The sequence below is a fragment of the Phyllobates terribilis genome, unplaced genomic scaffold (genome assembly GCF_046119375.1).
Source record: "Phyllobates terribilis strain yellow unplaced genomic scaffold, ASM4611937v1 Scaffold_140__1_contigs__length_4765195, whole genome shotgun sequence".
NCBI classification, from domain to species: domain Eukaryota; kingdom Metazoa; phylum Chordata; class Amphibia; order Anura; family Dendrobatidae; genus Phyllobates; species Phyllobates terribilis.
This window is the reverse complement of record NW_027362900.1, coordinates 3,577,551-3,647,500: the sequence shown is the minus strand read 5'-3', so window position 1 is coordinate 3,647,500 and position 69,950 is coordinate 3,577,551. Positions and strand designations below refer to the sequence as shown.

Here is a 69,950-nt window from a genome sequence, read left to right as displayed (position 1 = left end):
CAATGCAATTTTTTCCAGCACTAATGAAATAACTGTGGTATGCTCTGTGAGCAAGTATAGTCGTATTTACTGGCAAATGTGATGCTCACCTCTTACAACACACAGCACACTGAGACAAGCGCAGCTGTCTTAAATCAGGCCTTCCAAGACCTGAACTGGAGGTAAGTAGGCAGCTGTGGGCGCCATCAAGACTGGTTGTTTACAGAGGGCCAGTTTCAATTCCTGGAAGGCTGCTTCAGCATCCGGGGACCACTCGGCCATAGCCGACTTCTTCCCTTTCAGAAGATCCGTCAGCGGGGCTGCTATCAGGGCAAAGTTAGGGACAAATGTTTGACAGTAGCCCACGATGCCTAGAAATGCCCTGACCTGCTTCTTCGAGAGGGGCTATGGCCAGTTCAGGATCACCTCGACCTTATTTATTTGTGGTTTTATTTCCTCTCTACCAACCACGTAGCCCAGATACTTGGCTTCCTCAATCCCCATGGCACATTTCTTTGGGTTGATGGTAAAGCCCGCCTTCCTTAGGGCGTCAAGTATGGCTTGAACTTTTCCAAGAATACTTTCCCAGTCCTGGCTGAATATGACAATGTCATCTAGGTAGGCCGCTGCATACTTTTTGTGGGGCGGTAAGATCCGGTCCATGGCTCTCCGGAAGGTGGCCTGAGCTTCCTGCAACCCAAACGGCATCCTGCCATATTGATAACATCCATCTGGCGTCGAGAAGGCCATCTTCTCCTTGGCCTCTTTGGACAGGGGAATTTGCCAATATCCTTTGGTGAGGTCCAGGGTGGTGATATACCGAGCGGGTCCTAGCCTTTCGCTAAGCTCATCTTCCCTAGGCATTGGGTAGGCGTCAAACTTCGAGACCTCGTTCAGCTTCCTATAGTCATTGCAAAACCGCCATTCTCCATCTGGTTTCAGCACTAAGAATATAGGACTGGACCAGCCACTTTTGGACTCCTCAATGACTCCCAGGTTCAGCATCCGCATCACCTCTTTCGAGATCACCTCTCTGCGGGCCTCTGGGCTTCGATATGATTTTAGGTTGACACGAACATGAGGCTCTGTGAGTACTTCATGCTCTATGACCCGAGTGAATCCTGGCAACTCGGAAAACATGTCTTTATTTCTCTGTAGCAACTCTTTGCACTGTTGATTTTGGGCACGTGACAGCGACTCTGCCACCTTGACCTCTTTCACATCAGCGTCAGGCTCAGCCACTAAACACAAAGTTTTCTCTGGCTCCCTATCTCGCTATGGCTTAATCAAGTTGATGTGGTACACCTGGTAGGACTTCCTTCTCCCTGGCTGGTGAACTTTATAGTTGACCTCATCAACCTTTTCAACTATTTCGTAGGGGCCCTGCCACTTCACCAGGAATTTGCTCTCCACTGTAGGTACCAGCACTAGTACCCGATCCCCAGGGTTGAAGTGACTCATTCTTGCCGATCTATTGTACACCCTAGATTGCGCATCTTGTGTTTGGAGAAGGTGCTCTTTCACGATGGGCATCACCCTGGCAATTCTTTCTTGCATTTAGGCCATGTGTTAGAATACACTCCGGTAGGGTGTAGACTCTGCCTCCCAGGTCTCCTTTTCCACATCCAGGAGTCCTTGGGGGTGTCAGCCATACAACAGTTCAGAAGGGGAGAATCCAGTAGAGGACTGTGGAACCTCTCTGATGGAGAAGAGATGGTACGGAAATAGGCAGTCCCAGTCTCGGCCATCCTTCTCTACGACCTTCTTTAACCCCTTAACCCCCGAGGGTGGTTTGCACGTTAATGACCAGGCCAATTTTTACAATTCTGACCACTGTCACTTTATGAGGTAATTACTCTGGAACGCTTCAACGGATCCCCCTAATTCTGAGATTGTTTTTTCATCACATATTGTACTTCATGATTGTGGTAAAATTTCTTCGATATCACTTGCGTTTATTTGTGAAAAAAACGGAAATTTGGTGAAAATTTTGCATTTTTCAAAATTTGAATTTTTATGCCCTTAAATCAGAGAGATATGTCACACAAAAGAGTTAATAAATAACATTTCCCACATGTCTACTTTACATCAGCACAATTTTGGAACCAAAATTTTTTTTTGTTAGGGAACTATAAGGGTTAAAAGTTGACCAGCGATTTCTCATTTTTCCAACAAAATTTACAAAACCATTTTTTTTTAGGGACCACATCACATTTGAAGTCACTTTGAGAGGTCTTTATGACAGAAAATACCCAAAAGTGACACCATTCTAAAAACTGCACCCCTCAAGGTACTCAAAACCACATTCAAGAACTTTATTAACCCTTCAGGTGCTTCACAGGAATTTTTGGAATGTGGAAGAAAAAAATTAATATTTAACTTTTTTCACAAAAATGTTACTTTAGACCCAATTTTTTTTATTTTCACAGGGGTAACAAGAAAAAAATGGACCCCAAAATTTGTTGTGCAATTTCCCCTGGGCACGCAGATACCCCATATGTGGGGAAAAAACACTGTTTGGGCGCACGGCAGGGCTCGGAAGGAAAGGAGCGCCATTTGACTTTTTGATTGTAAAATTTGCGTGAATAATTAGCGGACGCCATGTTGCGTTTGGAGAGCCCCTGTGTGCCCAAACATTGGAGCTCCCCCACAAGTGACCCCATTTTGGAAACTAGACCCCCCCAAGGCACCTATCTAGATGCATAGTGAGCACTTGGAACCCCCAGGTGCTTCACAAATTGATTCGTAAAAATGAAAAAGTGAAAAAAAAAAAAAAAAACTTTCATTTTTATGAATCAATTTGTGAAGCACCTGGGGGTTCTAAGTGCTCTCTATGCATCTAGATAGGTGCCTTGGGGGGTCTAGTTTCCAAAATGGGGTCACTTGTGGGGGAGCTCCAAAGTTTGGGCACACAGGGGCTCTCCAAACGCAACATGGTGTCCGCTAACAATTTGAGCCGACAATTTGTTAGCGGACACCATGTTGCGTTTGGAGAGTCCCTGTGTGCCCAAACATTGGAGCTCCCCCACAAGTGACCCCATTTTGGAAACTAGACCCCCCCCCCCCCCCCAAGGCACATATCTAGATGAATAGTGAACAGTTGGAACCCCCAGGTGCTTCACAAATTGATTCGTAATAATGAAAAAGTGGAAAAAAAATACTTTTCCATTTTTACGAATCAATTTGTGAAGCACCTAAGGGTTCCAAGTGCTCACTATGCATCTAGATAGGTGCCTTGGGGGGGGGGGGGGGGTCTAGTTTCCAAAATGGGGTCACTTGTGGGGGAGCTCACAGGGACTCTTCAAACGCAACATGGCGTCCGCCAACAATTTGAGCCGATTTTCCATTCAATTTATTAGCGGACACCATGTCGCGTTTGGAGAGCCCGTGATGTGCCTAAACAGTGGAGCTCCCCCAAAAGTGACCCCATTTTGGAAACTATACCCCTCGAGGATTTTATTAAGGTGTATAGTGAACATTTTGAACCCAGAGGTACGACACAGAATTTGATAACATTAGGTCATCATATTGAATAAGTTGTCATTAGTCTTGAGCACAAGTGCTCGCTACTTGAGTTTGCATCGGGTACTCAGGTATGCACCATGTACTGCGTGTGCTCGAGTGACATGCTCGAGTCCCCGCCCGGATGTTTCACGGTTATTAGACACCCCAAAAAAAACATGCGGGGATCGCTCGTACATGGCAGGCAATCCCCGCAAAGTTTTTTGGGGCGTGAAGCATATGGGGCGGAGACTCGAGCATGTCACTCAAATACCCACGATACTCAATGCATACCAGAACACCCAATGCAAACTCAAGTAGCAAGCACTTGCGCTCAACACTAGTCGCCATATCGTCATCTTTTTTTCTTACTTTTGAAAAAAAACCCAACCCCAACCCCAGCCCTAACCGTAGCACAACCCTAACCTGAGAGTTTATTTTTTACGCCGTTCCTCATGCGGTATAAGTGATTAGACGACCTAATTCTTCGGGTCGGTGAGACTACAGCGATACCAGAATCATATGGGGTTTTTATGACTGACAGCTGTTACACACTAAAAGACGCATTTTTGTAAAATCTAGTTTTTGCATCGCCATATTTTGAGAGCTATAATTTTTCCAGATTTTGTCAGACAGTCATTTGACGGCTTTTTTTGCGGGGTGAGTTGACGTTGTTATTGGTGCCATTTTCAGGCACGTGACATTTTTTGATCGCTTTCTATTCTGATTTTTGGAGGCAGAATAAACAAAAAACAACAATTCAGGAATTGTTTTTTTTTTTTTTTTTTTATTCTGTTCCGCGTGTGGTAAAATTGATAAGGTAGCTTTATTCTTCGGGTCAGTACGTTTACAGCGGTACCACATTTATATCGTATTTCTATGTTTTGCACTTTTACATAATAAAAGCAATTTTATAGAAAAAAATATTTTTTAGCATAGCTTTATTCTGAGAGCTATAACTTTTTTATTTTTCGGATGATGGAGCTGTATGGCGGCTTGTTTTTTGCGGGATGAGGTGACGTTTTCAGCGGTACCATTTTTATTTATATTTGTCTTTTTGATCGCGTGTTATTCCATTTTTTATTTGGCGGTATGGTGATTGTTTTTTGCTTCGTTTTTTATTTATTTTTTTTACCTTGTTCACTGAAGGGGTTAACTAGTGGGACAGTTTTATAGGTCAGGATGTTCCGGACGCGGCGATACCAAATATGTGTACTTCTATTGTTTGTTTTTTTTATAATAATATTTATTGATGGGTACATTATATTTTTATTATTGGTGGATTATTTTTTTTATTTTTTTAAAAATATTTTTACAATTTTTTTTTTCACTTTCTGATAGTTTTTATACTTTATCACTTTGTCCCACTGTGGGACTTTCACTTTTTTTTCTCTGATCGCCTGCATGGCACTGGAATGCAGCACCATCCCTGTGCCATGCAGGCTGTCAGCGCTGGACAGGGAGAAGATTGTTTGGAGATGCACTGCGCATGTCCAAAAAATCTTCCTGATGTCTGGTGACCCAGATGTTGTCATGACGACATCGGGTCGTCATGGCAACATCCTGGAAGCCACGGCAGACAGCGATGGAAGCCGGAAGAGGAGGTGAGTATCTGCGATCACCTCCCCTTGCCACCGCATTGCTGCAATCGACTTCAATCGCAGCATCGCAGGGGTTAATGTGCTGGAAGCGGTGCAGGACCGCTCCCTGCACATAGTACCGGGTGTCAGCTGTGACAATCAGCTGACACTCGGCGGCGATCGCGCCCGCACAGCCTGTGTGCGCGCACGATCGCGATGACGTACTAATACAGGTCTGGCTCTTAAGTCCTAGGGCACAGACGCGTATTAGTGCGTCAAATGTTGTTAAGGGGTTAACATGGCCTTCCAGTTTTTTTTTAACCATTCCACCAAGCCATCCATCTGTGGATGGTAGACTGAGGTCCATAGTTGTGTGATTTGCAGAGTTTTGCACAACTCTCTCATCACCTTTGACATAAATGGGGTCCCTTGATCCATTAGGATCTCCTTAGGTAATCCCGTTCTAGAAAAAAAATGGACCATCTCCCGGGCTATACACTTGGAGGAGTTATGTAGCGGCACAGCCTTCGGATACCGTGTCGCATAGTCGAGTACCACTAGGATATATTGATGCCCTCTGGCGGACTTGACCAGGGGCCCCACCAGATCCATGGCTATGCGATCAAAGGGCACCTCAATGATACTAAGGGGCTCCAGAGGCGTGTCACCGGGGAGGTCAGCTGGCAGGTGGGACAGGACCTACAATAATTTACAATTTCTTGGTGACAACCGGGCCAATAGAATCTCTGGAGGATTCGTTCCTGTGTTTTTTCTACCCCCAGGTGACCACCTAACACATGTGCATGGTCCATGTCTAATACCTTACGCCTGTATGTTCCCGGCACCAGCTTGACGAGCTCCCCTCTCACCTTTGCGAGTATAGCAAGTCCCCATTGACGGAAAAGTATGGGTATATGGTGTCACCCCCGGCTATTGAGCAACACAGACACATTATCAAATGCCCCTTTAAGAGTTAAATCCCTCACTTGGGCAGTTCCAACTGCGATTCATCTGCCTCTTGGGACTTTGGACGAACGACCAGTGAAGATTTAGTCCCATTCTTTTGGGAGCCCCAGAAAGGTGACATAACCCCTGCTTAACCACCCAGGGAACCCTCTACTGCCCGGTACCTGTCTACTAGACCCACCAGGTCATCTGAATTTTGGGGATCTCCCAGGGCAACCCAGGAGTGAATCGGCTTTGGCAGAGAGTGGATAAACCGATCGATGACCACGCGCTCGACCATCTGGGCTTGGGAACAAGTCTCTGGCTGCAGCCACTTCTGTACCAGGTGCAGAAGATCAAACGTTTGTGACCAAGGAGGTTTGTCCCTGTGGAAGTCCCAGAGGTGGACTCGTTGTGCTCTGACTGCCAGGGTTATGCCCAGCTGCGCCAGGATCTCAGCCTTAAGCTTGCTATACTCCTTAGTGTTTTGCAGGGCCAGATCAAAATACGCCTTTTGTGGTTCCCTGGTCAGATATGGCGCTAGAACCTCCGCCTACTGCTCTGATGGTAGTCTCTCACGGTCTGCCACCCTCTCAAACACGGCCAGGAACGTCTTGACGTCATCCCTCGGAGTCATCTTTTGCAACGCCCCTCTCATCGTTTTCCTTACCTGGGTCTCGTCGCTTCGGCCTGGAGGTGGTGCGGCTTCTCTAGCACGGAGGGCCTCCGCCAGGAGCGTCATGTGTTCCTGCTGCTGTCTCTGCTGCATATATTGCTACTGAAGCTGGAACTGCTGTACTAACAATTTGTTGGTCTCCTGCTGAGCTTGCTGCTGGTGCATATTCGCCTGCACCAGTTGCTTTATCAGCTCCTCCATGCTGCCGGACGAACCTTGCTGGCTGGCGGCCTTCACCCAGGACATATACGTTTTCCTGTAGCAGTCACACTGCCCCTTGGGATTTGTGCCCACATTCTCCACCAATTTGTGACGGATCAGCTCTCAGGTAGGCTCAAGTTCACACAGGAATGCAGTCCTCAGGTTCCAAAGCAAACTGGTGGTTTATTAAATGTCCATAAACCAACCAGGAAAACAAAACATAACAGTCTTTTTCTGGCACAAAAAGGTATAACAGGATAAAACTCAAAATAACTGTTCCATATGCAGCACAGCTTCAGCCGTTTAAATGTAGTGCTTTTCTCTGCCTCCAGCAGACTCTGAGCAGCACATGCAAGGTCTGCTCACCTTGCACAACACACTGAGACAGGCGCAGCTGTCTTAAATCAAGCCTTCCAAGACCTGGACTGGAGGTAAGTGAGCAGCTGATCCCGCCCAGCTCTTTCAGCTGCTCTTAAAACCCGGCCCTTTAACTCCCTCTCAGCACTATGTGTGCTGGAGCTTGCTTCTCCAGGTCCTATATCACCGAAGCTTGGTACTTCAGGGACACATACCCCCCGTCCACGACCTGTCCGGCAGCAACCTTACAGCGCACAGATACATACACCTAAGACACACTTGGCTCCGCTCCATACACCTCGTACGAGCGCGGCTCCGCTCCATACACGCGCGGCTCCGCTCCGTATGCCTCGTACACGCGCGGCTCCGCTCCGTACGCCTCGTACACGTGCGGCTCCGCGCGCCTCGTACACGCTCCGCTCCGCGCGCCTCGTACACGCGCGGCTCCGCTCTGTGCGCCTCGTACACGCGCGACTCCGCTCCGTACGCCTCGTACACGCGCGGCTCCGCTCCGTACGCCTCGTACACGCGCGGCTCCGCTCCGTACGCCTCGTACACGTGCGGCTCCGCTCCGTACGCCTCGTACACGCGCGGCTCCGCTCCGTACGCCTCGTACACGCGCGGCTCCGCTCCGTACGCCTCGTACACGCGCGACTCCGCTCCGTACGCCTCGTACACGCGCGGCTCCGCTCCGTACACCTCGTACACGCGCGGCTCTGCTCCGTACACCTCGTACACACGCGGCTCCGCTCCGTACACCTCGTACACACGCGGCTCCGCTCCGTACACCTCGTACACACGCGGCTCCGCTCCGTACACCTCGTACACACGCGGCTCCGCTCCGTACACCTCGTACACACGCGGCTCCGCTCCGTACACCTCGTACACACGCGGCTCCGCTCCGTACACCTCGTACACACGCGGCTCTGCTCCGTACGCCTCGTACACACACGGCTCTGCTCCGTACACCTCGTACACACGCGGCTCTGCTCCGTACGCCTCGTACACACACGGCTCTGCTCCGTACACCTCGTACACACGCGGCTCTGCTACATCCACACTGTAAACCCCTCCTGACCCCACACATAAACTTCAGCTCATCCAGCACCATGACAACCAGCACAGCAGAGTCCTGCATCCACTGAGGCCCCTGATCATGTGACCCCTGACTCCTCCCCTCCTGTGACCTCATCACAGCTCCTGTGCGCACAGAGCAGCCATATATGTGGTGGCGGCTCTGCAGGTGGAGGTATGTGGAGACCCCCATTACTGGGCGCAGGGGGCATTAACCCCTTCAGCACGGAGACTCTTTTGGGGTCTTGTGTTGCCCCTTTATAAGAATCATAAGGTTTTTGTTCTGTTTCCTGTAATAGATACATACGACCCAACTATGGAGACAGGAAGGGAGGAAACGTATTGTTCTCATAGTACAGGACCCCTTTACTGTCCCCACAGTGCAATGCCCCCATTATGCCCCTTATGCAGAATGTATGATGCCCCAACACAGTGTAATGCCCCCATTATGCACCTTATGCAGGATATATGATGCCCCCACACAGTGTATTGCCCCCATTATGCCCCTTATGCAGGATGTATGATGCCCCCACAGTGTAATGCCCCCATTATGCACCTTATGCAGGATGTATGATGCCCCCACAGTGTAATGCCCCCATTATGCCCCTTATGCAGGATGTATGATGCCCCCACACAGTGTATTGCCCCCATTATGCCCCTTATGCAGGATGTATGATGCCCCCACACAGTGTAATGCCCCCATTATGCCTCTTATGCAGGATGTATGCTGCCCCACACAGTGTAATGCCCCCTATGCAGTATGTATGATGCCCCCACACAGTGTAATGCCCCCATTATGCCCCTTATACAGGATGTATGATGCCCCCACACAGTGTAATGCCCCCATTATGCCTCTTATGCAGGATGTATGCTGCCCCACACAGTGTAATGCCCCCTATGCCGTATGTATGATGCCCCCCCACAGATTAATGTCCCTACAGTACCACCTTCCCCCCACACACAGTATAATGTTCCCACAGTACTGCCTGAGGTCCTGCAGTTGGAATAAGTCCTGAGATTTTACAGTTGGAATAATCCCTCCGGACAGTGGTTTTCCCTTTGCCTGCTCCCCTACATGTATACCCTCGAGCATGTATACATTCATGTAGGGGAGCAGGCCTTACTAGATATCGAGGCTTTATACAGTAATATACCGCATGAGGATGGTATCAGAGGAGTAAGACGTTTATTGAAATCAAGATCAATAGAGTGTAGCAGACATAATGACTTCATGGACGATCTTCTAAAATTCACTCTTACTCGTAACATCTTTCTTTTTGACAGGAAGTACTTACCCGAGCTCAGGGGTACTGCGATGGGGGGCCCCTGTACCTCCTCATCTGGTAACCTATTCCTGGCTGGTGGGAGGAAACCACAATATTCAGGGATGATCATAAGTGGTGGCAACCATATATTGGGCATGGGATAGATATATTGACAACATTTTTATTATCTGGTCAAGGACGAGTGAACAATTTCTTGCATTTGTCAGGGAACTCAATATCCATAGAGTGGGCATTAGATTTACATCAGTTTCATTTTTACCAGTTGCCTTTCCTGGATGTACCAAGCAAGAAAGTACAGGATGGGAGCTAGTGCTGTGGAGTCGGTAAGCCAACCCTTCGACTCCTACTCCTTAATTTCCATGACACCGACTCCCTCATACATGGCTCATAAATTTACAGTAGGACACATTTTTCTCAGCTAAAAGTCTAGACCCTTAGATCATGAATAGGACAGACATTTATAGGACATTTCATAACTTTCTCAAATTCTTATGAAAAAATATTCCTCACAAACTACATTGAACTACTGTACCCAATTTATTTATTTCAGGAGTCGGTCCATTTTATACCAACTCCAACTCCATCAAAATGGGCACCGACTCCACAGTCCTGGATGGGACCCTAGGGACACTCATCTACCATAAACTATTAAAGTTTATGGTAGATGAGTTTGGTTTAAAAAAAAGCAATATCCAAGGGCCAATTTTTACAGTTGAGAAGAAGCTGCTCTAATGTCACAGATATTAATTAAGAGGCAATAGACATAAACACCAGATTCCAAGAAAAAGGTACCCACAGTACATTTTGGATTCCGCACGATTGCTTGCGGAAAAACAGGAGAGACAGACACTCCTCCATACCTAACCAAGACACCAAGAAAATATGGGATAACACAAGTAATAGGAACTTGTGACAATCAGAGTGACCTTATCTTTAATATCTTCCAAAAACACTAGGATGTACTTGTGGCCGACCTGGACCTGAGGGGTGCTGTAGGATCTACTCCCACAATAACTTTCAGAAAGGGTTGGTCAATTAGGGACCGTTTAGTGCATAGTTTCTATAAAAACCTGCACCCAAAGGGGACATGGCTAGATAGAAGAATCTGTGGTTTCTTTAAATGTGTAGAATGTTGTACATGTAATTGGATGAGACCATGTAAATCTTTCTCGAGTTCCTTTACAGGTGAAACCTTTTTCCAGAGAGATTATTCCAACTGTAAAACCTCAGGACTTGTATATGTGGCCACATGCACCTGCCTCCTAGATTATATATGCACGACCAAGAGGCAGTCTAGGAGGAGTGTGGGGTGGCATTTGGGCGAAATACGCCATGGGTGGGACACTCCATTAGTAAGACACATGAACAGTGCACAGTGAGGTGAAACAAGAGACATCTCCTTTTGCATCATTGAGGTGGTTAAACCCAATGTGAGAGGGGGTGATCTCAATAGATGTATCCTCAAAAAGGAAAGCGATTGGATTTCCAGACAGGATTCACGAGCCCCTAAGGGACTGAATGAGCAAATTTCCTATGCCTGTTTTGTATGAATACAGCCCCAATCTGGAATACATTTTTGGATTTTATGCTCTACCCATTGCTACTCAGTTCTCTGTGAATGAGGTTCACATATTGTTTTACTTCATCGAGATATCTGAGCTTCTATATCAGAATTATTTCTTATCAGTTATATCCCACTTATACTATTTAGTAACTAACAAGTGTGGTGTTCCTTGTGTATCTCTAATTATGCAATAGGGGTCAAATATGACCATTTAGGAGTATACTGTGGGCCACCATCCCATATTTTTTGTAGTGGTAAAGTAGATCTACATGCCTATTGCATGATGGGAGGATGTGCAATACTTGTTTTTAGTAGAGATGAGCGGTGTTCGACTAGAACTGTTCGCCAATCTCAAATTCGAGCTGTTTTGGGCGGTGTTCGAGTCGTTCGATGAACGCAAACTATTTGCAAAAAATTCGGCTGTTCGAGGTTATGTTCGATAACTGTTCGTGCACCAAAAGCATGTCCTGCATGTCTGGCGCTATTTAGAGCACCAATCATGCAGGGATTGTCTGCCACTCACTGTAATGCCACAGCCATGGTGGTTGTGGCATTACAGTGGTTGCCCAAATCGATGGGAACAGTGCTCACAGTGAAATATGAAAAGCCGGCAATTCATCAGCGGCATACACCGGTACCCCACAATTTAGAACAGAATAGAGCATCACACATAGATTAGATAGATAGAAACATGTCAGTCATATATATAAGAAGTACAGTGACAGTGTTGGTTACTGTACTTGTCATTTAGTGTTAAAGGATTTATTAAAAAAAAAAAAAAAATAGTGTTTTCATGCACCTGTCTCTTTAAAAAGCCGGCCGGCAATTCAGCATCTGTACCCGACAATTTAGAACAGAAAGAATAGAGCATCACACATAGATTAGATACATAGAAACATGTCAGTCACATATATAAGAAGTACAGTGATAGTGTTGATTATTGTACTTGTCATTTAGTGTTAAAATAAAGGATTTATTTAAAAAAAAATTGGCGTGGGGTTCCCCGTAGTTTTAGTCTCTAGCGGAGGTTAAGCAGACGGCTGGGGCAGATGTTTGAAGCCTGGGAAGGGGGTAATACCCACGGAGCTTCCCAGGCTACTAATATCAGCCCCCAGCAGAATACCTAGCTTTTACTATCTATTAAAATGGGGGACGCCAAAAAAAAAATGATGTGGGGTTCCCCCTATTTGAATAGCTAGCAAAGGCTATTCAGACAGCTGGGGGCTGATATTAATAGCCCAGGAAGGGTGCCATGAATATTGGCCCCCTCCCAGGCTAGAAACACCAGCCGTCAGCCGCCCCAGAAATGGCGCATCCATAGGATGCGCCAATTCTGGCACTTAGCCTCGCTCTTCCCACTGCCCTGTAGCGGTGGTAGTGGGGTAATAGGGTTGGGGTTGATGTCCGCTTACAATGCTTACAATTTCTAGTAAAGTATTTAAAAAACACAACACCCAGAATAAAGTCCTTTAATTGAAATAAACATACAATTTTTTAATGTTCTAAATTAAACCATACTTACCATCACGCCCATTCCAGCTGAAGCCAATGTCTTCTGCAATAAAAGTAAAATAATAAAGCAACCTCATCCTTACCTTTCCATGGTTCCCAGGACGGCTCCAGCTCTGCTACATTGACATGACAGGCTGGATCGCAACCGAAAGCTGCCATCCAGCTTGCCATGCCGCAGACACTGAGAAGCGCAGGCATGCTTGCGCTCTGCAGTGTCTGGCTGTGATGGCATAAAGATGAGCCAAGGTCATGTCCAATGAACACAGCTCACCTCATGCACGTCACTGACAGCGTGGGAGGGAGCAGCACACAGGGTGAGGGAGGCAGAGTACCCCAACAGGCAGGAAGAAGCAGTGTGGCAGACAGAAGGCAGGCAACCGTTCCCCTTAACACCAACACAAGGGACGTTGCCAGTACAACCAGTAGGTCTTCCGGAGTCTGGAATTTTTTTAAAGACTCTGCTTATAACCCCAAAAAGGCCATTTGTACCACCTGCCAGGCCAGCATCAGCAGGGGTGACAAAACTACCAGCCTGACCACCACCAGCATGATCAGGCACATGTCAGCGAAGCACCCGACTTTGTGGAGCGAACCCCAGGGTCCGCGACCAGTGTCAACCGGTGTCACCACGGCTTCTTCCGCTGTTGTGTGTGTAAGAGAACCCCCTTTTGTGCGGCAAGGCAATCCCCTGTCCATACTGCATGAAAAGATGCCCCCTCCTCTCAGTCTTCACTTGTTATGGCAGTTTCTCAAGAAACAGCAGCAACGTCCACATCCCAATGCAGCGTTCAGTTGTCCATATCCCAGACCTTTGAATGAAAGCGCAAATTCGCAGCCAACGCCCCACAGGCCACAGCCCTAAATTCGCACATTTCACGTCTGCTTGCATTGGAAATGCTGACTTTTAGCCTGGTGGAGACGGAATCCTTCCGCAACCTTATGGCGGTGGCCGTCCCTTGGTACTCGGTCCCCAGCCGACACTATTTTGCCCGGTGTGCCATCCCCGCACTACACAAGCACGTGTCCCAAAACACCTGCTGTGCCCTTAACAACGCAGTTGCTGGGAGAGTCCACCTGACAACAGACACGTGGACAAGTGCTTGTGGCCAGGGACGGTACATCTCCCTGACGGCACACTGGGTAAACATAGTGGAAGCCGGGACCCAGTCGGACCTTGGGACAGAGCACATCCTCCCCACACCGAGGATTGTGGGCCCTATGTCAGTCAGAGTTGCCCCCACAGTGTACAGCTCCTGCGCATCATCCTCCTCCTCCTCATGTTCAGCCTCCATCTCTGATCTCACCACATCAGTTACAAGCTGGAAGCACTGCAGTATTGCCTCAGCCAAGCAAGAGGCTGTGCTGAAACTCATAAGCTTAGGTGATAAACCTCACACTGCTTTTGAGTTGTGGACTGCTGTGAAAGAGCAGGCAGATCTGTGGCTGAGACCGCTGAACCTATATCCAGGCATGGTCGTGTGTGACAATGGCTGTAACCTGGTGGCGGCTCTGAGGCGAGGCGAGATCACACACGTACCATGCCTGGCTCATGTGCTTAACCTCGTGGTTCAGCGGTTTCTTAAATCGTACCCCGCGTTTCCTGATCTGCTCGTCAAAGTACGCCACCTGTCAGCTCATTTTCGGAAGTCGGCTACAGCTTCCGCCGCCCTTGCTGTGTTGCAGCAGTGTTTGCAGCTTCCGGCACACGACTGGTGTGTGATGTCCCCACACATTGGAACTCTACCCTCCACATGTTGCAAAGGATTTGTGAGCAGAAGAGAGCAGTTGTGGAGTACCAGCTGCAACAAGGCCGTCGATATTCAGGTCAGACTCCACACATAAGGCCTCAGGAGTGGACCTGGATGTCTAACATATGTACCATCCTGACAAACTTTGAGGAGTCCACCAAGATGGTGAGTGGCGATGATGCCATCATTAGCGTCAGCATCCCACTTGTCTGTCTTTTGCAACGCTCTCTGCAGAGAATTAAAGAGGAGGCATTGCAGCCAGAGTATGATGAGATTGATCAAGAAGCCGTAGCGGGCGATTACACACAGCCCAGCCTCATCTCATCTCAACATGCATTGGGGGACAATGAGGGAGAGGAGGAGGAAGAACAGGAGCTGGTATCATGCTCTGTAGACGGTAGTACCTGTACAACTGTCATACCGTCGGTTCAACGTGGATGGCCTGAGGACAGGGGGGAGGAGGAGGAGAGCATGGTCAGTCGTCATCTTGGTGAAGACACGGAAGTCTTGCCCATTAACAGTCTGGCACGCATGGCTGACTTTATGTTACGTTGCCTTAACCGTGACCCTCGCGTTGTCAAAATGTTTGGTGACAGTCATTACTGGTTGGTGACACTTTTAGACCCCCGCTACAAGGAGAACTTTCACTCTCTTATTCCTGAGGTTGAGAGGTCTACAAAAATGTGGCAGTACCCAAAGGCCCTTGCTGCAGAACTGTTAAAAAAAATTCCCATCTGAACACGCTAGCGGCAGAGGTCACAGTTCGTTGCCCAACCAAGACGTACAGGCGAGAGAGACGCAACTCCAATCCAGCAGAGGCAGGGGAACACTGTCAACATTTTGGGACCGTTTTCTGAGACCCGCCCAGCTTACAGGCCCTGAGGCGTGGGGTACTCTCACAAGGAGTGGAAAGTTTCAAAAGATGATGAGGGAGTACCTTGCCGACTGTACCAGCGTCCTCCGTGATTCCTCTGTGCCTTTTAATTATTGGGTATCCAAGCTGGACACTTGGAATGAACTTGCTCTGTATGCCTTGGAGGTCCTGGCCTGCCCTGCCAATAGCGTGTTATCGGAGCATGTTTTTAGTGCTGCTGGGGGAATTATAACTGATGAGCGCACTCGCCTGTCAACTGACAATGCTGACAAGCTGACCCTTATCAAAATGAACAAGGGCTGGATTGGGCCAGACTTTTCATCACCACCAAATGACAGCAGAGTAACATAAAGTCAAATCCACTGTGTTGTTTCGGGAGGTGTATTCCCATGCACCACTTCACACCCACACATGGGTATACGCTTCCTCGTTTCTGCTGTTTTTTTTGCTCTTCTCTTTATCCTCATCCTCCACCACCACTATACCACCAGGGTGACCGTGGTTCGTGTTGCCAACATTGCAAGTTCCTCCGTCCTAATTTTTGGCAGCTTTTGCTTGGAAGGCATAGGCAAAAACTATGTGAGACCCACTCCCCAATAATGGGAATAATATTTTTAATATGCTGTACTGCATCGCTCTTGTAAGGGGCATTAAAATCGTCTTGCTAAGCTACTGTGACCTCCACGTCTCTTCCAAGGGTCATTGATATTGTCTTTTTATTCCACTGGGACCTCCACGTCTCTTCCAAGGGGCATTGATATTGTCTTTTTATTCCACTGCAACCTCCACCATTCTTCCAAGAGGCATTAAAACCGTCTTGTTAAGCCACTCTGAGCTCCACAGCTCTTCCAAGGGGCATTGAAATGTTATTTTTAATTACCTCTAACCTCCACGACTCTTCCAACGGGCATTGCATTTCCTCCTAATTTTAGTCAGCTTTTGCTTTTCAATGCATAGGCGAACACTAAGGGAGACCCACTCCCCAATAATGAGTAGAAGGTTTTTAGTACGCTGTAATCCACGTGTCAAATATATACTTTATACTTATGGAGATCGATAGCGTGAGTCGGAGAGAAGACAAACACGATATATCGTGGTAACAGGATATATTGAAGCAGGCAAGCATATATTATAGCAGGTGGGTATAGGCAATAAGCGATAAGTAAACAGTCTCTGGAAACGGTTGTGATGTCAGTACAAACCGATAAATGTCCCAGGTCCAGAAAAGCACAGTCCACAGGGTCCTGAGCCCGGACCAGGCTCCTTGCAGAGAGCAGGCTGAACTGCAGGTGGATGCAGAGCGGGTCTTTGCACACAGGTGAGAGTCCGGGTAAATGGCAGGCAGGTAACAGGTGGGGAATCCCAGTGTAGAGAAGCAACAGGCAAGATGCAAGTCCTTCAAGCTTGGCAGCAGGTAAGATACAAGATACACAAGCAAAGTATAGTTGGCCAGAGTCTCTTTATATATATATAGCACACAGGAAACAGGAGATATCAGACAGGAAACAAGATGGCCCCCGAGGCTGTCAACTCCATTTTGGATAAGGGCAGAACCAAACAGAACAGGTATATGCAGCTCCATCTTGGATAAGGGCAGCACAAGTACTTGCAGCTCCATTTTGGATAAGGGCAAACACCGGACAGAACAGATACATGATTCAGATCCTTACATTACTCTCCCCTTAAAGGGTGTCCTCCGGACAACCTAGGAGCCGGTTTGTTGGGGTATCTGCTGTGGAACAGTTCAATCAAACGAGTAGTGTGGATGTTCTCCCGAGGTACCCAAGAATTCTCCTCCGATGGATAGCCTTGCTATTTCACCAGGTACTGGAGCCGTCATCTATGAATCCGAGAATCGATGATCCCCTCCACGATGAATTCCTCTTGCCCGTCAATAACAACTGGATCGGGTGGAACAGGTATGCGTCCGGGAAAAGGATTTGGTACTACCGGTTTGAGCAAAGAGACATGAAAAAACAGGATGTAGTTTCAAGGATTTTGGCAAATTGAGTTGGCAGGCTACAGGGCTTACCAATTTTCCGATTCTGTATGGCCCAAGATACTTCTGCCCCAATTTAGACGTTGGAGTTCTTAATTTTAAGTTCTTTGTTGAAAGCCAAACCATGTCTCCTACCTTGTATATTGGTGCTGGTTTTCGGAACCTATCTGCCGCCTTCTTATATCTTTCTTGAGCTGTGGCTAGCGTTTCTTTTAAGACCTCTAGATTCTGTTGAAGAAGCGTAATCCGATCGGCTACTGTGGGTACGGCTGTATCTATTGGAAACCGTGGAAGAATGCTGGGGTGATACCCCTTGTTAGCAAAGAACGGAGACTGCTTGGTGGACGCACTCTGTGAATTATTATACGTGAATTCGGCCAACGGAAGTAAGTTTACCCAATCATCCTGCAGATAACACACGTAACAACGCCGATACTGCTCCAAAGTTTGGTTTGTCCGTTCCGTTTTGCCGTTAGACTACGGATGAAAAGCAGATGACAGATTTACCTTAATGTCCAGAGCAGCACAAAAGCTTCGCCAAAATCTTGAAGTAAATTGGACCCCTCGATCTGATATTACTTCATCAGGAACCCCATGTAAGCGAAAAACCTCTTGTACAATAAGATCCGCTGTCTGTTTCGCTGTTGGTAAGCCAGTACAGGGAATGAAATGAGCAGCCTTGGTTAAGCGGTCAACTACTACTAGGATAGTGTTCTTTCCTTTTGACATAGGCAACTCAACAATAAAATCCATTGAAATAGACCCCCAGGGACGGGATGGAATAGAAAGGGGTTGCAACAGTCCGGTAGGTGAGGAGCGAGGAACCTTTGATCTTGCACATACCTCACAAGATGAGACCTAATGCTGAACGTCTTTCCGATAAGTTGGCCACCAGAAGAAGCGAGATAAGAATTCCTGAGTCTTCTGAACTCCTCTATGACCAGCGATCTTAGAGTCATGCAATAATTTTAGCACCCTTAATGTAACAGTTTCCGGAATATACAGGCGTTGTCCCTGGAACCAAAGTCTATTTTTCACTGTTAGATTTACCTGGCTGGACGGTTGAATCAGGAACGGGTCTGCAGCATACGCCTCCCTGATAGCCGTTAATAGATCTTGATTGTGTAACAGACCTATAAAGTTGTTTTCTGAGAGTATGGTTCTTGGAGGTGCAGCCGGGTTTATATCAACCGAATGAATTCTGGATAATGCATCTGCTTTCCCATTACGAGAACCTGGCCTATAGGAGATAACAAAATCAAACTGATTAAGAAAAAGATTCAACCGAGCCTGTCTGGGTTTTAGACACCTTGCCGACCTCATGAATTCAAGGTTACGATGGTCCGTAAGTACGACAATTTGTTGGGATGCCCCCTGTAGCAAATGTCTCCATTCTTTGAATGCCGTTATAATGGCCAACAATTCTTTGTTTCCAACGTCGTAGTTCCTTTCTGTAGGTCATAACTTCTGTGAAAGAAAAGCACATGGATGCAAAAGATCTTTCTCACCTGTTCTCTGCGAGAGTATAGCCCCTATAGCACAGTCCAAGGCATCCACTTCCACTATGAAGGCCCGATCCGGGTCCAGATGTATGAGAATGGGAGCTGACGTAAATTTAGACTTTAACCTGTCAAATGCTGTCTGCGCTTGTGGCGACCCGACCAACGGCGTCTTTTTCCTTGTCAGTTGGGTAATGGGTGAGACAATCTCCGAGAAGTTTCTAATGAACTGTCTGTAGAAATTGGCGAATCCAATAAATCGTTGCACCTCCTTTAGTGTATTGGGAATTGGCCACTCCTGAATGGCTTGAGTCTTGCTTCTATCCATGCTGAGACCCTGGGGAGAAATAACATACCCCAAAAATTGAATTTCCGACTTGTGAAACTCGCATTTCTCCAACTTGATGTACAGCTGATTTTGCCGTAGACGATCCAACACCATTCTCACATGCCGCTGATGATCCTCGAAGTTGCTGGAAAAAATTAAAATGTCATCCAAATAAACCACAACAAAAATATCGAGTATGTCTCTAAATATATCATTTGCCAAATGTTGAAAGGTAGCCGGTGCGTTACGAAGTCCGAAAGGCATAACAAGGTACTCAAAATGTCCGTAACGTGACCGGAAAGCTGTTTTCCATTCGTCACCAGGGCGAATCCGTACTAAATTGTATGCTCCACGAAGGTCTAATTTTGTGAAGATTTTGGCATGTCGTATCCTCTCAAGTAATTCAGGAATTAGTGGAAGTGGATAAGAATTTCTGACCGTAATTTTGTTGAGCTCACGATAATGAATACATGGTCGAAGTGAGCCGTCCTTCTTTTTCATGAAGAAGATTGGGGCACCGGCTGGAGAGGAAGATGGTCGTATAAACACCTTAGTTAAATTCTCATCGATATACTCTTTGAGAGCTTTTAGTTCAGGTCCGGCCAGAGGATAAATGCTACCGAAAGGAATCGCGGCGCCAGGTAAGAGTTCTATGGGGCAATCATACTGCCGGTGTGGTGGCAGCTTGTCCGCGTTCTTTTTATCACATACATCTGCAAAATCTCGATATTCCATTGGTAGTTTTGGATCACTTACACATGCTGACCCGATTAAAGCTGATTCCCTGGAAGACATCTGCCGTTCCGGAAACTGCAATTCCTTTTTTGCCCAGTTGATAATAGGGTTTTCTAATTGTAGCCACGGTAAGCCTAAGATTACAGGAAACTGGGGAGAAGAGATCAGCAAAAACGACAGTCTTTCTGTATGGTCCGCCCCCATACGAACCTTCAATGCTGCTGTTTCAAGGTCAACAGGCCCGGATGCTAATGGGGACCCATCCACGGTCTCCATTAATACCGGTGCGATTCTCCTCTGTGGACGTATACCGTGTTTTTTAGCGAATGCGATGTCCATGAAATTACCACTGGCTCCAGAGTCAACCATAGCAGAACTAGTAACCCAGCCGGACTGAATCTTTATCTTGAGAGAAATGTAACAGTGTGAATTTTTCTTAGAGCTCTCAGAGGCCGAAGTAGTGGAGCCTACTGAAAGAACGGCTGCATTCACGGGTGAAGATGTTTCAGAAGCACAGTCCGAGAAATCGTAATCCTGGTCAGTGTCTTTATCCCGAGGAGGAATTTGATGAGAAATTATTGAGGCTTCATCTGAGACGTCGTATTCGATCACTGCAGCCGTAGTTCTGCGAATTTTACTGGGACAATTTGAAATAAAGTGAACAGATTTTCCGCAATAGAAGCATATATTTTCCCTGAAACAATGTTCCTTGCGTGCGTCAGGGCGAGTTCTTTGAATTGCATCCACCGGCATAGGTTCCGACTCCACCTGAAGAGAGGGCTTATTCTGAGTTTCTCTGGAGGGAGGAGAAAAAGATAGCAAGTTGTTACGATTAGCATCTGCCCATCTCTCTTGCCGACTTTCTTTGAGGCGAACATCTATCCGAACACAATGGTTGATAAAGTATCCCAGGGCAACAGGTGACTCCCCTCGCGCCAGTTCATCCTTAATTGCAGCGGATAAACCCCTCCTAAACACTGCATGTCTTGCCGAATCGCACCACGTAGTGTCCAGCACCCACCTCCGAAACTCCATTGCATATTCTACGACAGAGCGCTTTCCCTGTTGGAGTGTCAATAGTGCGGCTTCTGCTGTGGCACTCCGATTGGGGTCACCAAACATTTGACCCATTGCAGCAATAAAGTCTTTCAGCGAATTTAAACACAAATCATCAGTTTCAATCAAAGGGTTTGCCCAGGCAAGAGCTTTGTTAGTTAACAGCATTATCATGGTTAATACTTTCGCTCGTTCAGTTGGGAAGTGTGCTGCCTGTGTAGAAAAATACAGTTGGCACTGATTTAAAAACCCACCGAATTTTTCTCTTTCTCCACCAAACCTGAATGGCGGGAGTTTAGGAAAAGCCGGAGCCGGAGTTGGCATTGATACTGGAACCGGAGCTGCAGCTGCAGTCTCTTCAGTTGACAGGCGATTTGCTAATGCGTGAATGGACGAGTTGGCCACATTAGCATTATGGTTAATTTGAGTCTCTAATGCCGCTAGTTTTGTTTTAGTAGCCTGCAGGTCCCCATGAAGTCCTGTGATATATGTGCATACTTTCTTTAGACGCACCTCCACAGTATCTAACCCAGCGAACTCCATTCTTTTGAGGCTTGTGTATTCTATCAAATATATACTTTATACTTATGGAGATCGATAGCATGGGTCGGAGAGAAGACAAACACGATATATCGTGGTAATAGGATATATTGAAGCAGGCAAGCATATATTATAGCAGGCGGGTATAGGCAATAAGCCATAAGTAAACAGTCTCTGGAAACGGTTGTGATGTCAGTACAAACCGATAGATGTACCAGGTCCAGAAAAGCACAGTCCACAGGGTCCTGAGCCCAGACCAGGCTCCTTGCAGAGAGCAGGCTGAACTGCAGGTGGATGCAGAGCGGGTCTTTGCACACAGGTGAGAGTCCGGGTAAATGGCAGGCAGGTTACAGGTGAGGAATCCCAGTGTAGAGAAGCAACAGGCGAGATGCAAGTCCTTCAAGCTTGGCAGCAGGTAAGATACAAGATACACAAGCAAAGTATAGTTGGCCAGAGTCTCTTTATATATATATAGCACACAGGAAACAGGAGATATCAGACAGGAAACAAGATGGCCCCCGAGGCTGTCAACTCCATTTTGGATAAGGGCAGAACCAAACAGAACAGGTATATGCAGCTCCATCTTGGATAAGGGCAGCACAAGTACATGCGGCTCCATTTTGGATAAGGGCAAACACCGGACAGAACAGATACATGATTCAGATCCTTACACCACGTCTGTTTCAAGGGGCATTGCAGTTCCTCATAATTTTTAGAAAGCCTTCCATTCACTGCTTAGGCCAACAGTGTACAGGAGACGCAATTGCTATAAATGGAAAAAACTGCTTAGTTAAGGCCCTCTGACCTCCATGTCACTTCCACGGGGCATTGGAGTGCCTCAAAATATTTGGTAGGCATTGCACTCACTGTATGCCCTATAACTGTGTAGCCGAACCGCTCCTTTTGGTACAGAAACATATCCTACAAGACGTGAGGTTGACTGGCCTGATATTGATGTGAATGGTCCCTGTTTCTCCTGCTCTTTCTCCTTTGCCACCATCTCATCCATCACCTGAAGCTTTGTTTTAACGGGAGTCATAGAACTGGGATAGTAGCAGGAAAACATCCAGCAATCCTCGAAGGAGGTAGGATATGCGGCAAAACGCTGACCACCTCAGGCCTAGCCGCTACTACATACATGCGCTTGCATTCCAAGGAACAGAAAGCTAAGGAGATGGATGGCCTCATGATCATGAATAATTTACTCGTTGTGTAGGAGGCCGACCACTGCTGCTGTCTATCTTCTGAACTTTGTGTTGAAGCCTGATTGACCCATGACCCGCAATCCTCTATGTCTGGAGGACGTGTTGCATCCCAGTGTCCAACTGTGTCCCGGCTTCCACAATATTAACCCAGTGTGAAGGCGTCGGTGAGATGGACCATCCCTGGCCTCATTCACTTGTCCACTTGTTTGTGGTTAGGCTGTCCTTCCCACTAAATGCACTGGGGAGGGCACAGGTAATGTTTTGGTATGCGCACTTGTGTATAAGGCGCACCGGGACAAATAGGGGCGGCTGGGGACCATGTGTTGGCACCTGGCCGCGGGGCAGCTGGGGACCGAGTATGGACACCCGGCTGCCCCCTGGCGGCTGGGGACCAAGCGTGGACACCTGGCCGCCGGGCGGCTGCGAACTGAGTACGGATACCAGGCCGCCGACGCACCCATGACGTGGTGGCCAGATTCCGCCTACACATGTCTAAAAGGCCCAATTTCAAGTGCAAGCAAGCAGTATGGTATTGCAGCCTGGGGGTGGGTGGGTGGCAGGCTGCATACTTGCGCTTGCATTGCAAGGAATGGGGGAGGTACAATTGAACACTGCCCTGGGACAAGGACTTGCACGGGGATAGTTGCAAGTCTGCATCTTCTGATGCGGCAAGCATCACTTCTGATGGGCACACTTTTAGGCAGTGACCTGGGTGTCAGAGATGCTTCCAGGGGTCTTCCACATGCTGTTCCCATGTCTTTTCAGTACTGTATGCATGTGTCACACAGCACATGGCCAGATAAGGTTGTAAAATGTTAAAATGACATTTCCCGGTGAATGCATTTGTCATGGTTGAAAGCAATACAAAAGTGCAAAAACGCATAAAAAATGCTACTTGTGTACATAGCCCAAGATGTGGATCACTATTTTTGTTTTTGGTTATTTATTTTACCTTATACACAAGTCTTTACCCTGGAAAGGATGTTCCTTAACATATTTCACAGGAAAAACATTTCAGTTTCGTTTTTGAACGTTTTATTGTGAGCCCGTAAAAGTGGCTTAATACCTCTGACCACGTTGTTGACAGCAGTGACTTGGAGGTCAGAAATGCTTCCTGGGACGATCCATGCTGTCCCCATGTCATTTGAGCACTGTCACTATCATTTTGGGCACTTTTTGGGCTTTCTACAGACTGCCGGGGGTGCCGCCGCAAAAATGCTCGGGTCTCCCATAGATTAACATTGGGCTCGTTGCTCAGGTCGAGCACCCGAGTATCACGGTGAGCTCGGCCCAAGCTTCAAGCACCCGAGCAACACTAATCTCCTGGGAAAGGACTGCTCCTAAAACGACATCTGAGGCATCTGTCTGGAGTATAAACTCTTTCTTGAACCAGAACCGGTTGCCTACACAGAGCCAGTTTCATCTCTTGAAAGGCCATCTCCGCTTCTGCAGTCCACTTGGCCATGGCTGATTTTGTCCCTTTAAGGAGGTCAGTCAGGGGTGCGGCCATCATGGTGAAGTTTGGGATGAATTTCCTGTAGTATCCCACGATTCCCAGGAAAGCTCTGAATTGCTTTTTCGACAGCGGTCTATGCCAATTTTGGATTGCTTCTACTTTAGCAATTTGGGGTTTTATCTCGCCTCTAACCACTATATATCCAAGGTACTTGGCTTCTTCTTTCCCCATGCCACATTTCTTCTGGCTTATTGAAAACCCCACCTTCCTCAGAGCATCAAACACAGTCTGGATTTTTTCCAGATGACTCTCCCAGTCTGGACTGAAGATGATAATATCGTCCAGGTGTGTTGCGCCATATTTCTTATGGGATCCAAGGATGCGTTCCATGGCTCTCTGGAAGGTTGCAGGGTCCCCCTGCAGTCCAAGCGGCATCCTGATATACTGGAAGCATCCGTCAAGCGTAGAAAACGCAGTCTTTTCTTTGACTACCTGTGCCTTGGGGATCTGCCACTATTGGTCTGGTAGTGCACCCCTCCTTGGTGCCCCTGTGTTTCCCTTCTAATATTGTTCTTCTACCAGCTGGAGTTACATTATCACCATCTGGATATTGTTTTAAAAAAATTCTAAATAACGGGCATTTGTTTTTACCATTGGAGTCTGTGGAGCTATTTCTATTACCTGTCTACTGAGCGCAAGCAGCAGCGCTGATCACGGATCCCGGAGACACCCAGCTGGTTCATGAAGGTGAGCTGTTTTTTTTCTTTTCCCTTTTCCATCTGCCAATATCCTTTCGTCAGATCCAAGGTGGTTATGTGCCTTGCTGGCCCAAGCCTCTCGATCAGCTGATCGACGCGTGGCATGGGATATGCGTCAAATTTGGAGACCTCATTCAACTTCCGATAGTCGTTTCAGAATCTCCACTCACCATCAGGATTTGGGACCAAGACGATTGGGCTCGACCAACCGCTCTTGGATTCTTCAGTGACTCTGAGCTTCAGCATACAAGCTACCTCTTTGGAGATCAACTCTCGTCGGGCCTCAGGTATCTGATAGGGCTTCAAGTTTACCCGCACATGAGGCTCCGTAAGAAACTTGTGCTCTATGACACTTGTGCATCCCGGCAATTCCGAGAACAGATCCCGGTTCTTCTGCATCAACTCCCGACACTGCTGTTTCTGGGCCTTCGTTAGTGTTTCAGCTATTGCGACTCTTCCAACGTCACCTTCTGGCTTGCCCAGCAAGCATGGAGCTTCCACAGCCGCTCTGTCTTGCCACGGCTTGATGAGGTTGACGTGGTATATCTGGTACGCCTTACGTCGTCCCGGTTGATGAACCTTGTAGTTCACTTCACCCACTTTTTCCACCACCTCATACGGCCCTTGCCACTTGGCCAAGAACTTACTTTCCACCGTAGGAATTAGCACGAGGACTCGGTCTCCAAGATTGAATTGCCTCACTCTGGCTAACTGGTTGTAGACTTTGGCATGAGCTTCTTGTGCCTGGAGGAGATGTTCTTTTACAATGGACATCACCTTCGCAATCCTCTCCTGCATCAGAGCAACGTGCTCAATGACGCTCTTCTGGGGCGTGACCTCGGCTTCCCAGGTTTCCTTTGTGACATCCAGGTAACCCCGCAAATGTCGGCCATACAGGAGCTCGAATGGCGAGAACCCCGTAGAGGCTTGTGAAACCTCTCGGTTAGAGAACAACAGATACGGTAGGAGACAGTCCTAGTCTCTGCCTTCCCCTTCTATGGCCTTCCTCAGCATAATCTTCAGATTCTTGTTAAGCCTTTCGACTAGGCCATCTATCTGAGGATGGTATACTGAAGTCCCCAGTTGGGAGATTTGAAGGGCTTTGCATAACTCCCTCATCACCTTACTCATAGAGGGAGTTGCCTGGTCGGTTAATATATCCCTTTGGTAATCCTGTTTGTGAAAAAAATGTGGACCAACTCACGGGCTATCCTCTTTGCGGAGGAGTTTCTCAGTGAATCGCTTCAGGATAATGTGTGGCATAGACCAGGATAACTAATATATATTGATGCCCACGAGCAGATTCAACCAGGAGACCGACCAAGTCCATAGCAATTCTTTCAAATGGCACTTCAATAATGGGCAATGGCACGAGGGGACTTCGAAAGTGAGAGGTGGGGGCGGTTAACTGGTATGTAGGGCAAGACCTGCAATAGTTAAATATTTCCCGGTGACATCCAGGCCAATAGAACCTTTGCATGATCCGTTCCTGCATTTTTTCCACTCCCAGATGTCACGCCAAGACATGTGAATGGGCCATGTCCAACACCTTCCGTCTAAATGGGCCCGGCACTATTAACTGCTCCACACGCTCCTCCCTCACTTTCTTGACCCGGTTCAATGACTCCCCACTCATCGTAAAATGGGTAAACCTTGTGTTAGCCTCTGCTCCTGTGCAACCCCATTTATAACAGTGACATTATTAAAGGCTTCCTTCAGAGTTAGGTCCCTATGTTGGGCAGACCCAAAATTCTCGCTGGTCACCCCTAACTCCGGAATGGCAGAAACAGGGGGCACTACCTCCTCATCCCCCACAAGGACACAAAAGGGAAACCTGTCTGACTCTGGGTGTGGTGATACCTCATTAGGGCTAACTGTTTTCTTATCTGAGCCAGCGAACCCAGAACTCTTCCCCCACAGATCCCAAAACAAACAAAAGTCCCAGCCTATAATAATAAGGTGCAACTAGTCCAGAATGATGCCGACCTCGTGGGACTCAGTGCCGTGGGCCGTTTCAATGTCCACTCTGGCCATGGGTGGTCCTTAGCATCACCATGAATGCACCAAACGCCGATTTTTTTTTCCTTCCCCGAGTCTAGTAGTGTCGTTACCTCCCGTCCGTTCACCTTCACGAGACATGCTTGTGGCCCCTCGCTGGGTGGACAGTTCACACTGCAGGCCGGATAAGCATAATATGAACAACGGTGTCCTATACCGCAGTCCATCGGCTCAGGGGTCAGGGGACAACAAGCGGCTATATGGCCTGGGCCGTGGCACCTCCAGCGAACAACATCACCCGTATTGACCTTGGGCACCACCTCCCTCGTCCTTTTGGATCTTGGAAGTCCCACCACCTTTTGGGCCTTCACCCCCTGTTGGGACTCCCAGTATGGAGTGGGCAGCCTTCCCAAGGAACTTTCAACCCCCTAGTATCTCTCGACCAGACCTGTATCTCTCGACCAGTCCAACCAGTTCATCCGCATTCCGGGGATTACCCTGAGCAACCCAAGGCTGTATGGGCCTCAGCAGGGAGTGCACAAACCGGTCCATCACCATCCACTCTACCATCTGTGCAGGCATTGAGGACTCCAGATGCAGCCACTTCTGGACCAGGTGCAACAGGTCAAACATTTGAGAGCGAGGTTATTTTGTTCCGGTGATACGAACCCGCTGTGTCCTGATAGTCATTGTCACCCACAAGCGTGCGAGAATCTCAGTTTTTAGCTTGCCATACTCTTTGGTGTCTTGTAAAGCTAAATCATAGTACACCTTTTGGGCGTACTATGCAAAGCTAAATAGGGTGTCCTGCAAAGCAAAATCATTGTATGCCTACTAGGCGTACTTCTGGGGCTCTCCCGTCAAGTATGGCGCCAGTACCTCTGTCCACTGCTCTTGCGGAAAATCTTCCCTCTCAGCAACCCTTTCAAACACGGTCAGGAAGGCCTCAACGTCATCCTCCAGGGTCATTTTCTGCAAAGCCCGTCATACCGCCTTCCGGACATGGGAGTCATCAGTCTTGCCTGGGGTGGAGCGCTCATCCTGTCCTGGATGGCGGTTGCGAGAAGCTGCATCTGCCATTGTTCTTGCTAGTGCTGCTGGATCTGCTGTAACAACAGCCTGTTGGCGATGCTTGCTGGCTTGCGACAGACTTTACCCAGGGCATGCAATCCATCCTGTAGCAGTCACACATCTCTGCTGGGAATTGTGCCCGCAAGTCTAACACTAATTGTGGAGGTTTTACTCACTTGGGTGCGACGGGAGGAAAACAGGCATGTTCCTTTAAAAGTTCATGTGGGTTTATTGCTTCATAAACCCAGAAGCCAAACTGAAAAGCAAATAGCCTTTAGATCAGGCAAACAAAGTAAATGTCCTTAGCATGTCTCTGCTCAGCCAGGCCTGTGTGGCACACAAGCTGGGGTAGCATCCAGTGTCCTGGCTTGGTCTGAAGACAAACATACACAGGAGGCCTTCTCCCTCCAAACACACAGACCATGTGCCAAACAACAGCCTCCATTTTATAGGCTGTTAACCACACCCAGAGGTGAGGTATGTGGGTAGCTGGACCCGCACATTCTCTCCTAGCTACCCGTAACCCGGCTCCCAGGTGCACCAAACGATCCTCTTAGTGCTTATGTGCCCTAGAGAAACACTCCGGGTTACATCACAGAGACCAGCCATCTCTGTGACACATATCTCCCATCGACTATGCAACCATTAGCCACCTTACAATACTTTGATACATATCTGGTTTTATGATTACCCCACGGCTGAGTAAAGGGAATCTATCACCCCCTGGGACTTATCTGACCTCTAATATTGGCATACAAGTGATAGAAATGTGAATCTATACATACCTGAATGCCTCATATTAGAGGTCTGTTTGCTGTGAAATGGCTTTTTATTCAGTGAAGATTCTGATGCTTGCTGGCCGTGGGGTAGTCGGTGGAGTGGATTCCCTTTAATAAATACTCACTTAGCCCCATTCTTCGTGCAGATACTAATAAATCCAGGACCTATGAGATTTTTACCATATGATAGTTGGATAGTTAGAGGTGTATCATCCATAGCAGCAGCCCACATGGCCACTATGGTGCCCATGAAAAAAACACAGAATTTGAGCTTGGTTTAAGTTGGTATCCATGCAGCACATAAATGCATGTTTACTATGGCCATAAATCAGAAAAAAACCTATAAGAAGAAAAATGATCATAAACCCTGCTGTAAATAAATAAAAACCAAAAGTGCATTTAAATAAAATAGGGTTCTTAGCAACACTGTTTTTGATCAAAAATAGCATGAAAGCTATCCCACCATGGCAAGATGAACCCATTTGTATCAAAGCCTCAAACTTCTGTGTGTGAATCAGCCATGAGATCTAACGTGATAGAAGATTACAGTCCGGGGAAGACGGGAAACATTCATATAGACGACCGGTGGTGATGTAGTCAGTGATGGACTCTGGCTAAATATGTTTCTAGAGCCGTAGTAGAAGATGAATATGTCGTCCTCATCATGAAGTAGTTATTTCTCATGTCACGTGTAATGAATATCTCCTGCAGTATTTCTAATGCCTATTCCAGTGTTGATAAATGAGACGAGAATTAGCTTTATGAAAGATGAGTCTTTGAGAAACGTGTTCAGCTACAGACTCCGAGGAAGAAACTGCTTGTTGTCTGTGGCCTAAAATATATAGGTTTTATTATTAGATGTAAAGCTGAAAACTAAATACTGTAAAATAATAAATCTCCTCATATGTTTCCCCTTATTATCTCCAGTAATTGTATTATTACACAGGATTTTTATGATGTTACATCGGCTCATCTTCTTCTCATTCAGGTCTCTATAATATCAGATCCTCTCAGTGAATATCTTCTGTATAAGAGAATTTTCCTGATTTACCCATCAAACATGGATATGGACAGAGACAAGATGGCGGAGAGGATATTACACCTCACCCTAGAGATCCTCTTCCGGCTTACTGGAGAGGTGAGAGATTCTGATGACGTCACATTACATCATTCTTATCTATGGGAATAACAGATGGACAGATCTGGAGAGGTGAGGACTCTGGAAATGTCTGGAGTGAGATTTATTTATATGTCTTTCCATAACCAGGATTACATATTGGTGAAGACCTCTAGTGAGCGCTGTCAGGTCCATGTGTCTGAGGGTTGGGGGAAGACCCCTGAGCCCAATCACAGGGCCTCCACCTTTCCCCTTCATACATGAGGACATCAATGACCAGAAGATCCTAGAACTCACCTGCAAGATGATTGAGCTGCTGACTGGAGAGGTGACACTGCTGGGAATGCTGGGACATTATACAGTAACGCTATGGAGGGATCGGGGGGATGATGGTATCATTGTATGTGTCAGGTTCCTATAAGATGTCAGGATGTCGCTGTCTATTTCTCCATGGAGGAGTGGGAGTATTTAGAAGGACACAAAGATCTGTACAAGGACGTCATGATGGAGGTTCCCCAGCCCCTCACATCACCAGGTAATAGACAAGACTAAATACACACGGCCTATAATTATCTGTATGTAAAGAATGAATTCAGTCCTGTATGTGTTTCCTCCAGATCTATCCAGTAAGAGGACAACACCAGAGAGATGTCCCCATCCTCTTATTCCACAGGACTGTAAACAAGAAGATCCCAATGTTCCTCAGGATCATCAGGTAGATGGAGAGAAGGTGTCATGAGATCTCCCCTATGATGTGTAGACCGCTGTGAAGGTCTTGTGTTCAGTCTTGTTTTATCCACCAGTATTATATGTTTTATACTTGTGTAATGAGAACGGTGGAGATGGCAGGATTAGAGCTGATCATAGATGTGACTTCTCCATCTGTCTGTGACTTTTACAATATTTGTTTCAGGTTGAAGATCTGACCCACATTAATACTACAGAGACCTATGTGAGGGGTGATGAGCGGTGTAAATATATGATTCCTACAGATAACTTCCCAGGTGAGTAGTAACCACTAAATGCAGAGAAGTTACAGATTCTTATAAGTCACCGGCTGTGGCTGCTTTATCGGTTGTGTAGTCCGGCTGTATCACAATCGTGTGATCACCATTTTGCCTCTAGACCACAACATTCTCCTTCACCAAAAACTGTTCAAATGATTTTGGGCATTGAAACCCTTTTCCATAGAACTTTCAACCTGGAGGATCCACCTACTCCCTGTGATTAGGAGACGTTACCTGCCCAGATCTGTAAACCACAAAGCCAGAAAATCACTTGAAGAAAAATATTATGATGGGCCTGTAAGAGAAAGCGGAGGGTAATGATGCTGTTGGCTTCCTAGAACCCTGATATCTTATTGGATGAATCTACCTTCTCTCCCCTCTGTGCTGCTGAATGTCCTCATATGGTCCCTACAAGACCCAGGTCCAGTCTTTCTGACCAAACTTCACATTTATGACCGACAGCATTAAATGTGCAGTGAGGGCCAAGTGTGAATTTCTGTACGATAAGGCTATGTGCCCACGTAGCAGATTTGATGCAGAGCGTTTTTGCCTCTCTCTGGTAGAAAAAACGCATGCAGATTTACATGCGTTTTTTCTGCCAGAGAGAAGCGTTTTTACATGCGTTTTCGCATGCGTTTTTTCAAGCACTTTTCCAAGCGATTTTGAGCATCACTTGGAAAAGTGGTTGACAAGTTGGTCACACAATATGAATCCATGCAACCGGCATGGATTTATAATGTGTGACCAACTTAGATGCTTTAAATGCAGCATCTATAGTAAAAAAAAAAAAAAAGAATTAAAAAGTTAAAAATAAAAAACACCTGTATACTCATCTCTCCAGTCTCCTCCCAGCGGCTTCCGGAGGCTCGCAGCGACGATCCTCTCTTGTCAGCGTCTCGCAGTGTACTGTCAGGACCTGCGGTGATGTCATTTAATCAGCTGATGGTCACGCGACCACCACCTGACCGCCGACGTCAGCGGTCGCGTGACCATCAGGTGACTAAATGACGTCACCACAGGTCCTGCAAGTACCCCGCGGGATGCCAACAAGAGAGGACGTGGCTGGGAGCAGACTGGGGGCCGCCGGAGAGGTGAATATACATGTTTGGTTTATTTTTAACTTTTTTATTTATTTTTTTCACCGCGTGGTAGCCGGGATGAGGAGAAGTTGTAGTCTCCTCTTCATCCCAGGTACCACACGCACCGCGATTACACTGCAAATTCGCGGCCATTGAATTTAATTGAAACGCAGCAAATCCACATATAGCTGTATGTTTGCTGCCTTTCAATGTTCCTCAATGGCCGCGAATTTGCAGCGTAATCGCGGTAGAAATGGTAATGCTGCGTTTTGCAACGCAATGCGAATACGGCGCACTAATTGGCGCATCATGTGCACAGCACATCCAAATTCACATTGCTTTGCATGGTAGACTGTTTTACAAGCGTTTTCGCGGCCGTAAAAACGGCGCAAAAACGCTACGTGGGCACATGGCCTAACAACAGAGTTTCCCTTTATCCTGACTTTTCAGTTTCTTTTAAAACCGACTAACTTCAAACAGGATAGTGATAAACTAAACAGAAAACATTACTCCTGTGCCATGATATATCTCTAAGCTAAATTTAAGACACCTCATCTCTGCACTATTATAAAAAGTTCTCTTGAATGTCCAGTATTCCTTCCTGAAACTCATCTGACAGAAAATATTGTCCCTTACAATAGTTTAGATTCCCAAGAGCCACCGAGCCCCGTACTCTAATTACCCCAGAGAGATTTCACCACTAGTTACTCATCTTTTATTGATGGAGACTGTTGAGTTTGATCATTTTAGTAGATGTTTTATTGTCTATACTCAGTTTTGAGTACAGTAGTTAGTGCCCAAAATACTCTGATTTAACCCCTTCCTGCTGCCAGTTTTGTGTTCCTAATCAGGCCCCATTTTTCTAATCTAACGTGTCACTTTATGTGGTGATAACTTTGGAATTCTTCACAAAGGATAATAGGAAACAAATGGACCTTACAAATTATTTTCCAACTTCTCTTGAATCTGACAATACCCGATATACGGTTGTACACTACTGTCTGGGCACATGGCAGGTTAAGAAGGGGAGGAGCGACATTTAGCTATTTGCTATATGGATATCTTGCTGGGATAGTGTGCAGACACAATGTATAGGGGACACTGTTCTTTGTCACCTGGCAGCTCAAAAGATGGCTACCACAAACAGGCTTGGCGCTATCTACTCCATTTTCCAGATCCCAGGGTTTGCCTTGCTCATCATCCTTTAACCCCTCTACATGTATTTGGACTTAGACAGAGACCCCCCTAAGCTTGGGCCACAGCGTTACCTAATGTTCTGTGGTGTGAGATGGCAAGAAGAATAGTCAGGTAGCCGGGTGAGATTGTGCTCCAGGAGACACACACCATAAATTAAGTGGGTTCTTCTCACTATAGTAATGTCAAATACATGAATGCTAAATGTGGTTTGGGCGCACTGCAAGGCTCAGAAGTGAGGGGGAGATCTGACTTTGGGAGAGTGGATATTGCTGGATTGGTTTATGGAAGCCATGTTGCTTTTCAAGAGCCTTTGAGCCACTAATAATGTGGAAACCTCTGTTTTTCCACTGACAGATGATGGACCTGAGTGGGGACTTGTTTTTTATGAGATGAGTAGAAGTTTTTATTGATATTATTTTTGCCTACATAACATTGTTTGGTGGCTTTTTATTGCATATTTGGGAGGCAGAATTAACAAACAGTTGAACACTACGATCCACTGGTTCATCCTATGAGGTTTTCTATTAGATTGTGAACTGTTATTGTCTTGGTGAATAATGATGGCTAACATAGGGCAAAATTTAAAAAAAATCACAGAAAATTATACAGCCTTACTAACACCAAATCATATAACAAATGCACTAGCTGGATGCCGCAGACCCCCATGATAAAGGTGGGGGCAGCGCAGGTGCAAATTACTGATGGAGCAACCACTCACAAACATACCAAATTCATGGAGGGGGTGGTTGCCTAGTATTAAAGATGCACACAGATGAAGCTTGCATAGGACACCAGTCACACGCAGGTTTGATGCACAGTGTCTGGCTTACAGCCTATTGATGATGCCCATACTATTAGATCAGGAAGGCTGCCCAGCACTATATAAGTGCACCCCACATGGACAGACACCCCAGTACAACCAACCAACACTAAAACGCTAATGCATTTGTTATCTGATTTGGTGTTGGTAAGGCTGATTTTTTTCTGCGATATGTTTTCTTGGTAAATAATGATACTTTTACATAAAGTACATTTTTGCAGAGAGTTTAAGTAGAAATATTCAACAATATAAATTTGAAGGATATGTTATTCATAAAAAATAATTGGTTTTATTATTGGCAGATGGTTGTACCAGGAGATCAGAGGGACAGCTGACATCTTCAATTTTTAAATCAGATGATCTTGAGATCCCACAGGATACAATTGAAGTGAATGCCATTACTCCAGATATACCATCATCCCTTCACAGCAAAGATCTGTCATCTGATCATTTGAAACAGATCCTGTCTTCTGATTCATTACCCACTACTAAGGAAAATCAAAGTCACAAAATAAGCATTAAAAAACAAATTGCTCCTAAAGCAAAGAAGCCATTTTCATGTTTAGAATATGGAAATAGTTTTTCCCTCGAAAAGTCTTTTCTTAAACATCAAAGCATTCACACAGCAGAGAATATTTTTTTTTGTTTCAAGTGTGGGAAATTTTTTAACCAGAAATCAGATCTTCTTAATCACCAGAGAAGTCACACAGAGGAGAAGCCATTTTCTTGTTCAGAAAGTGGAAAATGTTTTACAGAGAAATTAAGTTTTATCAGACATCAGAGAACTCACACAGGGGAGAAGCTTTTTTCATGTTCAGAATGTGGGAAGTGTTTTAACGATAAATCAAATTTTGTTAGGCACCAAAGAACTCACACAGGGGAGAAGCCTTTTTCCTGTTCAGAATGTGGGAAATGTTTTACAACGAAATCAAATTTTATCAGCCATCAGAGAATTCACACAGGGGAGAAGCCTTTTTCCTGTTCAGAATGTGGAAAATGTTTTAGCCGGAAATCAGATTTGGTTGAGCATAACAGTACTCACACAGGGGAGAAGCCTTTTTCCTGTTCAGAATGTGGAAAATGTTTTAACCGGAAATCAAGTTTTGGTAATCACCAAAGAACTCACACAGGGGAGAAACCTTTTTCCTGTTCAGAATGTGGAAAATGTTTTACAATGAAATCAAGTTTTATCAACCATCAGAGAATTCACACAGGGGAGAAGCCTTTTTCCTGTTCAGAATGTGGAAAATGTTTTAGCCGGAAATCAGATTTGGTTGAGCATAACAGTACTCACACAGGGGAGAAGCCTTTTTCCTGTTCAGAATGTGGAAAATGTTTTAGCCGGAAATCAGATTTTGTTAATCATCAGAGAATTCACACAGGGGAGATGCTTTTTTCCTGTTCAGAATGTGGGGAATGTTTTAGATTGAAATCAAGTTTTATCAGACATCAGAGAAATCACACAGGGGAGAAGCCTTTTTCATGTTCAGAATGTGGGAAATGTTTTACAGCGAAATCATGTTGTATCAGACATCAGAGAACTCACACAGGCGAGAAGCCTTTTTCCTGTTCAAAATGTGGAAAATGTTTTAGCCGGAAATCAGATTTGGTTAAGCACCAGAGAATTCACACAGGGGAGATGCTTTTTTCCTGTTCAGAATGTGGAAAATGTTTTAGCCAGAAAATAGATTTGGTTGAGCACAAGAGAACTCACACAGGGGAGAAGCCTTTTTCCTGTTCAGAATGTGGGAAATGTTTTATTCAGAAATCAGATTTGGTTAAGCACCAGAGAACTCACACAGGGGAGAAGCCTTTTTCCTGTTCAGAATGTGGGAAATGTTTTAGCCGGAAATCAGATTTGGTTATACACCAGAGAAATCACACAGGGGAGAAGCCTTTTTCCTGTTCAGAATGTGGGAAATGTTTTAAAGATAAATCAGATATGGTTAAGCACCAGAGAACTCACACAGGGGAGAAACCTTTTTCCTGTTCAGAATGTGGAAAATGTTTTGTGAAGAAATCATCACTTCTTAGTCACCAAAGTACTCACACAGACGAGAATCCATTTTCATGTTCTTAATGTGGGAAATGTTTTACACAGAAATCATCTCTTAACAAACTTCAGAGAAGTCACACAGGGGAGAAGCCTTTTACATTTTTAACCGAAAATTGTATCTTCATAAAGGGGTTGTCCACTACTAGGACAACTCCTTCTCATTCCTCATGTTTAGCCTTGTTAAAATAAAAACACTAATACTCACTTCCTGTTCTGGCGCCGTTCCATTGGTGTCACAACTTGCGTTTCTGTAAGGATCACACAATCCTGCTGCCAATCAACGCCGCCTTCAGATGTATTGTACATCAACAGGAATGACATGGCCTGGACATAGCACCAAGAGAATGCACACACTGAAAGCACTCTCTTCAGACCGTGTTCTTGGGGGAATTATAAGCAATTTACAGCCTCCAACATGCTGTCTGATATGGGAAAGAAAGAAGAGGAGATCAGAGGTTAATCTGAGGTCCTCCACCTCGGTCAGCATGTCTGGTATGCAGTGTTTCTTATGGAAGGTCTTATCTTCCTGCTCCGGAGCTATTACTGCCTCACCTCAGGGTGGAAAAAGAAGCAGTCTTAACCCTCATGATGCCAGACAGCTCCAGACTGCAAGTCCTGCACCAACTTCTCTCTTAATGTAGGCCTCACAAGAAAACAGCTCCACAAATCTCCCTGTACTCTCACCAAAGCACATACTGAGCAGTGCTTGCTTCACAGGGACATTTACCCCTCAGCCACAGGTTATTCTGATATGGGGGACAACATAACTTATTTGTATATCAGATTGCGTCTATCCCTACTAAAGAAGATATGGAGCAATATATTCAGAGGCTGGAGACCACATACAATACTGAAATACGTCCCCTCACTTCTATCCTGTCACAGCTTACTGACAAGGTACAGAGATTAGAGGATAATGTCGTCCAAGTTAGAGGCCATCATAATGCTCAGAAACTAACACTGGATCTTCACAGCCAGTAAATAAACCATCTGTTTAATATGGTTGATGATCAAGAAAATCACAATAATATCTGGATAAGGGGTATACCTGAAAGCATCAATGCACAAGTGATTATGCCAACATTGCGATCATTATTCAATAATATCCTTGGTGATCCTATTGATAAGAAGCTGGAGATTTATAAGGCACACCGTACAATAGGCAATCATGGCCCAGATCCTGAGCTTTCAAGGGACATTATGTGTCTCATACATATTTTCAATGTAAAAGAGGCCATTGTGAGAAAAGCAGAGGAGTTGGATCCTGCTGATTTAAATGGAAAACACATATAATTGCTCACATATCTATCCTGAATGACACTTGATGAAAGAAGGATATTGAAACCACTACTTGATGCCATCCAGGAAAATGGCCTGATGTACTCCTGGGGGTACCCATTCCAGCTGTATATTTTCAAAGATCCAAGCAACATGAGACCTATTTGTGATGCCCTGGACATTCCATATATCTGACTGGCCACCTGCTCCACCATTGCCACAGAGAGTTCCAGCACATCACGGAAGGCATTCAGTGGATCAGGAACTTGATGGTGACGCAGCCAGATGGAAAAGGAACCTGCCAATCATATGAGCTCCTGAAATGAATCTCGTCTTCCCTGATGAGAGAGTTTGCAGATGCTTACTTATTTCTTTAAGCATATAATTAGATATATCTAAATAGAGCATTAGGTGCCACTCTTCCACTATATAGAATGTCTAAGTTCATATAAGATCTTAGACCAGGATATAAGTTGAGTTCACATGATACTACTGTAATATCAGGCTGTATTACATTACTTGCTTTATATTCCATGGTTCCACCTAATAGGGATCCTAGAACTGAAAGTTTGACTTCCGCCTGTAAAGACAACCCCCAGTTAGGGACTTGCATTGGGATCTGCTTGTTTCGCAATTTCCTACTGTTTTGATGTATTCATAATCTATACTTCTTAGACACTGAGAGGTAGACGTTACTATCTACCGTCTATACATCCTCTTTGCTCTTAATATTTCTTTCCTCCACTCCCCCTTTTTTTCATATAATATGGCACAACTCAAACCTTGCGCATTGAATGTCAGAGGACTTAATGTTCCAGAGAAAGGAGCTCGTGTTTTATCGTAGGCATAAACAGCACGTACATTTTCTCTTTCTTCAGGAGTCACACTTTAGAGGCGATCATATACTGTACCTCACTTTACTAATAGATAGCATTTTTCTGGGATGCCAAGATGATTAATGTTTTGAAGTCTAAGGTGCTGAGTATAGGCCGCCACAGATCAATGCTGCATACTATTGTAGAAACACTGTCTGACATGGAGAAGATGTATGCGTTTGTTAAGATCTCCATCTACTCCAAAATTTTGACTTTGGAAAACTTCTATCTCCCTAATTGTGACCAAATTAAGACATGTCGTCATTATTTAAACAAACTAAAATATTTTGCGGAGGACCTTATCATCATTCGAGGAGACTTTAATTTTGTCTTGGATCCTTCTTTAGACGCGTCCCTTGGCTGGTGTCACCAATCTAAAACACAAACAAAAGCTTTGCTAATTGTGCTTTGTTCTCAACCCGTCGATGTATGGAGGATACTACATCCAGACGTAAAGAATTATACCTATTATTCCCCTTTACGCAATATGCATGGCCATATAGTCCTTTTCTTAATTAGCCATCACTTGCCTACATGGCAACCTACATCTCAGGTAGGAACTGCTGTATTGGTCAGATCATGCTCCTGTATATTGTAATCTGACTATGCCGCACTCCACCAAGGCTTCAGATGTTGGAACCTAAATGATAATCTGCTGAAAGACTCACTCTGTGTCTCAGACCTTCTTGAGACTATAGACTCCTTCAAATATATGAGCATGATGAAACTGCCTTACCATTTAAATGGGAAGCACTCACATGCGTCCTCAGAGGGATAATAATAAAACATAGATAAATGCTAAAAAAAGGAGAGAACAGCTAAAGTCTCCCATTTGCTTGAGCGGATTGATCTACTTAACATAAATTATCTGCTTCCCTCCAGGTATATGTAGATCTGCTTAACGCTAGAAGGGAGCTAAAGTAGTTTCATGGATGGGGTACTTGCAAATATTGTGTAATTTCAGGGCACCTACTTATGGAAGGAACCAAGTGGAAGCTTCCATTCTCGGTACTAGATATGGGGCCTCCTCGAGAAAATGACTTAAAATGTCGTACACTAAAGTTAATATATAAGGCGTCGGATAGGGGTAAAAATATTCTGGGAATTGGAAAGTATACAAACTATACTCCTTTATGGCACAGCTATAACTTACCAGAGCTACATAAACTAAATAATATTAGTGAGTGGAAGGATAGGGGTATATGTTTGGTGTCACAAATCTTGAGGGATGGATTATTCAAGATGTTTGAACAACTAAAGGCAGATTTTAACCTTCCGCATAGGGTGTTTTATCAATATCTGCAAATACGTCTTGCATATAGTACACAACTAGAATAAACGCCATACTGATTGACATCACCCAATAGATACCATTACTACATTGTTGGATACAAAAGGTCTATTAACCCTTATTTATAGGCAGTTACTGGCCCTACTTTTGGATAAATATCCTTTGATAGTTAAGACAAAATGGGAGGAGGATGTAGGTCCGCTATCTGAGGAGCAATGGGGGAAATACTGGATTTGACACCGAAGCTTTCATTATCAGAATCACAAAGATTGTCCCGAATTCTTCTCATCCATAGGGTATATAGATCCCATAGTATTTTATTTAAAATTGAAATACAAACGGATGACACATGTCCTAGATGTGGTCAAAAGGACGCCCACTTGATGCATATGACGTGGGAATGTGTGAATATTGGCGACTACTGGAACATGGTGATCGCTCTTGTACTATATGTATCTAGGATACAGCTTCAGTTGGAACCTAAAATCTGTATCCTAGGACTCCTGGGAGAGGACGTAGACCCAGACTCCCATATGGCAATAGCTAGCTCAAGAATATTATTCCAAGCCAGGAAGTTGTTGGCACTACATTGGATAGACAATTCTCCCCCAACGATAACAGAACTAATATCCAGGATAAATAACACTCTATGCTTAAAAAGGGGATCTTATATTGAAGGAACGCTCTCAAGAAATTCATACAAATATGGGAGCAATGGTTAATTACCCCAGGTATTGCTTCAGAAATACTATACTGGACCATTTGTACATATCCCTGCAGAAAACCAGGAATTTATATCCTTATACCTAAGGTGTCAGCAAATAATAATTGTCTCAGTCCACACAATTGCCCCTTCTTAGATATATTCTTTTTCTTTTGATGTCCCAATAGGGAAAAAAAGCCGTCAGGAAGTATTCAGATATTTATGTACAAATGTAAAATTACTATTCCAAAACCTTGTACTATAGAGCGATATTGAGATTTATATCATTGTAAACCGGTTCTTGTATTGTTTACTGGTTTTTCTTTCTTTTTATTTTTTTTGTCACAAAGTTTATATGACAAAAACAAAATGTTGGTCTTTCTTTTGTTAAATAAAAATGATCTGATTGAAAAAAAGAAATAATAGATCAAACGTATACAAAATGCCAAGATCGCATGTGAAGGTACTCGTATGAATTCACAGATAAATGTGGTCTCTCATTGACAAGGAAGTTACATCCACGGATGCAAAGGACATACGGCTCTGGCAAAAATTAAGGGACCACTGAACAGTTTTCTATTGGAAAGCGTGGAAAGACTGGTGGAAAGCATGGCAAGACGAATGAAAGCTGTGATTAAAAATCATGGTTAATCCACCAAATATTGATTTCACATTTAAAACATGAGTAATTTGAGGTCTGAAAGCACTGTGTTTCTTTTTTAGTATTTTGACACTTTATCATTTGCTGCAAATAAATACAAAATTTTTAGCTTTGAATTTCGGAGACATGTTGTCAGTAGTTTATAGACTAAAACAACAATGTACATTTTACTCAAAAATATACCTATAAAGAAAAAAATCAGAGAAACTGAAAATTTTGCAGTGGTCTCTTAATTTTTGCCAGAGCTGTATGTATCCAAAACAAAAGGAGCCCCACTGCTATAAATTCATAACCCCACTGACATAGCTGACGCATTTCAATGCTGTTATAGCTCACTACATAATATTCATGGAAAATACCACGACATGCCACCTAATTTTCTTGAAACAAAAACTGACAAATATATTATGGACACTGCCGTTCCTTCCTTACAGACCCCTGAGCAGGAGATACTAGACAAAGCTTTCACTGAACAATGGATAGGACAGGCCATTAGATCATTCCCTATCGGGAAGAGCACTGGGCCAGATGGATTCAATAATATATTTTATAACATGTTTGCACCTCTGTTATTACCATTAGTGTTCAATAATATCTCAGAAGACTCCCCTTTGCCCCCCAATCACTTGAGGCTCACATAACAGTTTTATCAAAGCCTGGAAAAGAACTAAATGCCTGCCCTAATGTTCATCCAAATTCATTAAATAATGTAGATGTCAAAATATTCTCTAATATAATTGCATCATGGCTCTCCCACTACTTACCCTCAATTGTTAGCAACGTTCAGGTTGCCTTCGTTAAGGGTAGAGAAGTGCGAGATAATACAAATAAAACATTGTTAGTTTCACATGCGAAAAAAAACCAGGGGCTCCCAATGTGCCTTGTTTCTGTGGACGCTGAAAAAGTGTTTGACAGAATGCACTGGACTTTCTTGAAGAGCACCTTACGAAAAATTTGGTTAGGCTCTTTCTTGTTATCTAAAATTCTATCCTTCTACACTGACCCTAAAGCGATAGGGTAAACGGCCTTCTATATGACACATTTTCTGTTAAAAATGAGACAAAGCAAGAGTGTCCCTTATCGCCTCTCCTATACACATTGGTGATGGAACATTTCTCGGTAGCATTACAAAAAAATCCAGATATTAGTGGAGTTACTATAGGCTCACATCACTATAAACTAGCTCTATACGCAGATGACTTGTTGCTCTATTTTCAAACCCAATTATCTAATTCCTTTCTATACTAAAGGAATTTGAAGAATTTGGCCAAGTAAGCGATTTTAAAGTCAACTACTCTAAATCAGAAGCAATAACATAAAACAACAGCTAATTTTTAAATTTCCCTTTAAGTGGCAGAAAGACACATCTAAGTACCTCAGTACACAAATTCCAGGCAACATGGATGATCTGTATAGTTTAAATTATATCCCTGTCCTTGAACAAACTCTTCAAAATGTAATGAATTATAAATTCAAACTCTTGTCCTGGTTTGGTTGTATTTATGTGATAAAATGGACATTTTGCCAAAACTTCTTTATATATTCCAGATCGTTCCTGTCTGCGCGCCTCAGACCTTTTTCTCCCATCTCGACAACGCTATTAGGTAGTATGGGGAATGTTGAGGTCTAGGATTCGTTTTAAAATATTGTGATGTTCCAAAAAATAAAGGGGGGTACTAGTATGCCTGACCTAAAAAAATTACCATCAATCTTTGATTCTTATGAGAGCAGTGGACTGGTTCACGTCTGTGGAACATAAGCAATGAGTGAAACTGGAAGGGGACCTCTATCCGTGGATACTCACATCTCTACCTTGGATTGACTGACTAAATACATGTACAAACTAAACAATTACCAATACCCACTCAACACTTTTTGAAAACATGGGATCAAGTCTTAATCTCATCGTCTATACCACGTAGGTTGGGTCCATTAATGCCAATGTTTGGCAACCCAGATTTTCCCTCTGCTTAAGGTACAGACTCATTTCTAATCTGGGACTGATCTGATGGGGTTAGATTGAGACACATTCTCATGGGATCAGGCTCTTTTCCTTCCTTTATAGAACTTCGCGGCTCCTTTCCAATTAGGAGTCTATCCTGCCTGGCTTATTTCCAGCTCAGGTCATTTATAAATTCTAACATATTTCTAGTATAAAGGATGAACTCACTCTGTTTGAACCCTTAATCACTCAAGTAGGTCCTTGTACTAAACTTCTATCTTGCATACACAAAGCAACACAAATGGATACCAGCAATGACCCTCTACCCTTTACTAGGGTTGGGAGAAGGAATTGTGTCGTCAAATTTCAGAGAAGGATAGGCAAAAAACATTCATACTCTCCCACAAATTATCTATTACTTGCCGTGCCCAAGAGAAAAACGATAAGATTCTATCTAGATGGTACCATTGTCACACTATGCTACGTAGCATCTTCGGACTTGTGCTGGCGGTGTGGTGGTGCAGACTGGTCTGTATTACATATATGGCGGAAATGCCCATCATCATCGGATTCGGTGGACTACGTTGGACCACCTGCATGCTTTTTTGGGGGGGGTTTAATAAATTAGTGAACCAGGAAAAGTGTTGGGGAGTGTTTATTCAAATTAAGTATTTTTTCGTGGGTGTTTTTATTTTTGATTACTGGGTCAGTAATGGGGTTGTCTGATAGACACCTCTCCATTACTATCACTAGGGTTTGATGCCAGCTGTGAGTTTTGACAATCCACAGCTGACATTAACCCCAAGATACTTTACACCAATTGTCAATGCATCTGGGCAATAGGGAAGAGCAAAGGCAAAAAGCCATAATTGGGGCATCTCATGTCATGTGCCACTTCTGGGGTGGCTATGAGCTGGTATTTTTAGGCTGGGGAGGGCCCAATAACCAGGGACCTTCCCAACTTGATAATATCAGCTCTCAGCTGTCTGCTTTACCTTTGCTGGTTACAAAAAAATAGGGGGACCCCATGACACTCGTCCAATTATTCAGGATGGACATCGGAGCGATTTATAATCCGCTGATGTGAGCGAACTCTCAGCCGGACTCTGAATATAGTCTATCAAGGCCGCCCTCCCTGGAAGGGGTTAAACATACGAGATTTCGGCCTTTTAGCTCCTGGTATGAAGTGGATAGCACAATCTTATGCCGCCACATAGTAGACGTCCGGTAACTGGTGATAATCACCTCATGTGTCGTCTATTTGTCTCCAAGCAGGAAAATCCCACGTTACATTCACACATAAAACTGTAGAAAAGGCGGCGCGGGGTAATTGTGCCAGTAGTGAGGGGCAAATAATGCCGGAAATGTCACTGACTGCGGAGACGTCTCCATGTAGCGTCTTCGCTCCGGATATCACTGTACAGGAGCCGCACAGTTCACACTGTGCATCCACTGAGGCCCCTGATCATGTGACCCCTGACTCCTCCCCTCCTGTGACCTCATCACAGGTCCTGTGCGCACAGAACAGCCATATATGTGGTGGCGGCTCTGCAGGTGGAGGTATGTGGAGACCCCCATTACTGGGCGCAGGGGGCATTAACCCCTTCAGCACGGAGACTCTTTTGGGGTCTCTGTGTGGTGTGAACAGTGAGGTAATAGCTGTGGACAAAATGCGGCTTATCTGGTTCCCGTCCACATTAGATCCATTCAGACGACTGCAGGATGAAGGACAGAAGCCCAGAGAAGTCCTCACACAACGCCATTATTCCTCTCCTAGCTCCAGCACAGTAATGTAGATAGTAGTGATAACCGTCCACACATAGAGGACGATCCAGGACCTCAAATAACATAAAACTTTTATTCCTTCATTTTATAACCTTATGTCACAATAATGATGGGACGTCATCAGAACATTGGAGGAAAGAATCCAGAGAGATAAGGTGGAGGTGACGCGTTTCGGAGTGATACTTCATACCCAGAACCGAAGGTAAGAATGAAACCCGAGCAGGATATAAATGTCTCCGGAGCAGCCGCTCCTGTGCACAGGATGAATGGCGGCATTAATAGATGTAATAGATGTGATACAAAGAAAGACAATGAAGAAACACAATCATCTTACAGTCATCACAATATGGCCCCTTCACCTGTCTGGTAATGTAAGATCAGATCCCTCCTTCTCTTTATACTCTCCGGTACGATGGATTTACCCTCAGTGTCCAGGAAGCTTCACAGTTCAGCAATGCCCCTCTGCCATCTCCCCTCCACCTGAACTATTTACCCTTTCACTGCCACAAAACTGAAAGTTCTTTTAGTCCCCATTGTGTTCTCTTAGGAAATGTGTGGAAACATTGGAGGGGTTAATGGCCGCGGGATTAGAGGGGTCTCCCATGTGCTCATTAATTCTCTGCCTTATTTACGGGAGGAGCAGCCGACATATCTGACATTACATCCCAGACACTGAATACAATATACTACAAATTCTCTGCTGCAGGTGATACATTGTGTAATGAAATGTTTTATTTAATGTGATTAAATCTATTTCTTGTGTTCGGCATATTTACATGGTGGACATTTATCAATGCCGCATTTGTGAAAACCCAAAGGTGTAAGCCAGGTTCTCGTTATGTGTTTCTCTTGTGATTAAACCAGGAGACAGGAATTGTGAAAGGGTCGGGGCCAAGAACAAACATCCATCTCATAAAACCATCAGATAACCATCTTGTGAGAAACGTATTCAGCTATAGACTCCGAGGAAGAAACTGCTTGTTGTCTGTGGCCTAAAATATATAGGTTTTATTACTAGATGTAAAGAAGGAAACTAGATACTGTAAAACCTAAATCTCCTCATAAATTTTCCCTTATTGTCTCCAGTAATTGTATTATTACACAGGATTTTTATGATGTTACATCGGCTCATCTTCTCCTCATTCAGATCTCTACAATATCGGATCCTCTCAGTGAAGATCTTCTATATAAGAGAATTTTCCTGATTTACCAATCAAAGATGGACATGAACAGAGAGAAGATGGCGGAGAGGATATTCCACCTCACCCTAGAGATCCTCTTCCGGCTTACTGGAGAGGTGAGAGATTCTGATGACGTCACATTACATCATTCTTATCTATGGGAATAACAGATGGACAGAACTGGAGAGGTGAGGACTCTGGAAATGTCTGTAGTGAGATGTATTAATGTGTCTCTCCATAACCAGGATTACACAGTAGTGAAGAAGACCTCTAGTGAGCGCTGTCAGGACCCTGTGTCTGAGGGATGGGGAAGACCCCTGAGCCCAATCACTGGGCCTCCATCTCACCCTCTGATACATGAGGACATCAATGACCAGAAGATCCTAGAACTCGCCTACAAGATTATTGAGCTGCTGACTGGAGAGGTGACACTGCTGGGAATGCTGGGACATTATACAGTAACGCTATTAAGGATTGGGGTGATGACGGTATCATTGTATGTGTCAGGTTCCTATAAGGTGTCAGGATGTCGCTTTCTATTTCTCCATGGAGGAGTGGGAGTATTTAGAAGGACACAAAGATCTGTACAAGGACGTCATGATGGAGGTTCCCCAGTCCCTCACATCCCCAGGTAATAGACAGGACTAAATACACACGGCCTATAATTATCTGTATGTAAAGAATGAATTCAGTCCCTGTATGTGTTTCCTCCAGATCTATCCAGTAACAGGACAACACCAGAGAGATGTTCCCATCCTCTTCTTCCACAGGACTGTAAACAAGAAGATCACAATGTTCCTCAGGATCATCAGGTAGATGAGAGAAGGTGTCATGAGATCTCCCCTATGATGTGTAGACGGCTGTGAAGGTCTTGTGCTCAGTCTTGTTTTATCCACCAGTATTATATGGTTTATATTTGTGTAATGAGAATGGTGGAGATGGTAGGATTAGAGCTGATCATAGATGTGACTTCTCCATCTGTCTGTCACTTTTACAATATTTGTTTCAGGGTGAAGATCTGACCCATAGTAATACTACAGAGACATATGTGAGGGGTGATGATCGGTGTAAAGAGGAGATTCCTACATATGACTACCCAGGTGAGTAGTAACCACTAAATGCAGAGAAGTCACAGATTCTTCTCAATCACCGGCTGTGGCTGCTTTATCGGTGGTGTAGTCCGGCCGTAACACAATCGTGTGATCATCATTTTGCCTCTAGATCAAAACATTCTCCTCTTCCAAAAACAAAACTGTTCAAATGATTTTGGGCATTGAAAGTCCTTTCTGTGCTGCTGAATGTTCTCATATGGTCCCTACAAGATCAGGTCCAGTCTTTCTGACCAAACTTTGCCTTTAGAATCGACAACATTAAATGTGCAGTGAGGGACAAGTGTGAATTTCTGTCCAATAACAACAGAGTTTCCCTTTATCCTGACTTTACAATTTATTTTAAAACCAACTAACTTCAAACAGGATTGCGATAAACTACATAAAAACATTACACCTGTGTCATGATATATCTCTAAGCTAAATTTAAGATACCTCAGCTCTGCACTATTATAAAAAGTTCTCTTTGAATGTCTAATATTTCTTCTTGAAACTCATCTGACAGAAAATATCGTCCCTTACGATAGTTTAGATTGCCAAGAGCCACCGAGCCCCATGCTCTAATTACCCCCGAGAGGTTTCACCACTAGTTACTCATTTTTCTCTGATGGAGACTGCTGAGTTTGATCATTTCAGTAGATGTGTTATTGTCTATAGTCACAGTTTTTGACTACAGTAGTTAGTTCCCAAAATACTTTGATTTAACCCCTTCCTGCAGCCAGTTTTGTGTTCCTATCAGGGCCCATTTTTCAGATCTAACGTGTGTCACTTTATGTTGTGATAATTTTGGAATTCTTCACAAAGGATAATAGGAAACAGATGGACCTTACAAATTATTTTCCACCTTTTCTTGAATCCGACAATACCCTATATACGGTTGTACACTACTGTCTGGGCACATGGCAGGTTAAGAAGGGAAGGAGCGACATTTAACTTTTTGAATGCAGATCTTGCTGGAATAGTTTGCAGACACAATGTATTGGGGGCACTGTTCATGGTCACCTAGCAGCTCAAAACATGGTCACCATGAACAGGCTTAGCACTATCCCTGTATTTCGCATCATCCATCTTCCCCTCGACTCGGACCATTTTCTCTGTCCCTGCTGCCAAAACACATCCCCACAGTATGATTCTGCCACCTGTTTACATTTGTGGCCAAAAAGTTAAATTTTGGTCTCATCTAACCACAGCATCTTCCTCCTTACATTTGGGGAGTCTCCCACATGTCTTTTGGCAAACTCAAAACAAGCCTTACAATTTTTGTGTGTAAGTAAATGATTTTTTCCTTCGGGGGTAAAGGGGTTCTCTCGAGTTCTGCACCGCCATATATCTCATCTTTCATTTCTCTCTATCACCCCTCCCGTGCCCTCCGTTCTGCAATTGATCTAAGATCAACATCCTCTTTAATCTGAACCTAACACTTCCGTCTCCGAGACTTCTCTCGTGCCGCGCCAGTTTTCTGGAATGCCGTGCCCCAAACGATCCGACTAATATCTAGCCCCCATGTCTTCATGCTTTAAAAACACATCTGTATCACCTCAACTCACTAATCTAACTCTCCTATGTTCCCTCCTAAATGTTAATCTGCCCCTGCGTATTCATCTGTCTCCACATCCTCCATGCACCAAATAGCACACAGATACTGATACTGGCTGATGACCATGTTCTAACTATTGTGTCCCCCCATTTCCATACAGATTGTAAGCTTGCGAGCAGGGCCCTCGCTCCTCCTGTAGCTGTTTAAATGTGATACATTGTATTGTTTATATTGTCTATACATGTCCCTATTTAATTGTAAAGTGCTGCGGAATATGTTGGTGCTATATAAATAAAAATTATTATTATTATAGCAGTATCTACTCCGTTTTCTCTGTATCTGGACTTACACAGAAACCCCTAGGCTTGGGCCATGGTGGGCCATGACAAAAGGCAGAAAACTAGAGCTGTAGAAATCCCCATAAAGTGACTCCATTTTGGAAATTATAACCCTGAATGAATTAATCTTTAGAAGTAGGGAATATTTTGACTCTACAGGTACTTTTCGGAAATTAGCACGCAGTGGATGTTGGAGAGTGAAAATTGTGCATTTGCCATTTTGTTACCCAACACATAGTGCCCAGATTGTGCTCCAGGAGACACACTCTGTAAATTAAGTGGATTCTTCTCACTATAGTAATGCCAAATACATGGATGCTAAATGTGGTTTAGGCACACTGCAAGGCTCCGAAGTGAGGGGGAGATTTGACTTTGGGAGAGCAGATATTGCTGGATTGGTTTATGGAAGCCATGTTGCTCTTCAAGAGCCTTTGAGACACTAATAATGTGGAAACATCCGTTTTTCCACTGACAGATGATGGGCCTGAGTGGGGGCTTGTTCTTTGCGGGATGAGTGGAAGTTTTTATTGGTATTATTTTCCCCAGGTTCATCCTATGAGGTTTTCTATTAGACTGTGAACTGTCATTGTCTTGCTGAATAATTCATATTTTTACAGAGAGTTTAAGTAGAAATGTTAAAAAATATAAAATTCAAGGATATTTTATTGAAAAATAATAATTGATTTTTATCATAGCAGATGACTGTACCAGGAGATCAGAGGGACAGCTGACATCTTCAATTTTTAAATCAGACGATCTTGAGATCCCACAGGATACAATTGAAGTGAATGCCATTACTCCAGATATACCATCATCCCTTCACAGCAAAAATCTGTCATCTGATCCTTTAAAACAGGTCCTGTCTTCTGATTCATTACCGACTACTAAGGAAAATCATAGTCACAAAATAAGCACTAAAAAACAAACTGCTCCTAAAGCAAACACGCCATTTTCACGTACAGAATGTGGTAATAGTTTTCCCCACGAAAAGTCTTTTCCTATACATCAAAAAATTCATACGATAGAGAATAGATTTTCTTGTTCCAAATGTGAGAAATATTTTAGCAGGAAATCCAATCTTGTTATTCACCAGAGAACTCACACAGGGGAGAAGCCTTTTTCATGTTCAGAATGTGGGAAATGTTTTAACCAGAAATCAGCTGTTGTTATACACCAGAGAACTCACACAGGGGAGAAGCCTTTTTCCTGTTCAGAATGTGGGAAATGTTTTCCACATATGACTAGTTTTATCAGACATCAGAGAATTCACACAGGGGAGAAGCCTTTTTTATGTTCAGAATGTGGGAAATGTTTTCCACATATGACTAGTTTTATCAAACATCAGAGAATTCACACAGGGGAGAAGCCTTTTTCATGTTCAGAATGTGGAAAATGTTTTACACAGATATCAACTTTTATCAGACATCAGAGAACTCACACAGGGGAGAAGCCTTTCTCATGCTCAGAATGTGGAAAATATTTTACACACATGACTAGTTTTATCAGACATCAAAGAATTCACACCGGGGAGAAGCCTTTTTCATGTTCAGAATGTGGAAAATGTTTTCCACACATGACTAATTTTAGCAGACATCAGAGAATTCACACAGGGGAGAAGCCTTTTTCATGTTCAGAATGTGGGAAATATTTTAACCAGAAATCATCTGTTGTTATACACCAGAGAACTCACACAAGGGAGAAGCCTTTTTCTTGTTCAGAATGTGGAAAATGTTTTACACAGTTATCAACTTTTATCAGACATCAGAGAACTCACACAGGGGAGAAGCCTTTTTCATGTTCAGAATGTGGGAAATGTTTTAACCAGAAATCAGCTGTTGTTATACACCAGAGAACTCACACAGGGGAGAAGCCTTTTTCATGTTCACAATGTGGGAAATGTTTTAACCAGAAATCAGCTGTTGTTATACACCAGAGAACTCACACAGTGGAGAAGCCTTTTTCATGTTCACAATGTGGGAAATGTTTTGTGAAGAAATCATCTCTTCTTAGTCACCAGAGCAGTCACACAGTATAGAAGCCATTTTTATATTCTTAATGTGGAAAATGTTTTCCTTGAAAATAAACTCTTAATAAACTTTAGAAAAGTAAGACAAGGGAAAAGCCTTTTTCATGTCCAAAATGTTGAAAATGTTTTAACTGAAAATTGTATCATCTTAAAGAGGTTGTTCACTACTAGGACAACCCGTGTCAATCCTCATGTTTGGCCTAGCTAAAATAAAAACACTCATACTCAGCTCCCATGCCAGCGCTGTTCCAGCGGTGCCGGGACTCACATTCCTGGGGTTGTTACATCACATGAGCCCTGCACCCAGTCAGTGCTGTCTTCACTGTCCCCACCTTCGGACATATTGAACATCAACTGGAAGCCAGGGCTGCAGCTGCTCTCAGATTTCCTCATGATGTTCGATTTTTCTGAACATGGAGACAGTGATTCTGGCACTTACTGGGCTCACTCGACGTAACAATCTCACATGAGCCCCAGGAACGCACATGCCGACACCGCTGGAATGGTGCCGGCATCGGAGGTTTGATACAAATCTTACAGACTGTTTGATACAGAAAATATAACATATAATAAAATATCATATTTACAGGATTTAAAAAAAACACCCCCATCCCTCCCTACCAGAACCCCCCTTTTCAACCCTCACCCATCTGATTTTGCATAAGACTATTTTCCCTCCCTGACGTACAAATACCAAATGTATCATGAATTGCACAACATTCTATCCATCCTATTATGTTGCTATTAAAGAACTAGCATGTTAAATATTATGTCTCTGACCAACTCATCCAACACCACACTTGAGCATTTAACCCAATCCCCCCACTGTTTCCAAAATTTAGCTGCGGCCCCTTTTTGTATAGACCCATTTTTACATTAGAATAGTACTGTTTAAAGCTTCACTACTTCTATGAAGGGAGCATTGCTTTCCAACCAATGCCTACTTATAGTCTTTCTAGTATGTGTGAGGCAGTGACTGGGGTCTTATACGAGGGACGTTATATATCCCCCAGAATGTGTACAGAGACCTATTAAACCCGTTGGAGTGCATTGCAGTCACAGACACAGCTGCGGCTGCAATGCAGGAATGAAGGTGAGCATTGACCTGGTCAGGCTATCTGGCTAAGGCAGTTTAAGTAAAACTCGGCAGGGCCTTCATTTCTTGGAGGAGACTACAGGAAGCCAGTGGGGCGGCCTCCTCCCTCCAACCCGGGTTTTCCAGTGGCTCTTGCCACAGGTCCTTTAAAAACCCGGCATTAAGGGTTAGTGTTGTTCAGTGTTGGGACCTGCTAGGCGGATAGCAGGAAATCTCGGCGGGCCTGTGAGTAGCTGAACCCACGCCTGGGAAGACTCTGCACCCGTCAGGCTCTGAGCAGCCCGGCGCGGCCGTTGCCTCCGGCAACCGTTGTTTATGGACTTGTGTTAAACCGGCTGCGAACCGGAGGACTTTCTATTTTACCTGTGAGTTTGCTGAATAAAAGCTACTTATGTTGGACTTGCTTGGGTCACTGCCTCAGTTACTGCACGGTGTGAATGCCGCCGCCTTACATATGATATAGAATCTTGGCTATTGGCAATTGTATAGGAGGCGAACCTCTAACCTCCGCCACATACCCAGCACACATACCTTGGGAGCTAGAGGAATAGGAGTATTAAAAACCTCTGAGATCAGTTTACCAACATCTCCCCAAAGCCCAGCTAATGATACAGGATCAGAACATATGGACGAAATCTGCCCCTTCCTCCCCTCCATGGGCACCGATCATCTGCCCTAATGCCCATTCTAAACAGTGTTGTAGGAGTTCTATAGGCTCTGTGTATAAGAAATAATTGAGATCTTCTTTGGGTCCAATTTATAGATAATTTTCCTGGTGACTCCAGGCTTTCCTCCCACTCCTCCTGAGTGACTAATCACACATCCCTCTCCCATTTAGGTTTAATTGTAGCCAGAAGATCTCCCACAATCTTTAATAGCAGAGAATTATACATCAGAGAGATAAGACCTGTCATGTTCTTTGCATTTATTACTGAGTCCAGTATCCCATTAAGAAAAATGGTCAAATCTGAGATAGACTCCTGAGCTCTAATGGTGTGACGCAATTGTAAATATCTGAAAAATTCAGAGTTATTTTTAGGCTGTGTGCCCACGTAGCATTTTTCAAGCGTATATGCTGCGGAATTTCCGCAGCGTAAACGCTTGAAAAACGCATGTATATCCGCACCCCATGGTCCCCAATGGCATTCCGCAATGTCAATGCCCATGCTGCGGATTTTTCCGCAGCGTATATGCTACGGTCAAAAATCCGCAGCATGTTCATTAATTTTGCGGAAGCGCAGCGGAATCAATGTGCGGATGGTACCCAAGTCTGGATGAGAGGAGACTCTCATCCAGACCTGGGTACCAAAGAACCTGCAAAAAAAAGAATAAAATAAAGTTTATACTTATCTTCTGATGTTTTCCCTCCGTCGCGCTGTTGTCTGAAGGACCTGCCACGTCATTGAGTCATGTGACCCACCACATGACTCAATGACGTCACCGCAGGTCCTGCACACAACAGCGTGAGCCGCTCAAGACTCCGGACGGGGCAGAGAATGCATCGGAAGGTGAGTATAAAGTTTATTTTTTTATTTTTTACCATTCTGAACAAGTTGTCAAGCACTTTTCCAAGTGATGCTTGGAGAAGTGCTTGATAACCCGCATGCGGAAATGCATGCAAAGACGCCTCACAAACGCTTCTACCTGGCAGGAAAACCGCATGTAATATCCGCATGCGATTTTCCCGCCAGGGAGAAGCGTAAAAAATATGCTTCAGGTCCGCAACGTGGGCACATAGCCTTAAAGTTTGCTTTAAATATTCGAATGAGCAAAAGTGCCCTTCCACATATAATTGATGTAGATATTTCAATCCCTTATTTTTCCATGTCCCAAAGCCCTCCGACCATTTGTAATTCCTTCAAATAGGGTTTGGTCCACATATAAGTATATTTGAAGTACACACCCATTCCCAACCATTTCTTGCAGGGCCACCAAATTTTATGCATAAGAGTTAGAGTTGGAAAACCTCTCGAATCGCCCTTGAACTTATTTGTCTCTAGGATATCTACAAAGTTTTCACCACCACCCACAAATTTTAGTACTGAAACCCCTGCACCTTCTGTCCCATCTAGCGCCATCTTCTAAAATGTTGAAACTGAGATGCTAAGAAGTAACCCCAGGCGTGTGGTAGGATCTGTCTCAGGGGTATCATTATTCTCCATTGGCAACAAAGCAGATGTTGACCAATTTATGGTCAAACCTGAGAAAATCCCAAAGGTCTTAATAATTTCCATTATGATTGGAAGTGAATCTTTCATCTTGTTGACAAGTAATAACACGTCATATAGAGCGACTATTTCTTCTTCATTCCCATATCTAAACCCTTCCAGCCCAGGATGCTGTCTGATTTTATAAACTAAGGGCTCAATTGCCATAGCAAAGAGTAGAGGGGACAGCGAGCACCCCTGTCTTGTCCCCCTAAAAACCTCTATATTGTCAGAAGTATCTCCATTCACTCTAATTTTAGTCGTTGGAGCTTTATATAATATCTTAACTAGGGATGATCGAGTATGCTTCATTAACTCTTTCGGCGAGCACGCTCGGGTGCTCGCCGAGTATTCTGGCGTGCTCTGCATTTCTTTAACGTCACCGTGCCTGCAAGTGTCACGGCTGTTAGACAGCTGTGACACATGTAGAGATTGCCTGTCGAACATACTCGATCATCACTAATCTTAACCCATTTAATGAAATTAGGACTAAACCCCATTTTCTCCAGCACAGCCCAGATTTAGCTGCACTCTACACTATAAAAAGCTTAAGTGGCATCCAGGAATACTATTGCTTTTTATTTAGGGTGTTAGGGCACACAAAATGTGTGTTCTCGTCTTAGTTGTTTGCCGCCAAATTGTATATAGGATATATATGGTCGGAGAACTCACAAAACACACCAGGTCGTGTCTTAATGAGTTCTGTTTATTGATTGGAATACACAGCTTTTTATAGGAAAAAATCAGGGACTTTCTCACACATTACCTCATTGCTTTATCTCATAATTATTGCTAGCTGTTGCTGGTATCTGTTGCTCATATGTCATTATCCATATTACTCTAATTAATCAATAAAGTCAAGCTGACCTCCGTCTCGCACGTAAGGTTCAAAGTTCAATCAGTATAGTCAGTTATCTTTTATTATCCTGTAATTTCCCTAAAGTAATAAAGATCATTAGTAAAGCTCTTATTATCAGATTAATGTGTTAGTCAATAATCATTAGGGTTTTTCCTATTGCTCAGTAGCATGCGGATCTTTGATCAATATGAGGTAACAGGTACAATGTGTCACGGGCATACGGGAGGCCATTTCGGATTGTCTGCAAATCTTAATACACATAAGTAGGAAGTTACATATTCATATAACTTCCAGAATCCTGCATATATTTATATCCTCAACAGTCCCTTGTTTGGAGACATTCAAAATGTAATCCTGTCTCACCCGAACTTCTGTCAAACCTACTGATTTGACCCAGTGCACCTATTTAACTATTTGGACCAAATTTGGGCAATGAAATTAACTAAGCTAATCTTCACCGTGTATATGAGATGACCCATCCCTTGTGGATGGACCCCCTCCTAACAGACTCAAGTGTGCAGAAGGTCAGATCATATCCCTTACTAAACAGTCCATATTTGGCAGGCCGGGCAAGTGTCCTTCTGGTTTAGGGGATGTTGGGAACACAGTCTTTTCAGGGGCTCCGGATAGAGTTCATCATCTGGATTCCCAAAATCTGGTAGTATCATCATCATGGTAGTGTCCATAGTTTATGTCATCTGGTAGTGGGAAGCATGGATCCATTGGGATGTCATCTTTAGGCTCGAGGATCCATCACTTGAACTTTTGGATGAGGAACCAGTCTTTGAATTGGATCTCACGTGTCCTTTCTAGATTTTGGGAATCTGGGAGAAGAAAACTTGAGAACATATTTTAGCCACATGTAATTCAACAACAAATTTAGTCGGCATATCGACAACTATCGTGGGTAAATATAATCCTAACCTGTGAGCATTTACAAATAGGATCTTATAAGGGCTAATTTTAGTTGGGCCTACTGGCGTGTGTCTGAGACTAAATGACCCAAGGGGAACACTAAGACTCTTATGCTGTGGCTTCCCTGTTTCTTGTGCAGTATTAAGTGTGTAGGATTAACTCTATTGTAAGGCCTTGAAAAAAATTTTTTTGTTGGATTTGCTGTGAATGCAGATTCTTGATCATTTTCTATAGTCTCTGGAAGTTCATATGTGCAAATTATTTAAGAGAGCAGTTTGTTAGCTGTGGTCCTGGCCAATTGATTTTCCACGGGAAAAGCTTCTGGCCTGGCCATCCTGGGAAGTTCTGAGGGGTCTTTACTGGGTTGCAGCTGTTGTTGAAAAGACTGGTACGTGGTAATATTGTCTCTCAAGGTTATGCATCTTCATTTTTGATTGGTGGATGGTGCCATAAGCCCATCTGGCTATCATTGGGTAAAGGGCTCTTGGCAGGCATAGGTTTCCATTTCGTAACCGTCTGTATTAATGTTCTTCATCCTGTCTGGCTCCATCTTGAATCCATTTGTCTTTTTCTTCCTTGGATGCTTCTTTCTGTAGGGCCAAGAGCATATTCTTTTCGTTTTTCTGTTTCAGGGTCAGTCAAAGAGCATAGATGAGATGTTTCTGTGCCAAGTGGTAGTATTATGGCTTCTTTTGCTGCTTCTTTTGTTGTTTTGTCTACCAAACTGTTGCCCACAGCTTCCTTTGAGGTTCCTCCAGTGTGTGCCTTAACCTTTATCACAGCAACTCTTTTTGGCATCAACAGGAACTCCATCAGTTCTTCAATGGCTTTATGGTGTCTTATTGGGGTTCCATTAGCCGTGATGAAATCTCTTGTCCTCCAGATCGGTCCATGGTCGTGTGACACACCCCAAGCATAACGGCTATCTGTGTAGATGTTCGCTTTCCTCTGGGTGGCCATCTTGCACTCTTCTGTCAAGGCAAGTAGCTGTTTCCTGTGCAGACAGAGATGCAGGCAGTGACTGTGCTAGCAGCACAATGTCTTCTGTGACCACTGCCATACACGTGTGAGAACGGTCTTCTTGGTCTGCATATCTTGATCCATCCATGGAGTCAGGTCAGGGTGTTGAGGCACATCTGTGACAGTGTCAAATCCAGAGGTTTCTTGTCTCATGAGGGCAAGACAATCATGCTGGGCCATTTCAGAGTCGACTACCTCTTCCATCAGAGTGTTAGAGATGTGATCCTCCTCCCCCCTTGGTAGAGGTAGGAGGATGGCTGGGTTAAGGACATCACATCTGGAGATGGTGACGGTATCTGGGAGCAGAAGTGAGCACTGTAGGCGTAGATGACGGGCAGCAGATAGGTGCTTTGGCTGTGTCTGGGCCAGAATGGCAGTGATGTCATGAGGTGCCATTATCTTCAGCTTGTGGCCAAAAATGATGTCCTAGAGCTGGGAAAGACATGATTGTCTTTTTCAGTGCATAGAATCCATCAATGGCTTCTTTGGTCAGACTGAAGGGAATATTCTTGAGACAGTCATACAGAGGCTGCATGTGTACAGAGGCATCTAGAATCCAGGGACGACAGGATACTAGACCAAGAAATGACTGAAGCTGTGTTGTGGTTGTTGGCAAGGACATGTTATTCACAGCCATCTTCCTATCTTCAGTGAGATGCTTTGTTTGGTGTGAGATGCTGTGTCCTAGAAACACAACTTTCTCTTGACAGAATTGCAGCTTGTCTCTGGATGCTTTGCAGCCGTTGTGTGTGCCAGGAACTGGAGTAGTGAGATTGACTCTTCCTGACCTTCTTCCTTGGAGTCTGAGCATAGGAGGAGGTCATCAACATACTGCAGGAGCGTGACGTTGGGGTGTGTCATCTTCCAGGGCTCCAAGACAGTAGTCATGGCTTGGCTGAACATAGAAGGGCTGTTCTGGGCCCCTTGAGGTATCACAGTCCATGTGTACAGTCATGGCCAAAAGTATTGAGAATGACACCAAAATTATATTTTCACATGATCTGCTGGCCTCTGGTTTTTATTAGTGTTTGTCTGATGTTTACATCACATACAGAAATATAATTGCAATCATATTATGAGTACCAATAGGTTATATTGACAGTTAGAATGAGTTAATGCAGCAAGTCAATATTTGCAGTATTGCCCCTTCTTCTTCAAGACCTCTGTAATTCTCCCTGGCATGCTCTCAATCAACTTTTGGGCCAAATCCTGACTGATAGCAGTCCACTCTTGCATAATCAATGCTTGCATTTTACCAGAATTTGTTGGTTTTTGTTTGTCCACCCGTCTCTTGATGATTGACCACAAGTTCTCAATGGGATTAAGATCTGGGGAGTTTCCAGGCCATGGACCCAAATTCTCTATGTTTTTGTCCATGAGCCATTTAGTTATCACCTTTGCTTTATGGCAAGGTGCTCCATCATGCTGGAAAAGGCATTGTTGGGCGCCAAACTGCTCTTGGACGGTTGGGAGAAGTTGCTCTTGGAGGACATTCTGGTACCATTTTTTATTCATGGCTGTGTTTCTAGGCAAGACTGTGAGTGAGCCAATTCCCTTGGCTGAGAAGCAACACCACACATGAATGGTTTCAGGATGCTTTACAGTTGGGATGAGACAAGACTGGTGGTAGCGCTCACCTCTTCTTCTCCGAATAAGCTGTTTTCCAGATGTCCCAAACAATCGAAAAGGGGATTCATCAGAGAAAATGACTTTGCCCCAGTCCTCAGCAGTCCACTCCCTGTACCTTTTGCAGAATATCAGTCGGTCCCTGATGTTTTTTCTGGAGAGAAGTGGCTTCTTTGCTGCCCTCCTTGAAACCAGCCCTTGCTCAAAGAGTCTCCGCCTCACAGTGCGTGCAGAAGCACTCACACCAGCCTGCTGCCATTCCTGAGCAAGCTCGGCACTGCTGGTAGTCCGATCCCGCAGCTGAAACAGTTTTAAGATACGGTCCTGGCGCTTGCTGGTCTTTCTTGGGCACCCTGGAGCCTTTTTGACAACAATGGAAGCTCTCTCCTTGAAGTTCTTGATGGTGTGATAGATTGTTGACTGAGGTGCAATCTTTGTAGCTGCGATACTCTTCCCTGTTAGGCCATTTTTGTGCAGTGCAATGATGGCTGCACGTGTTTCTTTAGAGATAACCATGGTTAACTGAAGAGAAACAATGGTACCAAGAACCAGCCTCCATTTAAAGTGTCCAGTGATGTCATTCTTATTTAATCATGACTGATTGATCGCCAGCCCTGTCCTCATCAACACCCACACCTGTGTTAATGGATCAATCACTAAAACGATGTTAGCTGCTCCTTTTAAGGCAGGACTGCAATTATGTTGAAATGTGTTTTGGGGGTTAAAGTTCATTTTCTGGGCAAATATTGACTTTGCAAGTACAGTAATTGCTGTTAAGCTGATCACTCTTTGACATTCAGGAGTATATGCAAATTGCCATTACAAAAAATGAAGCAGTAAACTTTGGAAAAATTACTATTTGTCTCATTCTCAATACTTTTGGCCATGACTGTAGTGCTGTCCTTCATAGGTGAAGGCAAACAGGTATTGGCTGTCAAGGTGTAGTAGCTTCACTGTAGAAAGCATTAGCTAAGTCAATCACTGTAAACCATGGGAAAGTATATGAAATCGATGATAAAAGAGTATGTGGGTTTGGCACAATTGGAGTGTCCAGTACTGTGGCTTCATTGACTGCCCATATGTCCTGTACCATGTGATACTTGGTAGGCTGACCCTTTAGTGTCTTCCTTTTGACTGGGAACAATGGAGTATTGCATGGTGACTTAGTAGGGACAATGTTTCCATTCCTAAGGTAGATCTTGAGTTGCTGAGCAATACCAGCAGATTGTGGAATGGAGAGTGGATACTGTGGTTTCCTTGGTAACAGGGCTCCTGGCTTTAGTTTCACTTCAACAGGTTGGACATGGAGTCTTCCAATGTCTTCTGGGCCTTGTGCCAGTAGAGTAGTATCCACTGGGTCCTCACGGGTGTCCTGTAGGGTGAAGAAGCCATACCATTTAACTGAGTCTTCTTGTGATAATGGAGTAGTCAGAGTCACAGTTCCATCTTCATGAAATCGAATATTGGCCTGAAGCTTTGCTAGTAGATCTACTTCTAGTAGATTTACTGGGCAGATTTGTAAAGATAATTAATTGGGACAGCATACTCTGTGTAGGTTGTAGGCCTATGTGTAGGGGGTTTGGTCATTGGTGTATAGCATGTAGCTCCACCCAACCTCACACAAGGTATCACTTCATCTGTGATGCAATCTGGGTTGGCTGCACTGGTGAATCAATAGTTATTATTACACTTCTGGCTGCACCAGTATCCAGAGCTTTTTATCTTTAACTTAAATGGATGATGAGGGTTAATATACTCAGTTGTCTTGTGAAGCGTAAGAGTATATGTGCTTCTGGTGTGTGAGGACTCAGCTTGCCAATATCCTATTTTTGTCTGGAGCCCGGTGGTGGTCCTAGGAATGGCTGATGCTGTTGTTCAAGGTGGGGGGCGACTTGTATTTCAAATCCGAGATCCTGAAACATCTGATTTAATCGGTGGAAGACCCTCTCCACAGTTTCTCCCTTTTCCTGCATGACATCCTGAAGAGCGGGGGCATGTCCTGGTAGGTGATTCTTAGCCCAGACATAAAGCTTATGGAGGAAATCTTCTTCAGATACATGCCATTCTACATGCTGGTTGTCAGGTTCAAGGGCTAGTCGCATTTGCGGCCAAAAGGAGTTTCCTGCTTTAATTTGAGTGAACCCCTCTAAGTCTATCCATGAGGCAGAATGTGCCTTCTGTATCTGACACATCTTCTTGTAAAAAGGCATTGGATGCTTTACTGGGTCTGGTAAGCTGTTCATCAGGGTACCTGTCTTTGGGTATTTCCAGGAGTCATTGCGGGAAACAGGTCGAGTGCCAGGATGTAAGCTTTGGGGCTTATATGGACAGGACTGAGATGATGATATCCCCCCACCATATAGTGGTAGGTGCTGGGTCTTGTTCATGGGGTACTGCGGAGTGTCAGTGTCAACTGCTGATTCCTGTCCTCCCTGTTCCTCATGTACTGCTATGTCATCCTTATTTTCTTCATTATTCTTTTTATAGACTGCATTAATTATTGGAGCTAGATTAGATGCTGGACAGGAAGTGGCATAGGAAGTGCCATCTATATAACCAATTGGGAATAGGGCAGGACTATTTCGGCTGGTCATATCACAGACAGAAAAAGTCTCACGATATTCTGAATTCTGCATTTTACCGTAAGCACATGTCCAGTCGTCGGGAATATATATAGGAGGTATCAATGGCTCAAATACAGCTGCTGCAACTGATGCATTTTCCTTAGGCGATGACTGATTCGCATTGCATTCAATAAATTGTCATATTCCTCTCCTCATCTGTCTTTTTACTTTCCTTGTCATTTTATACAAAATGTCCACATCCTGTAAAGCTTCATAAAACCTGGGGTACTTTTCTCTCTCCTTCAACATATTCTTCCATTCCTTCTTATCTACTCCTCCTCCTTTTGGAATTGGCAGGAGGGTTTTCACATGCTTTTTCCTTACTTTCTCCGCTACCAGCGCTGTGGACTGTGTGTCTTCTGCGTGTGTTGACTGATTACTCACACCCATGACGTTGGTATCGTCAATTCCAGGTGGGCTGGCCCCCAACCCATCTTCTAATCTTCCCTCCCCAAAAAACGACAGACACTATGGCTTGGGTGTAATTGGCCGCAGTGGCCTTTATTAATGCATAATAAACGTGTTTGTATATATATACAGTACAGACCAAAAGTTTGGACACACCTTCTCATTTAAAGATTTTTCTGTATTTTCATGACTATGAAAATTGTACATTCACACTGAAGGCATCAAAACTATGCATTAACACATGTGGAATTATATACTTAACAAAAAAGTGTGAAACAACTGAAAATATGTCTTATATTCTAGGTTCTTCAAAGTAGCCACCTTTTGCTTTGATGACTACTTTGCACACTCTTGGCATTCTCTTGATGAGCTTCAAGAGGTAGTCACCGGAAATGGTCTTCCAATAATCTTGAAGGAGTTCCTAGAGATGCTTAGCACTTGTTGGCCCTTTTGTCTTCACTCTGCGGTCCAGCTCACCCCAAACCATCTCGATTGGGTTCAGGTCTGGTGACTGTGGAGGCCAGACCCCTCACTCTCCTTCTTGGTCAAATAGCCCTTACACAGCCTGGAGGTGTGTTTGGGGTCATTGTCCTGTTGAAAAATAAAGGATGGTCCAACTAAACGCAAACCAGATGGAACAGCATGCCACTGCAAGATGCTGTGGTAGTCGTACTGGTTCAGTATACCTTCAATTTTGAATAAATCCCCAACAGTGTCACCAGCAAAGCACCCCCACACCATCACACCTCCTCCTCCATGCTTCATGGTGGGAACCAGGCATGTAGAGTCCATCCGTTCACCTTTTCTGCATCGCACAAAGACACAGTGGTTGGAACCAAAGATCTCAAATTTGGACTCATCAGACCAAAGCACAGATTTCCACTGGTCTAATGTCCATTCCTTGTGTTCTTTAGCCCAAACAAGTCTCTTCTGCTTGTTGCCTGTCCTTAGCAGTGGTTAGCAGTGGTTTCCTAGCAGCTATTTTACCATGAAGGCCTGCTGCACAAAGTCTCCTCTTAACAGTTGTTGAAGAGATGTGTCTGCTGCTAGAACTCTGTGTGGCATTGACCTGGTCTCTAATCTGAGCTGCTGTTAACCTGCGATTTCTGAGGCTGGTGACTCGGATAAACTTATCCTCAGAAGCAGAGGTGACTCTTGGTCTTCCTTTCCTGGGGCGGTCCTCATGTGAGCCAGTTTCTTTGTAGTCCTTGATGGTTTTTGCAACTGCACTTGGGGACACTTTCAAAGTTTTCCCAATTTTTCACACTGACTGACCTTAATTTCTTAAAGTAATGATGGCCACTCATTTTTCTTTAATTAGCTGCTTTTTTCTTGCCATAATACAAATTCTAACAGTCTATTCAGTAGGACTATCAGCTGTGTTTCCACCAGACTTCTGCACAACACAATTGATGGTCCCAACCTCATTTATAAGGCAAGAAATTCCACTTATTAAATCTGACAGGGAACACCTGTGAAGTGAAAACCATTTCCGGTGACTACCTCTTGAAGCTCATGAAGAGAATGCCAAGAGTGTGCAAAGTAGTCATCAAAGCAAAAGGTGGCTACTTTGAAGTACCTAGAATATAAGACATATTTTCAGTTGTTTCACACTTTTTTGTTAAGTATATAATTCCACATGTGTTAATTCATAGTTTTGATGTCTTCAGTGTGAATGTACAATTTTCATAGTTATGAAAATACTGAAAAATCTTTAAATGAGGTGTGTCCAAACTTTTGGTCTGTACTGTGTATATATATATATATGTATATATATATATATATATATATATATGTATATTATATATATATATATATATATATACACACACACACACATAAAGATGAGGTAAGGTCCTTGAAGTTAAGAAGGGGTCTGGTGCTCCCAATGACAAAACTCCACTTGATCCCAGCCGCACACTACCAGCCCAGGAACACCATGAGCCCCCCAAACCCGGGGGGTTCAAACGGTTTGAAACCGCCACACCTGGGACTCGACATTCCTTTTATCTTAAGTCCCGCAACTCACCAGACCCCAATACCGCACATATAACCGAGGGATCCATGTCCTGTGGGCACTCCCATACCAATTTATACCCACTTCAAGGACCCTACGCATGCCTGCCCACTATGGGCAGCCCGGGCACACCTTTAACTCACAGGGAGTCGTCCTTCAGCGCCCAGAATAGGAAAAAAACCCTGTGGGGGAAACCTCTAGGGAACCATGGCTGATGGACTGCCCTTCCCCTGGGCTTAGAAGGATGCTGATCATTGCAATTCCAGGCTCGGCTTTTTTTTTTACATAAATTAATGTACACCAATACAGTACATAGCAAAACAATTCTCAGACTCCCTTTTAGCTACCCGTCATAGGCAATTGCCAATGGGACCTGCGATGTCTACCATTTTGAAGGGCGGGTGGGACTTGTGTCGTGTCCAGAAGCTGGGAAGAAAGACCAGGCCACTCCCCCGGTGGTCCAATAAGTTCCTCTTTAGCCCACACATTCTCCATACCTGACCCCACCTATGCCGCACCCCCGTCATGCCGGCTTCCGCCCACATGCCCTTAGGCCATTGCTCCAGCCTTTTCTTGACATTGGTATCGTCAATTCCAGGTGGATTGTCCCCCAACCCATCTTACTTCTAATCTTCCCCTTCCCCAAAAACGACAGACACTATGGCTTGGGTGTAATTGGCCGCAGTGGCTTTATTAAAGCATAATAAATGTGTTTGTGTATATATATATATATATATATATATATATATATATATATATATATATACATACACACAGTACAGATCAAAAGATTGGACACACCTTCTCATTTACAGCTCTGGCAAAAATTAGGAGACCACTGCAAAATTTTCAGTTTCTCTGATTTTTCTCTTTATAGGTACAGTACAGACCAAAAGTTTGGACACACCTTCTCATTTAAAGATTTTTCTGTATTTTCATGACTATTGGCATTCCCTTAATGAGCTTCAAGAGGTAGTCACTGTAAATGGTCTTCCAACAATCTTGAAGGAGTTTCCAGAGATGCTTAGCACTTGTTGGTCCTTTTGCCTTCACTCTGCGGTCCAGCTCACCCCAAACCATCTCGATTGGGTTCAGGTCTGGTGACTGTGGAGGCCAGGTCATCTGGCGTAGCACCCCATCACTCTCCTTCTTGATCAAATAGCCCTTACACAGCCTGGAGGTGTGTTTGGGGTCATTGTCCTGTTGAAAAATAAATGATGGTCCAACTAAACGCAAACCGGATGGAATAGCATGCCGCTTCAAGATGCTGTGGTAGCCATGCTGTTTCAGTATGCCTTCAATTTTGAATAAATCCCCCAACAGTGTCACCAGCAAAGCACCCCCACACCATCACACCTCCTCCTCCATGCTTCACGGTGGGAACCAGAGATGTAGAGTCCATCCGTTCACCTTTTCTGCGTCACACAAAGACACAGTGGTTGGAACCAAAGATCTCAATTTGGACTCATCAGACCAAAGCACAGATTTCCACTGGTCTAATGTCCATTCCTTGTGTTCTTTAGCCCAAACAAGTCTCTTCTGCTTGTTGCCTGTCCTTAGCTGTGGTTTCCTAGCAGCTATTTTACCATGAAGGCCACAAAGTCTCCTCTTAACAGTTGTTGAAGAGATGTGTCTGCTGCTAGAACTCAGTGTGGCATTGACCTGGTCTCTAATCTGAGCTGCTGTTAACCTGCGATTTCTGAGGCTGGTGACTCGGATAAACTTATCCTCAGAAGCAGAGGTGACTCTTGGTCTTCCTTTCCTGGAGCGGTCGTCATGTGAGCCAGTTTCTTTGTAGCGCTTGATGGTTTTTGAAACTGCACTTGGGGACACATTTAAAGTTTGCCCAATTTTTTGGACTGACTGACCTTCAATTCTTAAAGTAATGATGGCCACTCGTTTTTCTTTACTTAGCTGCTTTTTTCTTGCCATAATACAAATTCTAACAGTCTATACAGTAGGACTATCAGCTGTGTATCTACTTGATTTCTGCACAACACAACTGATGGTCCCAACCCCATTTATAAGGCAAGAAATCCCACTTATTAAACCTGACAGGGCACACCTGTGAAGTGAAGACCATTTCCGGTGACTACCTCTTGAAGCTCATCAAGAGAATGCCAAGAGTGTGCAAAGCAGTCATCAAAGCAAAAGGTGGCTACTTTGAAGAACCTAGAATATAAGACTGAGTTCACACGATGCGTTTTTAATGCGTTTTCGTTTTTGCAGTTGCGTAAACGCAGCGGAAACGCATTAAAAACGCATGGTAGAAGGGCAGCAATGTTCCCCAATTGAAATCCGCATGTGCTGTGCCCATGATGCGGATTTTTCCGCAGCGTAAACGCTGCGCTCAAAAATCCGCAGCATGTCAATTAATTTTGCGTAAACGCGGCGTTTTCGCCGCCATTGACTTGCATTAGAACGCGCCAATTCCGCAAGACTGCATTTGTACTTGCGTAATTGGCGCGTTCTAATGTGCGGATGGTACCCGGGAGTGGAGGAGAGGAGAGTCTCATCCACACCCAGGTACCATTAAAAATCTGTAAAAACAGAATAAAATAAAAAATAAATGTATACTTATCTTCTGTCGGCCCGCGCTGCGCTCCTGCTTGGTTCCCGGCACTTGAGTTGAAGGACCTGCGCTGACGTCAGAGTCATGTGACGGGTCACGTGACACTGACGTCGGCAGGTCTTTCAATTCAAAGTTGTCGGCGAGGGAGAACGGACTGAGTGGGACACCGGGGGCCATCCGAGGGTAAAGTATATACACTCTCTCGGGTCACACTATATAAATCCATGCCGGTTGCATGGATTTATATAGTGTGACCTAGTTGTCAAGCAATTTCCAGGTGATGCTAAAATCGCCTGGAAAGCGCTTGTCAATCTGCATGCGGAAACGCATGTGAATCCGCATGTATTCCGCAGGAAAAACGCATGCACAATCTGCATGCGTTTTTTCTGCCAGGGAGATGCAGAAATGATGCAGAAATTTTCTGCTTCATTTCTGCATCGTGTGCACATACCGTAAGACATATTTTCAGTTGTTTCACACTTTTTTGTTAAGTATATAATTCCACGTGTTAATTCATAGTTTTGATGCCTTCAGTGTGAATGTACAATTTTCAAAGTCATGAAAATACAGAAAAATCTTAAAATGAGAAGGTGTGTCCAAACTTTTGGTCTGTACTGTGTGTATATATATATATATATATATATATATATATATATATATATATATATATATATATATATATATACACAGTTACTTGGTTAGGTGCCGCTCAGATGTTTCGCCCCGAGCTGAACCGTGCGCTGCGGCACAGAGCAAATGTAATATTATTTTCACACAACCAAATGGTAAAGAAATCAGTGAATCAGCTGTGGGATAGGAACGTAAGAACGTCCATGACACACTCAGATGACTTCCCTGATGGGTACAGTGTCCAAAATGGGGTCACTTTAGGGGGTTGTATGTTGTTCACACCTCGGGGGCTTTGCTATTGGCCCCCACAAGCGAGGACCAGGGCTGTGGCGTCGGTAAGCCAAACCATCGACTCCGACTCCTCAATTTCCATGACACCGACTCCACGACTCCCTCATACATGGCTCATGTTTAAGTGATAAATTTAAAGTAGGACACATTTTTTCAGCTAAAAGTCTAGACCCTTAGATCAGGAATAGGACAGACATTTATAGGACGTTTCATAACTTTCCCAAATTCTTATGAAAAATATTCCCCACATCCTGCATTGAACTACTGTACCCAATTTATTATGTATTTTAAGAGTCGGAGTCCGTCCATTTTATAGCGACTTCAACTTCGACTCCACCAAAATGGGCTCTGACTCTGACTCCACAGCCCTGGTGAGGACTGCCAAACACACATGGCTCCGCTCCGTACGCCTCGTGCACGCGCGGCTCCGCTCCGTACGCCTCGTGCACGCGCGGCTCCGCTCCGTACGCCTCGTGCACGCGCGGCTCCGCTCCGTACGCCTCGTGCACGCGCGGCTCCGCTCCGTACGCCTCGTACACACGCGGCTCCGCTCCGTACGCTTCGTACACACGCGGCTCCGCTCCGTACGCCTCGTACACACGCGGCTCCGCTCCGTACACCTCGTACACACACGGCTCCGCTCCGTACACCTCGTACACGCGCGTCTCCGCTCCGTACACCTCGTACACAGACGGCTGCGCTCCGTACACCTCGTACACGCGCGTCTCCGCTCCGTACACCTCGTACACACGCGGCTCTGCTCCGTACACCTCGTACACACACGGCTCCGCTCCGTACACACGCGGCTCCGCTCCGTACGCCTCGTACACAGACGGCTCCGCTCCGTACACCTCGTACACACGCGGCTCCGCTCCGTACGCCTCGTACACACGCGGCTCCGCTCCGTACGCTTCGTACACACGCGGCTCCGCTCCGTACGCCTCGTACACACGCGGCTCCGCTCCGTACACCTCGTACACACACGGCTCCGCTCCGTACACCTCGTACACGCGCGTCTCCGCTCCGTACACCTCGTACACAGACGGCTGCGCTCCGTACACCTCGTACACGCGCGTCTCCGCTCCGTACACCTCGTACACAGACGGCTCCGCTCCGTACACCTCGTACACACCCGGCTCTGCTCCGTACACCTCGTACACACGCGGCTCTGCTCCGTACACCTCGTACACACGCGGCTCTGCTCCGTACACCTCGTACACAGACGGCTCTGCTCCGTACACCTCGTACACACCCGGCTCTGCTCCGTACACCTCGTACACACCCGGCTCTGCTCCGTACACCTCGTACACACGCGGCTCTGCTCCGTACACCTCGTACACACGCGGCTCCGCTCCGTACACACGCGGCTCCGCTCCGTTCGCCTCGTACACAGACGGCTCCGCTCCGTACACCTCGTACACACGCGGCTCCGCTCCGTACGCCTCGTACACACGCGGCTCTGCTCCGTACGCCTCGTACACACGCGGCTCTGCTCCGTACGCCTCGTACACACGCGGCTCTGCTCCGTACGCCTCGTACACACGCGGCTCTGCTCCGTACGCCTCGTACACACGCGGCTCTGCTCCGTACGCCTCGTACACACGCGGCTCTGCTCCGTACGCCTCTTACACACGCGGCTCTGCTCCGTACGCCTCGTACACACGCGGCTCTGCTCCGTACACCTCGTACACACGCGGCTCTGCTCCGTACACCTCGTACACACGCGGCTCTGCTCCGTACACCTCGTACACACGCGGCTCTGCTCCGTACACCTCGTACACACGCGGCTCTGCTCCGTACACCTCGTACACACGCGGCTCTGCTCCGTACACCTCGTACACACGCGGCTCTGCTCCGTACACCTCGTACACACGCGGCTCTGCTCCGTACACCTCGTACACACGCGGCTCTGCTCCGTACACCTCGTACACACCCGGCTCTGCTCCGTACACCTCGTACACACCCGGCTCTGCTCCGTACACCTCGTACACACGCGGCTCTGCTCCGTACACCTCGTACACACACGGCTCCGCTCCGTACACACGCGGCTCCGCTCCGTACGCCTCGTACACAGACGGCTCCGCTCCGTACACCTCGTACACACGCGGCTCCGCTCCGTATGCCTCGTACACACGCGGCTCCGCTCCGTACGCCTCGTACACACGCGGCTCCGCTCCGTACGCCTCGTACACACGCGGCTCTGCTCCGTACACCTCGTACACACGCGGCTCTGCTCCGTACACCTCGTACACACACGGCTCCGCTCCGTACACACGCGGCTCCGCTCCGTACGCCTCGTACACAGACGGCTCCGCTCCGTACACCTCGTACACACGCGGCTCCGCTCCGTACGCCTCGTACACACGCGGCTCTGCTCCGTACGCCTCGTACACAGACGGCTCTGCTCCGTACGCCTCGTACACAGACGGCTCCGCTCCGTACACCTCGTACACACGCGGCTCCGCTCCGTACACGCGCGGCTCCGCTCCGTACACCTGGTACACGCGCGGCTCTGCTCCGTACACCTCGTACACGTGCGGCTCCGCTCCGTACACATCGTACACAGACGGCTCCGCTCCGTACACCTCGTACACACCCGGCTCTGCTCCGTACACCTCGTACACACGCGGCTCTGCTCCGTACACCTCGTACACACGCGGCTCTGCTCCGTACACCTCGTACACACGCGGCTCTGCTCCGTACACCTCGTACACACGCGGCTCCGCTCCGTACACCTCGTACACACGCGGCTCCGCTCCGTACACCTCGTACACACGCGGCTCCGCTCCGTACACCTCGTACACACGCGGCTCCGCTCCGTACACCTCGTACACAGACGGCTCCGCTCCGTACACCTCGTACACAGACGGCTCCGCTCCGTACACCTCGTACACACCCGGCTCTGCTCCGTACACCTCGTACACACGCGGCTCTGCTCCGTACACCTCGTACACACACGGCT

General features: G+C 45.2%; 2 protein-coding genes across 2 annotated transcripts; both read left to right on the top strand.

Annotated features, from left to right (window-relative positions):
* Positions 1 to 30,031: 30,031 nt before the first annotated feature.
* Positions 30,032 to 39,765, top strand: LOC141205543 (uncharacterized). The gene is made up of 5 exons (XM_073664110.1): positions 30,032 to 30,166; positions 30,250 to 30,373; positions 30,456 to 30,553; positions 30,752 to 30,842; positions 34,244 to 39,765. Exons 1-5 carry the CDS (start codon positions 30,032 to 30,034, stop codon positions 36,019 to 36,021), a joined length of 2,226 nt encoding a protein of 741 aa, XP_073520211.1. The 3' UTR covers positions 36,022 to 39,765.
* A 6,388-nt stretch (positions 39,766 to 46,153) lies between these two features.
* On the top strand, positions 46,154 to 50,747 carry LOC141205542 (uncharacterized). Its single transcript, XM_073664109.1, has 5 exons — positions 46,154 to 46,171; positions 46,221 to 46,344; positions 46,428 to 46,525; positions 46,723 to 46,813; positions 49,396 to 50,747. Exons 1-5 carry the CDS (start codon positions 46,154 to 46,156, stop codon positions 50,730 to 50,732), a joined length of 1,668 nt encoding a protein of 555 aa, XP_073520210.1. The 3' UTR covers positions 50,733 to 50,747.
* Positions 50,748 to 69,950: the final 19,203 nt, after the last annotated feature.

What these genes read in the sequence shown, in the direction of transcription:
- LOC141205543 (XM_073664110.1), top strand. Translation starts at nt 30,032, where the DNA reads ATGTGTCTGAGGGTTGGGGGAAGACCCCTGAGCCCAATCACAGGGCCT. An exon ending in TTGAGCTGCTGACTGGAGAG is followed by an intron (nt 30,167 to 30,249) that starts GTGACACTGCTG and finishes TGTATGTGTCAG; the next exon opens with GTTCCTATAAGATGTCAGGA. An exon ending in ATGTTCCTCAGGATCATCAG is followed by an intron (nt 30,554 to 30,751) that starts GTAGATGGAGAG and finishes TATTTGTTTCAG; the next exon opens with GTTGAAGATCTGACCCACAT.
- LOC141205542 (XM_073664109.1), top strand. An exon ending in CCAGTCCCTCACATCCCCAG is followed by an intron (nt 46,345 to 46,427) that starts GTAATAGACAGG and finishes TGTTTCCTCCAG; the next exon opens with ATCTATCCAGTAACAGGACA. An exon ending in TCCTACATATGACTACCCAG is followed by an intron (nt 46,814 to 49,395) that starts GTGAGTAGTAAC and finishes TTATCATAGCAG; the next exon opens with ATGACTGTACCAGGAGATCA.